General features: G+C 36.4%; 5 protein-coding genes across 5 annotated transcripts; 3 read left to right on the forward strand and 2 right to left on the reverse strand.

The window, feature by feature from the left end:
• Positions 1-8,797: 8,797 nt before the first annotated feature.
• Positions 8,798-9,751, forward strand: LOC131901304 (olfactory receptor 52P1-like). The gene has a single exon (XM_059252507.1). The coding sequence runs from the start codon at positions 8,798-8,800 to the stop codon at positions 9,749-9,751; it is 954 nt and encodes a 317-aa protein (XP_059108490.1).
• A 13,102-nt stretch (positions 9,752-22,853) lies between these two features.
• Positions 22,854-23,798, forward strand: LOC131901312 (olfactory receptor 51V1-like). The gene has a single exon (XM_059252511.1). It carries the CDS (start codon positions 22,854-22,856, stop codon positions 23,796-23,798), a length of 945 nt encoding a protein of 314 aa, XP_059108494.1.
• A 12,509-nt stretch (positions 23,799-36,307) lies between these two features.
• Positions 36,308-37,249, forward strand: LOC131901315 (olfactory receptor 51V1-like). Its single transcript, XM_059252512.1, has one exon. The coding sequence runs from the start codon at positions 36,308-36,310 to the stop codon at positions 37,247-37,249; it is 942 nt and encodes a 313-aa protein (XP_059108495.1).
• Positions 37,250-49,092: 11,843 nt separating this feature from the next.
• LOC131901329 (olfactory receptor 52Z1P-like) lies at positions 49,093-50,049 on the reverse strand. The gene has a single exon (XM_059252517.1). The coding sequence runs from the start codon at positions 50,047-50,049 to the stop codon at positions 49,093-49,095; it is 957 nt and encodes a 318-aa protein (XP_059108500.1).
• An 8,544-nt stretch (positions 50,050-58,593) lies between these two features.
• Positions 58,594-59,559, reverse strand: LOC131901340 (olfactory receptor 52Z1P-like). The gene has a single exon (XM_059252522.1). The coding sequence runs from the start codon at positions 59,557-59,559 to the stop codon at positions 58,594-58,596; it is 966 nt and encodes a 321-aa protein (XP_059108505.1).
• Between the last annotated feature and the right edge of the window lie 1,510 nt (positions 59,560-61,069).

Genomic DNA, 61,069 nt, shown 5'->3' on the forward strand with positions numbered 1-61,069 from the left:
TGGTGGAAAATCACAGCTCTCTACTTGGACTTAAGACCCATTAAACAGGCAGGAAATCATTTCGGGTACTGGAAACTTAGCCAACTAACCAGGACTAGTAAAGCCGTGGATCATGGAGGAGAACTTCCAACCATAACCTTTCAAAACCAGCATAACCCCTAACTACATTCTAAATATATACTTTTATACCCACAGATATGTGTAGTTTTCATTCCTCATCAAGGAAACTTCTCTTTACAACAACAGTAGGAGACCATAAGAGAAAACTATACCAGATCAAAATTCAGAGTTGTGGAGTGGAGTCCTAACTGATACATCTGCAACATGACTCTTACTCCTAAGTCTCAGGGATCACAGCAGAGAGGGAGGAAAGATTTTAAGAGCCAGAGGAACAGAAAGTTTGTTGTGACATTGAGTTTTCTAAAAGTGTCAAAAGCTGCACCCATGACATCTCACCAATATGGCTGCCTAAACATACCTGAACCATGGATGACTCAAAAAGAGATGCTAATGTGGAGAGGTGGGGGAGATCATGAGTCCTCAAACCTACAGGCAACTAAGGAATGCTGAAAGATGGAGAAATGGTCTTCCCCAGAGAAGTATATACTGATTGTTTATCCAATACCAAATGGTCATCTCTGAAAACATGCATATAAGTAACATTATATGGACTGAGGAGGTTACATTCATATATTTAGGAATATATGTATACACATATAACAACACTAAAGAAAAAGAGCCCTTCAATTTGAAAGAGAGTGAGGGATATACAGGAGCTTTTGGGGAAGAAAAGGGAGATGTAAATGATACAATTCTTTTTTTTTCTTTCTTTCTTTCTTTTTTTTTTTTTTTTGGTTTTTCAAGACAGGGTTTCTCTGTGCAGCTTTGCGCCTTTCCTGGAACTCACTTTGTAGACCAGGCTGGCCTCGAACTCACAGAGATCTGCCTGGCTCTGCCTCCCGAGTACTGGGATTAAAGGCGTGCGCCACCACCGCCCAGCAAAATGATACAATTCTAATATAAAATTATGAAAATATCTCAAAAATTAAAATAAAAACCAAAACTTTAAAAAAGATAATAGTTATTTATTTTCTTAGAATAAATTCAGTGGATCTATCTATCCTACATCAAATGAAAAATTTCTGTACTTTTTTCATGTACAATGACATTGAAGACTGTTCCTATTAAGAATATTAAAAGAATAGTATTTTTAAATATTTTTCATTGATGCTTTGAGAATTTCATATGATATATTTTGGTGTTTTGACCTCCAAAGTCTAACCAGACACACTCGCTATTTCCTACTAGTCCAACCTTTTGTTCTCTTTTTCATTTATTTTACTTAAAAATTATTTCTTTAATTTTTTGAAATTATAATATGATTACATAATTTTCCCATTACCTTTCCTCTCCTTCCTCTTTTTCAAATTCAAATTCATGGCCTCTTTTTTCATTAATTGTTTTTAAACACACATATGCATGCACCATTCTTTTAAACCTACCAAATCCAATTTGTGTTGCTTGAATATCCCCTCCCGGACAGGATAACGGCATTTATGTAATGTCTATAAATTGATATGTCTATAAATACATATGACTGACAACAGCCAAAATGCCTCTCTTTCCTTTTGTCCTTCTTTATACTGAAGAGACAGAATGGTGTTGAGGGATATTTGAATTCACTGTGTAATTCTGAAACTGTGTTAATAAAATTAACCTTGGATTAGGGGACAGATCCACGGACTGATAAAAATTAATCATAGAGAGTACAGAGGACCCAGGAAGTTGGGTAGAGCAATGCACAGGAAGGAGTAGTCAGAAACTTAGAGATTTGTGTGCCTTTTTGGCTTGACACAGATGGAGAGAGTCTTGCTTGCTGGGTCTCTAGCCCAAAAAGAAAGTCAACTGGTTGCTTATCGGCTTCCCCAATCTAGCAGATTTTCCCACCACTATCTGACTCCAGATTCTTTATTGGTAAATAGAACAAAATAGATAAAAACAACAGAATAAGAAAATGTCCAAGACAAAAAAAAATACGACATGGTCAGATATTCCTTGTGAAGCCTTGTCTTGACAGGTTCTGGGTCCATCATGGCCTCTGAAGAACCTCTCAGGAGTAGGTAGGGTCAAGGGGCCCAGTATAATGAAACTTCCAAAATGAAGTTTTCTATGGCCCTGTGTTCACCTCTGCTTGACTAGAGATAAGGGGCTCCAAAATCTTAGAAATTCTCTAAAAGTCTGGACCAAAAAGCTATCTACCCTATGTGATCTTCCTGACACTATGTGACATTAAAAATTAAATATTTTCCTGTTGATAAAGCTAGTCTTTAAACTAATATGTAGGAGGAAAACTTGGCAACTATTATTCCAAAGTTTTAAATTCTCAAAGCTGTAGACAGAGAGGCTGGAAGAAGCAGAATTGGACTTTAGGAAGAAACTCTTGAAAGAAGAATTCTTTGTTGCTTAATTTTGTGTGTGACCTGATGAAACAGTGTTTACCTCAATACATTCCACAGTCATATCAGTGGCACCTATGAGCAAAGGATGAATGACCAGGTCAGTAAGTGTCTCCAATGAAACTTGGACTGTAAGCTTAGTACAGGTAAAAGGAATTTGAGCAGCAGACTGATGAGCAGGCATTGACACATTGGAGGGTATACAGGGAAAATTAGTAACATGTCATTCAAGATGTCATGGAAATATGACATGTCTCATGTATCCCAGGACACTCTAAAATATATCTCCATGACTTCCTAATAATTCTTACAACTTGGTCATATTTTCCTTTTAGAGATGCTTAGATTAAGCAAAAATCTAATTCTATTTTTTCCATTCCCCACTATGGGACATATTTTAGGAAAAATAAAGTTGAAACTCCATAGAAATAGAAGAAATTATCTCCTTCAAGTCTCAAGACTGTGAGATGGTTTATCTCTTCCTTTTTTAATCATTATTTCCAGATTTATGATCTGGTTTCCTCTTTATCTGTATTTAATTATATTGATCATTTACTCGTCAATATATTAAATAAAGACACCAATGGAAGGTACTGTACTGATTAGAAGTGCAAATTAACATAAAGAAAAGATGCCCAATTAGAACAGTCTAAGATTGGTGTAGGGACAAATCTAGAAGTGAAAACAGTCAAAGACTGAGGAGAAGGCACTTCAAATTCTGAGGATCTCAATATCACAAAGACAAGGACTCATGTATCTGCTGCCAAAGTGAGTTAGAAAGGGGAAAATTGGTTCCCACTTTTATCTGCAGGCCATTTAAAAGCTCTGTCAGATGTTGACAGAATTTTGAGAAAAAAGATGATTGACATGAAGATAAGAATTTATTTGGTCTGTAGCTCAGATAATCTACACATGGCTTTGGAAAGGTAGAAATTATATTCATTGAAGCTTATAATAAGAAATTATGATGATAAATTTCACTGGAGACTGTCCATCAGAATAGAGAGGGCTGTTAGTTATACATTCCTACTAATACACAACACAAAGAGGTCAGAATAGCAGAAATAAGAGTGGAGAGTTTAAGGAAGTCAGAAATTGGAGGCTTGAGGTTGAGAAGGAACAGATTTTTTTTTTTTAAAAAGCTAATTTTGTTTAAAGTGAATGCCTGAGTAATTTGCTTTCAGGAAGATATTAAGGGTAGGAGATAATAAGAGACTCAGAACATCCCTTGAAACCTCCAAGTTTTGGAAACATAATGATTATTCTGGGAAAACAGTCTGTCATCAGTACAACATCCCAAGAACTGTCCAAAGATGAATTTCTGTAAATGGGACAGACATAGTTTTCCAAATCAAATGCTGATTTTCTTCAGGCAACTGGATTTTCATATGTAAAACAATAAAATAGGACTCTTATCATACATCACACACAAGAAGCAATTCAAATGCATTATAGACATAAATGTAAGACCTGAAACTGCAAAACTGTGAGTGTTGGGTGGAGTTTTAGAAACTACCTGATAATAGTGGTACAATCCCTTTCCCTGATATGATATTCTATCAAATAAAAGCCTATTTCCAGGTATGTGATACCTATGTTTGAGTTGTTGGTCAAAGGGGTCCCATGGATCTCCTCAAATACTACAGGCTATTGCCATTGCTCTTGGTTACCCTCCAAACTTTGACAGTCAGACCCTTCCATGAAGACATCAAGTACATGAGCCATAGGCATAGGACACGGAAAAATCGAACTAGTTCTACCTGGAGGCATTTCCCTTACTGGATAGCTTTTTTAGAGCCAGAAGTTTCTGTTTATAATACTATGGGGTAAAAATAAACAAAAGTCTTATGAGGATATGAACCCTGAAGACTATGATAAGACTTGCCTGGCAAGATATGCCCACTTGTGCAATAGTAGCACAAATGTTATGGCAATAGCCAAATACTTTTGGATTGAATTTAACATAGAATTCATACCTGGCACCATTAACTGTGCCAAAAGCCCCATGGATGTATAACTCATAAGAGAATATAATATTATGATTATGCTAAGTGGACATGATAGAAAATGCCACCTTATTTCTTATGTTTTTAACTTTTAATACAGATTAGTGTATCTCTCAACCCTCATCAAAGAAGCTTCAATTTGCAGTACATGGCAATTAGTAAAAAGCCCAGTAAATAGTCAAGAGGTAGTGAATAAGATACTGTGGACTGCTCAGCTTTAGATGGGGCATCTATATTACATTCATTTTCAAAGGCTCAGGCATCATCATGGAAGAGGGGGAGGGAAGATTGGAAGGGAGTAGGCACCATCAGTAAATCCTTTTTTGTTGGGCATAAAAAGGCCACCACATATATGAACTCACTGTGACTGGGACTGTGTGTGTAAGACCTACCCAAAATCAATCCACCTAGCATTTGAATGTGGATGAGGGAGGCTCAAGCAGTACCAACTCTAAGGAAGAGTGTGTTTCCTTCAGAGATTGATCTAGGAAAGTTCATGTTCTAGAAGGCTGTCTTGCATTAATGCATATGCAGAGAGCACTAAACGGACTCTACCAATATATAAACAAAGTACATGAAGTTGGTAGGGGAAAAGGGTTGAGTACTGAGGAAGATTTAAAGGAGAGGAACAGGGGGCTGAATCTTCTTAGAACACTCTATATATGAAATTCCCAGACAGCATAAGATATATAATAAAAATCAAGTTTACATAAATAACTTGTTCCATTCTTAGTGATATCACAGATTTCCCCAAATAATATATTTGTTTCACCTTGAAGTTGTAAGATTTGACTGTACAGGCACTAAAGATTTGCCCTGGAAAGGGGAAATTCACAGACAATATCAGAGCTTTGGAGTGTGCAGGGTTAACAAAGCAGTGTTGAGGAACATTGCCTTGCTGTGTGTTTCAAGCTGTCCCAATCCTCTTTTCACTTTGCTGTTACATCCCCCAAGGAGGGCACCTACCTCTGAATCTGAGGGGTCTCCTGAGCATTGGGATAACACATTATCAGCCCAAGTCACTAACTTGATCATATGTTCTCCTGTGGAGGAAATAATTATTCCCTGGTTTCGTAGAACATAAGACAACATTAAAGATAAGGAAATAAAACCAAATGAGAAAGGCAGATCCATACAGATTCCACTGGTATTGCATATATAGATGAAGCAAATGGGAATTTGATTATTTTGATTTGGTAGTAAGGAAACAAATATTATGGAATGTTTTATTGCTCAGGAAGACTATTGACAATTTTGTTGCAGGATTATTTCTAGTTGTGTAAATCATTGCAGAAATAATTTGGATAAGAGCCAGTCCATGGAGGAAATTGAAGTGAATGGAGATTAGAAATACCTTTGAAGAAATCATTACCTGTGGAACCTTAGGTGATTCAGACTCAGGATGGAAAAAAATCTCTAAATGCTACTGAGACTGAAGAAGACGCTAGAACTTCTGATTTGTAAGTATTTACTGTGCCTTTAGTGGATATTTGTGCATGCCTTAGCATGTAATTCCTAATGAAAAATACTGACACCAGATGTTAGATTATGAACACTAGAAGAATCACAAAGTTTTCTATGATTGCTAAGATGTAAGAATTAAAATTAAGCCGGGCAGTGGTGGCGCACGCCTTTAATCCCAGCACTCGGGAGGCAGAGCCAGGCAGATCTCTGTGAGTTCGAGGCCAGCCTGGGCTACCAAGTGAGTTCCAGGAAAGGTGCAAAGCTACACAGAGAAACCCTGTCTCAAAAAACCAAAAAAAAAAAAAGAATTAAAATTAATTCACTTTATGTGAGTATCTTTATGTGTGTTATCATGACACATTAAGATAAAATAGGCAGTACATGAAAGGAAAGCTGCATCAAGGTGCCACAATGTTTCACATGAGTTATCTGCTCTCAACACGAGTTCCAGGCTATGGACTGTGCCCAGAGATTTAGAAACAATGTCACTGCTCAGGCTCTATGAAGCAATCCAGTATGTTTTGAGTTTAAAATGAAGAAAATTGTGTCAATAGATGTTAGAGGTCAGAGTAGTCCTGACAACTGCCTGTGTGCTGAAGATTATCCTGCAGGGGATTCCATTCACAGTAAGCCTGGGAGGGAGATGATATTCATGGGCCAAAGGAATAAGCAGATCATACTCCTAGTGTGGGCTGCAAGTCTGTGCTTTCTGAGCTCTGCCAAGAAGCTTTTCTTAGAAGACGTCAACCTACTTCTTTTTCTAGGTATGAGGCAGCCATGCTGTCTTCATGAAAGTGAACATACTGGAAACAAAATGATTAGATTTTAATGAACAGAAAGAATTTTATTTACACTCTTTAGAAAATCTTCCATTCTAGGTGATCTTACAGTCACAACTTCCTGCTTAACATGATGTCCTCTAAGCTCCAATCAGCCTTTTATGTGTTTAATTCTTCCAGAATCAGGTCTAGAATGGAACTTTGCTTAGTACCTCTCCCAAGGCAAGTCATTGGAGGGACTTATAAATAGCAAATGTTTGGTAAATATAGAAAACCTGTCTGTATTTGAAAGTTTCATATTTATATTTTTGCCTCAATTTCTTATCCCCCCCAGGCTTTAAGCTTGAGTGGTGCATGGCAATTTCAGCTCTAAATTATTGCTTAAATTTAAGCTATGATTTATTCTCCAAACTAGAAACAATCTTGCTTTTTTTTTTTTTCCTTTTTTTGTTTTTGATTTTTTGAGACAGGGTTTCTCTGTGTAGCTTTGCGCCTTTCCTGGATCTTGCTCTGTAGACCAGGCTGACCTCGAACTCACAAAGATCCGCCCGCCTCTGCCTCCCAAGTGCTGGGATTAAAGGCGTGCCCCACCACTGCCCGGCCAATCTTGCTTCTTAGTAAGAACATTTTAGAAACACATTTGCATCAACCCCAGAAGAGAAGTTTTCACAGATAAGAGGGTTAACACAGCTTGTCTCTTTGTAAGTCCTCTTCAAACATTTAGGCAAGGGAGACTTTCCAGAAGAATACATGAATAAAATTGTGTTATGAAGAGTGTAGGTAATAGTCCATAGTTTTGGATCTAGGTTGAAATTAATTCCAAGAAGAATGATTCAGGGTGATTGTTACAAGCTAAAGAACATAGTGAGAGGAGAAGCCTAAGAATCTGTGCTTGCTGAGATGAAACTCTGAATTGATGAGTCTTTCAGCCTTCCTGTCACTAGGCAGGATGGGTACTTGGATCAGAGGAAGGGTTTGTCTACAGATCTGTGGCATTCCAAGCAGTCTGGGATTATTTCTAAAAACAAGTTTTTGAACATTTGACTATGTATCTTTCCATTTTTTCATTTTGTGTGCTTGTATTCACCTGTCTGTCAAGCCATTTTTTTCTCTTGGTCGAGACAGGGTTTCTCTGTGTAGTTCTGGCTGTTGTGGAACACACTCTGTAGACCAGGCTGAACTCTAACGCATGAGATCACTGCCTTGCTCAAGTCATCTTTTTAGGAACTTAATCTTCTTAAATAGAAATAATAAGAGGCCATGGTTAAATGACAAATATCCATGAAATTTCCCACATATTACAGTTTCATATGACAGGATGTGGAAAATCCGTCTGCCTCACACAAAAAGGAAGTCTGTGACCTAATGGTAGAAAGTCAGTAATCACTCCAGGAAAAGCAATCTTGAAATGACCAGCCAGCTTTTATTTACCTCATTTGTGTTGTTAAGCCCTTTTCCATCAACCTGTTATGCTCATGAAATTTTTTTTATTTTTTACTCTGAAGGGTCACACAATTTTGAAATGGAAACATATATGATTTTCCTGCTGGTAATATAAAATGTGCTTGGGTTTAATTTTGAAGAATGATACAGGATTCATGCCTATAATTTTATATTCTTTGTTCTTATCAGATACTAATGAAATGTCTAAGTATTTAGTTTCACTCTGATAAAATTATAAATTTAAAATGATAGAAAGTTCTCACACATGTAAGTAAGATCAATTTGTAAGCTTTTTCATATCATTTTCTGCATTTTATTTTGTTTCTTGGGAAGAAAATCACCAGTAATAACCAAGATATAAAATAGTTTATTACTGATCTACTACAGAAGGAAAATGAGTAAAATTGAAGTAAGTCTTCAAACTCAGAAAAAGTAATGAATAAATGCATTTCCTTTCAGATTGAAATGCTGAAACTTAAAGCATGAAGTCATTTATCTTCTCATTTTCAGAGGTTTGGTTGAGTCAGCCCTTTTGGGAAAATGTTTTGAAGTGACTCTAGATCAAGGAAGAATTTACAATGGTCTCTTCTGTTTATAGAGTATTACTCTTGGTATTTTCTATTACACACACAGCCCATTGGGTTTTATCATGGCAGTCAATGTTACACGTCAACAGATTGCATCTTTCTTCCTGGTTGGTATTCCTGGGCTGGAAAACTTTCACTGCTGGATTGGCGTCCCTGTCTGTCTCCTCTTTGTCCTGACCTTGTTGGGGAACAGCATAATCATTGCTACTATCAAGCTAGAGCCAAGTCTCCACCAGCCTATGTATTTCTTCCTTTGCATGCTGGCAATGAATGACATGTGTCTTGCCTCTTCTGCAGCTCTGAAGATGCTTGGCATCTTCTGGTTTGATGCACATTGGATCGACTTTGATGTCTGTCTAACACAAATGTATTTTATCCATACACTTTGCATCATGGAGTCAGCCATCCTAGTAACCATGGCATTTGATCGTTTTGTGGCCATTTGTATCCCCCTTCACTATGCATCAATCCTGACAACATCTATGGTGACTAAACTAGGTCTAGTTGGCCTGATCAGAGGTGTGCTCATGGTTTTGCCATGTCCTCTTCTCATTAAGAGGCTGCCCTACAATACAAAATACATCATCCATCATGCCTACTGTGAGCACATGGCTGTGGTGAAGTTGGCCAGTGCCAACACTCTCATTAACAGAGCATATGGAATCTCAGTGGCCCTTTCAGTGATAACAGTGGACCTAGGACTCATAGCTACATCTTATGTAAAAATCCTCCAGGCAGTGTTCCGACTATCTTCCCAGAATGCACGCTCTAAAGCTCTGGGCACCTGTGCTGCACATGTCTGCACCATGCTTGTCTCCTATACACCTGCACTGTTTAGTTTCCTAACTCACCGCATCGGCAAGAAGGTACCTCCAAGTGTTCACATCATTGTTACAAGTGTGTACCTCTTAGTACCTTCTGCAGTTAATCCAGTGGTGTATGGTGTCAAGACCAAACAGATTAGGGATCGAGTGATAGATCTTTTCTTTACAAACAAGAAACTTTCTGAAAAGTAAAACATTACCATAAAACTGATTTTAGCAGATTTTTTTTTTGTGAAGTCAATGTTCAATAACAATAGTTAATTTCTGGTTTCAACATTTTATTCTGACTTAACTAATATTTCTAATGGATATTTTAAGATGTTATATTTTATTAATGTATTATTTTATACAAACTATTTGTAGAATTGTATCATTTATTTCACAATTTTATCATATATATATTTATAACTATGTACTTCTTATATTTTATCTATATCTGTACTTCTCTGTAGTAATATTTAGGTATGTAGGAAGACTTTCCTGAAGAGTATATTCATTGTGTTATTTTATTTCCATCATATAGTATGTACTGAAATCATGACTCCTATCCTTAAAACCTGAAAATCAATTTGAAAAATATCTAAATCTAATGATGATGTTTCTTCAACTTATTAGAAAAAATATGTTTCAAATTACTTCCATGAAAATGTACAGACCAGAAACACAGAAGTGCCAAAGTCAAGTTGAAATGGCTGGAGACCATCTGACCTGAGGCTTCATGTTTTGCTGCACAAATATTATAAACAGATTTCTGATGTAAAGAAAATGGAGATGTCAAACATATGAATCCATGTTTAGTGAGAAATGAAATCAAAATAAACTAATTAGATGTAAAATGTTTGTTTTTTCTTATTCTTTTATAGTGTGCAGCACAATATTCAAAGCAATCTTAATCACAAGGTTGTAAGTAATAAGATAAGAATATGAAGAATGATCATCATAAATTTGTAAAGGTTTAGAAAGAGGATCTCTATCATACAGTTCCCCTCTGCCTGAGCTACAGTGTACTGATATTTACAATGGATAATGATGATTTTTATTTGCGTATTGGTAACTCCAGGGCAACCATTAAATATTTTAAAAGGATATAAATGGAAAAAATACTAAAATGCTTAAAATGTACAACTAAATCTATAAAATACAAAAATAGATGAGAAAAATCAGTAAGTGTGTGTGTAGAAACTTGCTTCAAGTATTGTGGTAATTATTCAACTAGAAGAATAATCACAATGAATTTGAAATGTCTAAATATACCTAACATGATAGATTTTTCAGTGTATAAAATCCAGTAAAAGCTGTGTATTCTATATGAAGAACCCACTTTTTTTGAAAGCTCCAGTTTTATGTTTTAAATGTTTTTATGAAATTCTTGTGAAACACAGAAATGAACAACACATATATCCTAGTGGAGAAGGATACACATTTTTTGCATTTACCACCAAACTCAGTTCTTCATCCATTAAAGAAATTTCCTATTTTTCCAATTCAAAGTTTTGAATCAACATGGTAAAAATAATCAATGAAAGAAGTTCTGCTTTCCCTCAATAACATTTTGTCTTGTTCAAGACAGATGTGATATAGACGCTCTACCACCTTGCATTATAGCAATTAGTCCCAATTAATTATACATGCTAATCTCAAAATGTAACAACAAATTTAAAAAGAATGTATGATAAATGTAGCATAATATAACCTATGAAACATGACTTATCATGCAGCTATTTGGAATAAGTAATAAGAGGGTAACAGGTCAAAAGTCAACTTGGGCTTGTGAATTCAAGGTCAACCTGGGCATCTTAATCAACAGTTAAAAGAGGGTCTGGAGTGTTGACTCAGCAGTTAAGAGCACTTGTTGATCTTGTAGAGATCCACATTTGATTCCTCATATCTGCATAGCGACACACAGCCATTAATTAATTTAGTGCCAGAGAATCTGATACTCTTTTTGGACCTCTGTGGTCATCAAGCACCTGCCATGCATATAAATACATGCAGGCAAAACACTCATACATAAAATAAAATGAATAAATATAAATTCTTAAAAGGAGATCAGAGTTATTATTAAAAAATGTGCATTAGTTCTTAGCCAAGGGGTGATTTGCAATTAATAGCTTCTAGGAGAGGAAGAGTCAGGTTCATAGAGGTGTAGTCCTTCATAGGTTGATCACTCTCTGGTTGAAGGCCATTATACAAGAATGTATGCACAGTATAAACTGTAATTGATGGATTGAAAATGAGAAAGGGCATTTCATTGGGTGAGAATGAAATAGGGTATGGATTTGCAAGGAGTTGGGGGAAGATGGCAAATATGACAAAAGTACATTGTATTAATTTCTCAAATATCTAAAAAAGAGTAAAAAGTGTGGGGTGTGAAGGGGTGGCTGCATAGACAAAATGTTTACTACACAGTGTGAGGATAAGTTCTGTAAGTTTCTCTTTTTAATACTCCTATGGCAAGATGGGAGATGGAGATAGGAAAATCTCTGGAATCTTGCAGGCCAACTAGCCTGATACATGCAGTGGTAAGCAACAAGAGACCCTGTCTTAAACAAAGTGCTAGGAAAGGACTGGCAGCCAAGGTTGTCCTCTGATGTCTTCATATGTCCTGTGATACACTTTGGCACATATTACACTCATGAATATTCACATCTTTAAAAACATACAAAAGAATAAGAAGGTTGAAAAACAACTGTGGTTTAAAACTTGGCTAGAATATACAAGATTCTGGATTCAGTCATCAATAATAATTTGTGTTATATGTAATATTTTATTTTTTAAAATTAACTAATAGTACAATTAAATGTTAAATTATAAATAACAAATTATCTTGGAGTTTAAAATGTAAACTCCACACACAAAAACACAAAGGCCTTGAAAGGAAAAATGAGAGACTACTACTTGGGTTGTATCATAATATCACTTAAAGGTAGACTGTGGTAAGTTGCATGTGTATTATATTCAAGTTAACATCATTAAGCAACAAAGCTATAGTAAATCAATAAAGTGGGCAAAGGAGTCATTAAATCAAGGAAAAGGGAAAGAGATGGTATTTATTGAAAACGAACAGAAATAGGACATTTGTAAAGCAATTATATTAATAACCTCAATTATGAACAGTCTAAACAATTGTAAACAAATCTAACTTAACCTTGCTGAGCAGAAGTGTATTTTAACTTTAAAATCTCATATGAGTTAAAATTGAAACCAGAAAAAATGGTTTATTTCTCCCTGTACCTAAATACAACAACAATAAACAACTCTGAGTGGCTATGTTTAGGGTAAATATTTAGGTCTTGTGTATGGTGATATTTTATTTGTGCTGAAATGTGATTTTATTTGTATGTTAATAAATAAAGTTGCCTGGAGATCAGAGGTAAAAGCGAGCCATTAAGCAGAAGTCCTGTGGTGGTGGCACATGCCCCTAATCCAATCACATGGCAGGCAGAGTCTCTGTGTGATCAAGGACACAGCCAAGAGTGGTGACCCGAATCTTTAGTCCCAGTACCAACCATAGAGACCTGGAGGTCTGTATAGACAGGCAATGGTGAAGAAGTCATGTGGTTGGGCTTAGAGCCAATGGGAAGGCAGAACAGAAAGGCAATAAAAAGACAGGACACAGGAAAAAGGTCTCTCTCTGGGGGGAAGCAACAGTTATGTGGTCAGATAAGGTAGTTGTGGCTCTTGCTATGATCTCTTTGGCTTTAACTCTGTATATGGCTCTGTGTTTCTTATTTAATAAGACCATTTAGAATTTCATCTACACTTGTGTTTGCTAGGCAAGCGCTCTACTACTGAGCTAAGTCCCCAACCCCATGGATATTTATATTAAAGATTTTGTCAGGATTAATGTGTGGATTTCACAATGAAGAAGGAACAAATTCATTAAAATCTGACCAACTAATCACCTTAAAAGAAATCTTTGAAAGAGATGCTACAGAAAAAAAAGCAAATCAGGCACAGGCACAATTATGGGAATGAGTTTCCTCTCTTTTTTGTTAGCTCTTGAGAGAACAAGTAACCAGAATATCAACAAGCATATGTTATTTTTGAACAACACAATTAGCCCACATAACATAATTAATATTTATCAAATACTCTATCCAGTGGTAATAGAATATATATTGTTCAAATAAACACAGACTCTTTATCCAGAAACTCATTAAATTTTAAATTTTATTTATGTGTGTGTGTGTATGTGTGTGTGTGTGTGTGTGTGTGCATTTGTGTGTGCATGTCACACCACTCATGTGAGTCAGAGGATGACTTTTAGGGGCCCATTCTTTTTTTCCCTTGTCACTGAAATTTTTCCTTTGTCCCACCTGATCTGCAGCTGCTCAGACCCAAGTAAACACACAGAGACTTATAATAATTAAAACTGCTTAGATATTAGCTCAGGCTTCCTACTGACTAGCTCTTACACTTAAACTCAGCCCATTTCTGTTAATCTATATGTTGCCACATGTTCCATGGCTTTACCTGTGTGTCATTACATGCTGCTCCCTGGATGGCAGGCTCACGTCTCCTCATACAGCCTTCCTCTTCCCAGAACTCTCCTTGTCTGCTAATCCTGCCTATATTTCTTGCCTGGCTACTGGCCAATCAGCATTTTATTTATCAATCAATCAGAGCAACACATTCACAGCATACAGAGCAATATCCACAGCATTCCATTGTGAGACTCATGAATCAAATTCAGGTTGGCAAGGATGCACTGCCATTTTTTTTTCACAGACTGAGCTATCTTGCCAGCCTAAAAAATTGAATTTTTATTTTTTTAAATTTTATCTTTTATATTATGTGCTTTTGTTAGCTTAAGTTATTGTGATAATTAGTATTTTATATTATTTATAAATGTATAAAAATATTTTTCATACAATATATTTTTGCCATGCTTTTCCCTCTTTCAATTCCTCCTATATCTTCTCAACTGAAGAGAAAGAGGGAGAGGAAGAGGGGAAAAGGCGATATATATATATATATATATATATATATATATATATATATATATGGAGAGAGAGAGAGAGAGAGAGAGAGAGAGAGAGAGAGAGAGAGAGAGGAATTTTAAATATTTCTAAACAACTCAGAATTTAAAGTCCACTTATTGCTTTGAAACAAAGCTATGAGGAAATGTTCTATGTTTACTTTTATATTGGTGTTGGTGCTGGGAATTGATCCCCACTAACATGAGTCTACTCCTCAGCAACACTCTGTCCTTCTTCCTTTTTAATGGGAACTGATGCACAGTTCTGGCTAACATGAGTCTACTCCTGACCCACACTCTGTCCTTCTTCCTTTTTAAGTCTTTATAGAATTTCTTTTAAAATTCACTTACAAGCATTTACTCTGATTTTTCCAGTGTAGTATCATATTTTCCCAAAATGAATGTCTTTGGGAATCTAAAATGTAGCTTCTAAAAAGTACAGAAATAAATCTACTTATAGATACTTTTGTTATTACAACTATGCATCTGATATGAAAACAAAGACATTTTATGTGATGTTAAAGCCAAAGTCAAAGCAGCAATTTGCATAGAATACTTTCACTTAGTAAAATCCCTCAGCCAGTGGGGAGACTGCTATGGTGATTTTTTTTGTGTGCTGAAATGTGATTTTATTTGTATTTTAATAAATAAAGTTGCCTGGGGATCAGAGCTAAAAGCAAGCCATTTAGCAGAAGTCTGGTGGTGGCACATGCCCTTAATCTGATCACATGGCAGGCAGAGTCTCTGTGTGGTCAAGGACACAGCCAAGCGGTGACCTGAACCTTTAATCCTAGTACCAACCATAGAGACCTGGAGGTCTATATAGACAGGCAGTGATGAGGAAATCATGTGTGGGTTTAGAGCCAATGAGAAGGTAGAACAAAGAGGCAATAAAAAGGTCACACAGGAGAAGGTCTCTCTCTCTCTCAGGGGAAGGGCGGCAGTGAGTGGTAAGCTAAAGGCTATTTGCTAGTACTCTGATCTCTTGGGCTTTTAACTCTGTATTTGGCTCTGTATTTCTTATTTAATAAGACCGTTTAGAAGTTCATCTACAGACTGCTTTTCTCTGCTGAACAGTATAGATATTTATAACTTGGGGATTTTGAATAACATTAAAATAAGGTGTAGCTGTGTTAATGCTTTAGTATTAAACCAATGTTCTTGGTTTTTGAAAAACCTCTTAGAATATCATTCTACATTCCTGTTTTCTCTTTAAAACTATTTCTTTTGTTTTTTGAGATTATAACACAATGACATCATTCCCCTTCTCTTTTCTCCCTCCAAACACTCATAGCTCCCTCCTTCATATTTATCAAATTCATGCTCTCTTTTTATATTAATTGGTGTTAATATATGTGTATATGTTTATAATCATATTAGTACAACTTTTTCAGTTGTATAACAGAAATACAGTAATTATATAGATTTCCTCAGACAAGAGGAAAGCACTGTGATATGGCCAACAAAAAGTTCATATTCCCCTGAGATTGCTTCCTTTCTCTTTCTGAGATTCCATATTAAAAAACAACAACAACAACCAAAAAACAACAGATGTGTTCCTTCAACCAGTCTATTTCCATAGGGATCATTTAAGACTTGAGAGTGAAGTGCCCATCTGTAGTACCAGGGAAGAAAGTTGCCCATGCATTTCACATCCTCTTGGTCAATTATGTACATAGTTACCATTTATATTTATGTGTGTGTATGTGTGTGTGTGTGTGTGTGTGTGTGTGTGTGCGCGCGCGCGCTACGTGCATGGATGTGTGTGTAACTTGACTCTCATGTAATTTTCATTGTATAATATACATTTTAATAACTATAGTTAGGATGTTACACATTGCTTGAAAGTATTAACTTTTAAAAACATTTTTCAAATTTCTTTATTCTACAACCTCCATTCACAGCCACTTTAACCTCCTTTTCCCCAAACTAAATATTGTATGATTCAAAATTTAAATGATACCAAGGAACATTTATCTTTCTTTACCTGGTTTACTCAACTTAGCACAATGAATTCTGTGCCGTTCATGATGACACACAGGGCAATATTTTCTGTTCTAAGCCTGGATAACATTAAATATTTTGGGATACATTATTTTCTTTATCAATTTCTCTGTAGTGAAAACCTGGTACTTCCATGTTATGGCTGTTGAAAATACCGCTGTAGAAAAATGCAAGTAAAAATAACTTTTTGAGATCTAAATTTCTTTACTGCTAATGTCAATTAAGAAGTGGAATTTATGGATCAAATTGGTAGACATATTGATAATTTGTTGAGAAATTTGTAGACATCATTACAAATGTATTTGGGGTATTCTATTTAAAATTAATATAAATATAAAATGACTAATATTTTTATAAAGATGTCTGACCCAGAAAATATAAGACCTTAAAATAAAATATTATGGTAGTACTCTAATTGATATAGTTGTTCAGCGTTACAGATACACTTCCGTTGTTCATTTTATTTGGGTAGAAATAAATACAAACTCCATCAAAACAAAAGAGTTTACAATGTATGGAAAAGACATGCTGTCCTGACAGATGCCTGTACCCTATAGAATTACATTTCTGTTAGGAACATGAATAAAACATCACAAGAAGGAAAGATTGATGCTTCCACTGATGTATGGAAAAAGCTTCACAGAAAATGGTGGAATTTTTCTCTCATACTTTAGACTATCTAAAAATTTTTTAGAGGAAGCCACATTTTTAGTAAGAAAGTCAAAATCATGTTCAATCTTTTAAACAAAGTTGTGACAAGATGATAGGACATTTGACAAAACTAATACTCAAAAGGAAAAGATTTAGGCAGGGTGAAATCAGAGCCAGCCCTGTCAAGGCAAGATGGTCCAAAGGTAAAAACTGGACACTGAGCACCACCTCCTCAAGGTTGTGTGTTTGTGATCCCCACAACAGATGACAATTCTCCAAATATTAACATAACAAGGCACAGGCAAGCCTAAAAGAACAAATTCTCCAACTAGTATACAATTATTTGTATGCATGTGTGTGTAGGCTAATTATTAAAAACAGGTAGAAATGTTTGAAGCAAGCTTAAACTAAGATACAGACCCATCTTGATTGTGTATTTTTATCATGTCTCAATTAAGTAAGCAAGCTAAGAGCATATCTTTTGTTTTGTTTCTTATTGTGCAACATATGTTTGCTCTGCTTTTATTATAGCAAAATAATTTGAAAAATCCTTGTAATTTTTTTATCTACTAGATCTCTTTTATTATTAATTAAAATTTTCATTTATTTTACATACTGACCACAGTTTTCCTTCCCTCCTATCCTCCCTTTCCCTCCTGTCCCCTACAACTCCTCTACCGCCCTCCCCATCCATTCCTCCTTCTCCATTCAAAAAGGGGCAGGCCTCCCATGGACATAAACAAAGCATGGCATATCTTAGTTGAGGCAAAACCAAGCATCCCACCCCCAACCCCCAACCCCTACCTCCACCTCCCACCCCACCCCACCCAACTGCCCAATATAAAGGCTGGGCAAGGCAACCAGCATGGGGAATAGATTTCCAAAAGCCAGCTCAAGCGCCAGGAACAGTTCTTGATCTCACTGCTAGGAGCCCCACAAACAGACCAAGCTACACAACTGTCACATATGCAGAGGGCCTAGGTTGGTCCCAAACAGGCTCCCTAACTATTGGTCTAGGGTCCATGAGCTCAAATCATCCGTCTTTGTGGGTTCCCCTGTCAGGCCCTTGACTTCCCTGGTCTTACAATCTCTCCTCCCTTTCTTCAGCAGGACTTCAGGAGCTTGGCATAGTGCTTGGCTGTGGATCTTTGCATCTATTTCCATCAGTTACTAGATGAAGGCCTCTCTGATGGCAATTAGGGGAGTTACCAATCTGATTACTGGCAAAGGCCAGTTCAGGCACTCTCTCCACTATGGCTAGAAGTCTTAGCTGGGTTCTTCCTTGTGGATTATTGGGACTCTAGCTGGCACCAGGTTTCTCCCAACCCTGAAATGCCTCCCTCCCAATCAAGACATCTCTTTCATTACTCTCCCACTTCATCCAGCACCCAACCCGCCCTACTCTTGTCCTCATATTCCTATCCCCCCATTCTCCCTTGCCCCAGCTCCCAATTTACACAGAAGATATCTTCTATTTCCCCTTCCCAGGGAAATTCACAAATCCCTCTTTGGGCCTTCATTGTTACCTAGCCTCTCTGGGGCTGGGGATTGTAGTTGTCCTTTACAGTACAGCTGATATCTACTGATGAGTGAGTACATACCATGTTTGTCTTTCTGAGTCTGAGTTACCTCACTCAGGATGATTTTTTTCCTAGTTATGTTCATTTGCCTGCAAATTTCATGATGTCATTTTTTTTTTTTTTTTTTTTTTTTTTTACAGCTGAGTAATTACTCCATTGTATAAATATACCAAGTTTTCCTTATCCATTCTTCAGTTGAGGGGCATCTAGGTTGTTCCAGGTTCCGGCTATTGTGAATAATGCTGTTATGAACTTAGTTGAGCATTCTTTGGGTATATGGCCAAGATTAGTATAGCTGGGTCTTGGGGTAGATTGATTGCCATTTTTCTGAGAAACCACCATATCTATTTCTGAATTGGCTGTCCAAGTTTATTCTCTTACCACACCCACTCCAATACAAGCTGTCATTAGTGTTTTCAATCTTAGCCATTCTGACAGGTGTAAGATGGTACCTCAGAGTTGTTTTGATTTGTATTTCCCTGATGACTGAGGATGTTGAACAATTCAAGTGTATTTTAGCCACTTGAGATTCTTTTGTTGAGAATTCTCTGGTTAAATCTGTACTCCATTTTTTAAATAGGATCATTTGGTATTTCAATGTCTAGTTTCTTGAGTTCTTTATGTATTTTGGAAATCAGGCCTCTGTGGGGTGGGGTTGTTGAAGACCTTTACCCAATCTATAGACTGCTGTTTTTTATTTTTTCTTATTGACAGTGTCCTTTGCCTTACAGAAGCTTTTCAGTTTCAAGCCGTCCCATTTATTAATTGTTGATCTCAGTGTCTGTGCTACTGGTGTTATATTCAGGAATTAGTCTCCTCTGCCAATGCATTCAAGGCTACTTCCCACTTTCCCTTCTATCAGAAACAATGTAACTGGGTTTATGTTGAGATCTTTCATCCACTTGGACTTGAGGTTTGTGCAGGACAATAGATATAGATCTATTTGCATTATTCTACATGCCAACACCCAGTTAAGCCAACACCATTTGTTGAAGATGCTTTCTTTTTTCCATTGAGTAATTTTGGCTTCTTTTAGACTATTTTTACAAGCATAATAACTTGGATTTATAGCTGAAAAAAAAACATTGCATTTGTCACTGATATTTTGACTAGATCTCTGTTAAGAGAATATATAAATATACTTGAGGGTTAGTTTTCATTTTTATTGTATTTAGAAGTTGAGATTTATCCTGAGGGTAAAAGCAACCCAGGTGAATATAAGATTTAAATTTTTCTTACTATTTAAAAATATTAGCTGGGTGATGTGGCTTACATCTTTAATCCCAGCACTTGGAGGCAGAAGCAGGTGGATCTTTGTAAGTTGGAGGCCAGCCTGAAATACAGAGTGAGTTCCAGGAAAGTCAGAGTTACATAGAGAGAAACCCTGCCTCAAATACACACACACACACACACACACACACACACACACACAATACTGAACTTGTTCAAAAAATTCCAATCATTAAACTCTTGGAAAGTTTTTAATTTCACAAACATAGAAATCTTTTCTTCTTTCGAGCTTCTATTGTACTTTGAAACCTTAAATTATTTTTCTAATTGCAATGATTTAGTAGACTTCATAGTCAAAAATAGCATGTATCCTAATTCATAAACATGCATAACCTAATAATTGTATGCATGCATGCTCTTCTCTGTAGTTAATATGGGAGACAAATATATGCAGAAGGCCAGAAACAAACTAGTGTTTTCATTGTTGTTGTTGTTTTGTTTTCTATTTTGGTTGCATTATTTTATGAATATATGTATTTTGTTCATAAACAAATAATAAAGACACAGCTAAATATTTGCCTCAAAATATAAATTTTATAATTTGGGCCAATTATGTTATCCTATATGTGAAAAATTAACAAATGAAAATACCATGATATTCGGAAAAGGCAAAAATTCTCAACAGAGGAAGCTCAAATAGCTGACAGACATCTAAGGAATTGCTCAACATCCCTAATCATCAGGGAAATGCAAATCAAAACGACTCTGAGATACCACCTAACACCTGTCAGAATGGCTAAGATCAAAAACACTGAAGACAGCTTATGCTGGAGAGGATGTGGAGCTAGGGGAACTCTCTTCCACTGATGGTGGGAATACAAGCTTGTACAGCCACTTTGGGAATCAATAAGGTCCTTTCTTAGAAAATTGGGAATCAATCTCCCCCAAGACCCAGCTATACCACTCTTGGGCATATATCCAAGGAATGCTCAATCATACCACAAGAGCACTTGTTCAGCTATGTTCATATCAGCATTGTTTGTAATAGCCAGAACCTGGATACAACCTAGATGCCCTTCAACTGAAGAATGGATAAAGAAAATATGGCACATATACACAATGGAGTACTACTCAGCAGAGAAAAACAATGACATCATGAGGTTTGCAGGCAAATGGATGGACCTAGAAAAAATCATCCTGAGTGAGGTAACCCAGACTCAGAAAGACAAACATGGTATGTACTCACTCAAAGGAGGATACTAGATGTAAAACAAAGATGACTAGACTGCTACTCACAACTCCAGGGAGGCTACCTAGAAAACAGGACCCCAAGAAAGACACAAGCATCACCCAATGACAGAGAAATGGATGAGATCTATATGAACAACCTGGACGTGAGTGGGGGTAATGAAGGGTGAGGGTCGAGGGAAAGAGAGCTTAGGGGAGCGGGAGATCCCAGCTGGATCAAGAACAGAGAGGGAGAACAAGGAATAAGAGACCATGATAAATGAAGACCCCATGGGAATAGGAAGAAGCAAAGTGCTAGAGAGGCCCACAGAAATCCACAAAGATACCTCCACAATAGACTACTGGCAATGGTGGAGAGAAAGCCCAAACTGACCTACTCTGGTGATAGGATGGCCAAACACCTTAATTGTCCTGCTAGAACTCTCATCCAATGACTGATGGAAGCAGATGCAGAGATCCACGGCCAGGCCCCAGATGGAGCTCCAGGAGTCTAATTTTCGAGAAAGAGGAGGGCTTGTATGAGCGAGAATTGTTGAGACCAAGATTGGAAAAAGCACAAGGACAAAAAGCCAAACTAATGGAAACACATGAACTATGAACCAATAGCTGAGGAGCCCCCAACTGGATCAGGCCCTCTGGATAAGTGAGACAGTTGATTAGCTTGATCTGTTTTGGAGGCATCCAGGCAGTGGGACCAGGACCTGTCCTCAGTGCATGAGCTGGCTGTTTGGAACCTGGGGCTTATACAGGGACACTTGGCTCAGGCTGGGAGGAGGGGACTGGACCTGCCTGGACTGAATCTACCAGGTTGAACTCAATCCCCAGGGGAGTCTTTGCCCTGGAGGAGATGGGAATGTGGGGTTAGCTGGTGGGAAGCCGGGGGCGGGGGGTGGGGGGGGCTCTCCGGGATGGGGGAGAACAAGGGAATCTGTGGCTGATATGTAAAATTAAATTAAATTATAAAATTTAAAAAGATAAATAAAAATTTAAAAAGTCCCATACAGAGAAGAGTTGCTTAAAAAATAAAAAAAAAAGTGAAGTAAATTTTACATAGATGAATAATTTAAAAATCTGATAGTGTTAGAAAGTGCCAAAAATTTCAATTTCTACTAATACTTCTCACTTCTGATACATAATTGTTTATGTTATTAAAAGATACATTACTTTAAACAGTCCAGGTCTGTCATGGTCATTTGAACCTTGGAAGAAAGAAAAGGCCCAGATGTCACACCAGAGAGGAGAACTCTCCTGAGGGTCAGAACAAATGAGTGACAGAACACTGTCCTTTTTTGGGACTGAGCACACTCCCAGCAGACTCTCCCAGGATCTAAATCCCATGAGCCCATGGGTTTTGCTGATCCTGCATAAAACTCCCAGGCTTCCTGGCATCCCTCAACAGGAGCACTGAAAGGTATGTGTTGAGACAACAGGTTTTTCTGATGATAAACAACAAAGGATCATGTATGTATCTTGCTATTTAGGGAAGTTATATCATATTTTGTTTTCCTCTAAACAGCTGGTAGACATTACTAGAAATTATAGCATTGGAAAGTCATGTGATTGACAAAATCTTTCCACAGATATTTTCAATCTTCTAACAATGTCTGCTCTCTCTGTCATGAACTCCAGTAGCTCTGGGTTTGCTTTGACTGGTTTCCCTGGTTTAGAGATTTATTACCTCTGGATCTCTGTCCCCTTCTCCATCATCTATGTGACAGTGTTCCTGGGAAACAGCATGGTGTTGCATGTGATCCGGACTGAGCCAAGCCTGCACCAGCCCATGTTCTATTTCCTGGCCATGTTAGCCCTCACAGATCTGTGCATGGGTCTGTCCACTATCAACACGGTCCTGGGCATCCTTTGGGGCTTTATTCAAGAGATCAGCCTTGATGTCTGCATTGCACAGTCTTATTTCATTCATGGTTTGTCCTTCATGGAGTCCTCTGTCCTCCTTGCCATGTCCTTTGACCGCTACATTGCCATTTGCAACCCTCTACGCTATTCCTCTATTCTAACCAATGACAAAGTAGTGAAAATCGGAGTGGCCATCGTATGTAGGAGCTCTATGCTCATTCCTCCAGTCATCATCCGCTTGAAGTTCTTAAATTACTGCCGGCCTCATTTCCTCTCTCACTCTTTCTGCCTGCACCAAGACTTAATTCGAATGGCATGTTCAGATATCCGCTTCAACAGCTTCTATGCTCTGGCTCTGGTAATTTGCACCCTATTGTTGGATGCCGTGCTCATTCTTGCCTCCTATGTGATGATCCTACACACAGTTCTATCCATTGCTTCCCAGGAGGAGAGAATCAAGTCCTTGCAGACTTGTGTATCTCACATCTCTGCTGTTTTGGTTTTCTACATCCCCATCATTGGTCTGACCATGGTTCACCGCTTTGGGAAGCACCTCTCTCCACTGGTTCAGGTCCTCATGGGCAACATCTACATCCTTTTCCCACCCTTGATAAACCCCATTATATACAGTATCAAGACTCAACAGATACGAGTGAGAATCCAGAGACTGTTTTCCTTGAATGGAACCTAAGTCCTCTGGGCCATAGTGATTTTGTTTAAAAGGAAAGAAGTACATTCACAAAGGAGGACTCTCATGACCTGAAACTTGATTAATGAACTCATCTTTTATTGACAATTTACATTTTACAAATACTTCCTCCTACTTTTTACCACAGCCAGCATGAATCATTGGCATTGACTTATATAACATTTATGGCCATTATATAAATCAGAATGTGAACTTATAATGTGCTGACAATTATGTTAGTAGAAGAGTTTGTTTTAATTCATGATGAGTTTGACTAGGAAATTTCTTCCTGTACTGTGGCCAATGGGTTTAGGATGCGTTTATTCTTGTTATTCAGTCAAAAGTAAATTTTTATGAATATATCACTTCATGAAATTACTAAATTATATTTTTACCACTCTTATTACTCCAGGGAACATATTCATTAGCATGAACATATTCATTCATTCATCTCTGCTTCACAGTTTATTCAAATGACATTGTAATGAGTGAGTGTCATGAAGAGGTTGGGATTGTTAAAATAAGATTAATGTTATTTTTAATTATATATATTTGTGTGGTAGGATATGCTCACATGAGTACAGGTACCTACTGATGCCATCATCATCAGGTCTCCCTGAAGCTGGAGTTCCAGGAGGTTCTGAGTAGCTGGACATGCCTGCTGATAGCTGAGCCATCTCTCCATTTGGAGAGAATGGCCATTTTAATCAGTTGAAACATAATACAATAAAACCCAATAAATATCCTTCAGTTGGTGTATCTCCATCCAAATATCTGCCTAAATCTGTCATATGAATAGTAAGAAGGCTGGAACTGTCAGTCCATGCTTAAATCATAGTAAGTGGCAGAGTAGAACAGACAGACATTTGTAATTATCATATTTACCAGTATGTAATAGTGACATAATAGTGACTGTGAAAGGAGGAAGATATGAGTGACTTGAAAAATTTATCTTTAATTCATATCTTTGTCTCATTTCATTGAAAATTTGTGTATTTCAATAAAGTGCCCTGATTATTTTTCATTAAAATGTTTATAAGATATTAACTTAGTATACATCTCAAAGTTTAATGTATATACTCTTAAAATGTTTATATGTTTCTAATGTAATATATCCAGCAGTGTTTTATATAGATAGTATTTTATTTTGTATAATTTGATTTTGAAATGCCAAAGGAGTGAAAAAATGTCAGATTTTAGGGAACATTTTTGTGATGAGTTTCGCATGCATTGTTTTATTATCAGGAAAATCCTGATTATTTCCTACTTTCCATTTTCCTTATTTAAAAGAATTGTTAAATGGATAGTTGACCAATGTAAAATATATAGAAAAGACACTGGAGAGATGGCTCAGAAGTTAAGAGTACTTGCCAGTTGACCTGAGTTTTGTTCCCAGCACTGACACAATGCCTCACATCTTTTAACTCCAGTTCTTGGGCATCCAATGTTATATTCTGGCCTCTATGGGCACCATCCATGTATACAGTACCCTTATATACATGTAAGCAAACACTCTCATACATACAATAATATTCAAACAAACAAATAAGTAAATAAATAAATAAATAAATAAAATATATGGTCTATAGAAGAAAAGTTACAAAAGACCCTACTTGTGTAAATTTCATTCAAATATTATTAACAGATTGTACTTAATTTAACTGATCTTTAGTGGTGTGTTTATTGTGGCATAATCATCAACAGTAATTCATCCTTGTTAGATGGAATTTATGTTGTGGTGAACTTTGAAAGATACTTATAGTGATGTAGCCACTACAAAAATGAAAATATAGCACATAATACCAGTGTTGTAAGTCTCCTGGGTTCATTAGCTTCCACAAACTCAAGTTCCTGACCATTAGGTATCTCATTTCTATCCTGTGGATTTCTCATTGTGAATCACCATATAAATGTAATCAGACTAGCTGTCTTTACTTGCATGAATTATTTTTTATTCAATTGTCCTTTTGAGGTTTTTCTTAATATTGCTGTTTAGTGTTTTATATTTTAAAAATTCAATTTTCTCTTAATATTCCATTGCACTAGTAAAGAAAAAAACATTTCCTTTCACATGCCAATCTATATTTTATTCATCTTTATGATTTTGATAAAGATATGCTTTAATTTCCCCCTATATATTCATATATTTAGAGAGGTAGATCCACAGGGCTCAATGTGAGCTTATTCTGATTTTTATATCTTTTCTATTATTAATACTACAACTACCATACTAAAAATTAATAAAATTCCCTTTAAAATTGCCATTAGCTAATATTTTTCAGATACCCACTATATATCAAACTCTTTATCATATACTCAATGAGAAAATCTCTGCGATGATTCATAAGCATTTAATTTCTGGAAGAGATGGAAATAAATGGATTGTAAATGCTAATAAACAATAGGGAGTTAATTTGTTTTCAAAGTAGCATGTTTACCAAAGCTACTAGTCTTACAATTTTCTCTTTGTGTATTTTCTTTCTTTTTTTTTTGAAATACTTTTTTTATTTTATTTTATTTTACAATACAATTCAGTTCTACATAGCAGCCACAGATTCCCTTGTTCTCCCCCCTCCCGCCCCTCTCTCCTTCCCCCCAGCCCATCCCCATTCCCACCTCCTCCAGGGCAAAGCCTCCCCCAGGACTGAGATCAACCTGGTAGACTCAGTCCAGGCAAGTCCAGTCCCCTCCTTCCAGGCCGAGCCAAGCGACCCTGCATAAGTCCCAGGTTTCAAACAGCCAACTCATGCAATGAGCACAGGACCCAGTCCCACTGCCTGGATGCCTCCCGAACAGATCAAGCCAATCAACTGCCTCACCCATTCAGAGGGCCTGATCCAATTGGGGGCCCCTTAGCCATTGGTTCATAGTTCATGTGTTTCCATTTGTTTGGCTATTTGTCCCTGTGCTTTATCCAACCTTGGTTTCAACAATTTTCACTCATATAAACCCTCCTCTTTCTCACTAATTAGACTCCTGGAGCTCCACCTGGGGCCTAGCCATGGATCTTTGCATCCAGATCCCTCAGTCGTTGGATGGGGTTTCTAGAACAACAATTAGGGTGTTTGGCCATCCCATCACCAGAGTAGGTCAGTTGGGGCTGTCTCTCGACCATTGCCAGCAGTCTATTGTGGGGGTATCTTTACCAGAGAGGGAGAACAAGGAATAGGAGACCATGGTAAATGAAGACCTCTTTGTGTATTTTCACTTAACAGGTATTCAGTATAGTAGGAAGAATTTCAAGTAGTATATTGATGCAAATGTATATGTTCATATAAAGCACTATTTATTGGATCTCTCTTTACTTATGTTATACCAGAGTCTTCAACAGTAATGTGTTCACTTAATACTGAAACATAAAGTGTAGACATTTTTGCTTTCTATTGTGGAGTTTTCCTTTGCTGTGTCTCCTGCCAATTGTTGTCTACACTGCTGACCTACTTAAAGTTCAGTTAATGCAACTGAATAGAAAGGAAGCCATCTGTTTGCTGTAGCATAATTGACACTAGGCAAATTACTTCTCCTTCAATCAGAAGTTGGCTATCTATGTCAGAGGATTGCTTCCCTCTGGAGTCTCAGCCTACTGCACCCATGCTCATTCTTCATCACTGGCAGTAAAACATGAGTTGTTGAGTTTGTGAGGTTTGTTGGAGCAAAAGGGAACCTTTTGACTAAGTTTTATGTGATGGACTCCAACAGAAGAATCTCATCTTGCATCTTTACTCTAGAGTTTTTTCTTTCTTCAAGATTTCATCTGGTTGTTTTCTCTTGGTTTGACTCAGAGACATATTCTTGGGTTTTATTCTAAACCCTGAAACCTGACTTACCTTCTCCTCTCTGACATTTGTGTTCAGCAGCCTTGCTTAAAGAGTCATTTCTCAATGTCTGCACCGACAATAGCTACTACTGGCAACTTCAGAGGAAGCTATTGCCATGATCTGTGTTTTGTCTAAGTGCCATGATGGACTGTATGGTCCCTTTATATCTTGTGAAAGAGGAGAATACCAGAGACTCTTGTCCTTTTTCTTTGACACAACATGCTAGATGATCCTTTTACTCCATCACTGCTCCAGCATATCTTGGGAGTACATGTATGGGACAGATCCTCAGACATCCATTTGGGAAAAGAGTGTTACTATCTCTTGCTGTTAGCTTCCTCTCAGGAGACATTGTGCTGATGCATTTTTATGCAATGACAATTTCAATTAGACCCCAAAACATGTAATTGAAACCAAGACCCTGAAGATGACATCAAGAATATCTATAAGCCAAAATACCTTCACAACTCAAATAATAGTTCATATTCACTTAGCTTTGATAACAACTGAGAATGGAGGGGTCCAACACAGAATAATGTGGTAGGTGACACATAAGAATTCCAATCCTGATAGTATAAGTCAGGGATCCCAGTCACAGTAGGCACAGAGGGCCTGAGAATCAGCCACTAAGGTGGAACATCCTGAGTTAGAGCCCTTAGGCTTAGGACTTCTGATTCAGGCCTTGAGGACTGCCTGAGTATCTTCCTCTTGTGTTTTTCTCTCTCCTAATACGTTTATATTTTCCTCCTGACAGCCACATTCCGGAGGTATAGAAACCTGTTCCTCCTTAATGGAAATCAAAACAGGAAAGTTTTTTTCTCCCAGAGTGAGGAATTGGTTTATGATTGTTTGGAACTGTTCCTTTAGATCTGGGACTTAACAGGATGATTTGGAAGGTTTGGTAGAAGGTGCTTGTTCATATGAAGGAGATTAAAAAGAAAACTGAGAGCATTAGGACCCCAGTACTACAAGCATTAAGACTCATAATTGAAAAAAAAAGAAGCCCTGACAAATCATTATAAGAAAAAGGGTTTCTAATAATGCCATTGAATTTATTTTGTGTTGCCTGGGCATGGAGTCTATTCTTAATGGTGGCTTGTATACCTAGTAAGGCTTTGTTAGAGAAAAATAATTTTTCCTTTGCAAGCTCTTATTAATTGTAGATAGCTTCTGGTTTGGGACTGAGGGCTTGTGTTCACTTCCATTTCAATGCTGGGACCCCTTCTGGCCCAGAAACATGAAGGTCCTGTTATGCTACCACAGTCTTTGTGAGTATATGTGCACATCAATCTTATTATGTTTAGGAGGTTTTGTTTCCTTGGTGTCCTCTACCCACTCTGACTCTTACAGTCTTTCTACCTCATCTTCCCCAGGGTTCCCTGAATCCTGAGGGGACACATTTGATGGAGACATCCCATTTAAGACTGACTGTTTCAATGTCTCTTTCTCTGCACATTGTCCAGCTGTGGGTTTCTGTATTTGTTCTCATCTACTGTAGGAGCAATCTTCTTTGAGGAAGGCTGATTAAGACATTGATTTTGAGTATTGTGGAATGTCATTAGGAGCCATTTTATTGCAACATTTCTTTAGCAGAACAGTAGTGTCAGCTATGGGTTCATATCATGGAGTGGGCCTTATATCAGTCATATATTAGTTAGTTATTCTCCCAAGCTTTGTGCCACTATTCCACCAGCACGTGTTGTAAGCAGGTCACCATTGTAGACTGAAGGGTTTGTAAGTTGGGTTGGTGTTTACCTTTCTACTTTGGTAGCATCCCAGTACCATGAATAGTACAGTAGAGGTGAAGGCTCTAGTTTGGCACCAGTTCAACTTCTCCATTTTCAGTGATTTGTGTGGGTGTTGTTTTCAGCAATAGAATCTTGCCCTCAGTTTGTGGAGAGCAACCAACAGCTTTGGAAATACCCTGAGTTGCTTGAGTATTCCCATTGACCCCTTTGGTCTTATTTTATTAATTTTGAGGACTCTCATTCTTTTATTGAAAATAATTTTAATATAATATATTCTGATCAAAATTTCCCCTCCTTCAACTCCTCCAAGATCTTCCCACCTCCCCTCCCATCCAAATCCACAGTTTTTCTTTTTCTCTCATTAGAAAATAAACAGGCATCTAAAAAAATAAGCTAAAACCCAAACACACAAACCTAAATAGGAAAAAAACAAACAAATAAGACAAAAGAGCCAATGGAAAAGTGTGCAAGAAACACATATAGCCATGGAGACACGCACCTTCACACACACACACAGAAATCCCATAATAACACAAAACTAGAACTTTTACTGTACACAAAAGATCAGGTTTAAGCAGAGAATTCTCAAAAGAGGAAAAACAAATGGCTGGGAAGCCCTTAAAGAAATCTTCAACATCCATAGTCTTTAGGAAAGGTAAGTTTTCTCCAAGACAGTCTCACTAGGGAAACAAACTAATCTTAAGAGTAGGCAGCATGAGCATCAGTAGATGGGCAACAGAAAACTGACTCAGTGGCATCATTGGTGATTCCTTGTCTCATAATTCTGCATCAGGGCTTTCTCCCCTCCCCAAAATTAACTTATTAATTTTAAAATTTAAAATAAATTTTATTTATATATTTTTTGCTTCTCTCTTTTTACCCTAAGGTCCTTTGCATATACATTATGGCTTCCAGTTTAGTGTTTTATGGGATTCCTGAGTGTGTGAACCAGTGGGTCTCTGATTCTTATGTCTTCTTTGGGCTCTTTTCCTTCTGTTTGTTCATTTTGTGCAATTCTGATTTGATAGTTTTTGTTTCATCCTATTTTATTTTATTATTTTTCTTTAGAAGTCTGTTTTCTAGTGAGAGACAGAAAGGGGATGGATCTGGATGAGAGGGAAAATGGAGGAAACTGGGAGGAGTAGAGGAAGGGGAAACTGAAATCAAGATATATTATGTGAGGCATAAAATTTATTTTCAATAAAAGGAAAAAAGACAATTGAAGAAAAATTAGAAAATAAGTAATCTTTTTGTATGTACTGAATTGAATCATTATATCTATTAGAAAGTCATATAACAACAATAAAATAGCGATGGGAGAGCCAGGGTCATCTGAGCACAGATGCTTACTGACCTATGATGAGGTCAGTTATGCCCAATGAATTCATTGTAAGCTCAAACTACTGTTTTGTAAAATGTCTTAATCCATCTGACCTACATAACCACAGCAGCATAGCTTAGCTCATTCCAAGTGTGCTTTAACCTTTCTTTAGTGAACTGTGGGACAAAATCACCTAGCACAAACATTTTATAAGGAAATGTTCAATTGTCCCATTTGACTAATCAAATTTTGAACTGAAAGTAAACTCCACTGCCCAAAGACTAACAATTGACAAATGTGGTTTCACATAACTAAAACATTTCTGTACAGCAGAGGGCATCATCATTCAAGTTAGAAGCCAGCCTACATAATGGGAAAAGTATTTGCCAACTGCATGCCTGATAGAGGATTGACATCTACAATATACAAAGTACTTAGAACAGGAAACACTAAGAAATATTTATGTTCAGTATTGAATTTATTCCTGGTAGTGCAGAATTAACAGATGGATGTGTTTCATCATGGAAGATTAAAATATGAACACCATACCTTTGACACCTATTCAGGATTTCAATGGACAACTCCTATGAGTTCTGAAAAGGCTGACTCTGTAATTACACACCTATTAGAAGTTATGGTCATCATGGAAATACCTGTACAAACTAAGACTGACAATGTTCCAGCACATGTCTCAAATAAAATGAGACCATTTTTTTTTTGCTTATTACAATATAAAGTATGTTACAGGTATACTACACAATCCCACAGGCCAAGCAGTCATAAAAAGATCCAATTGAACTTTAAAGGATATGCTAAATAAACAGAAAGAGGTAACAATGACCCCTAGAAATAGATTACATAATGCTTTATTAACCTTGAATTTTCTCAATGCTGGTGAGAAAGGAACAACGGCTGTGGAGAGACACTGGACAAAGAAAAAACTCGTGAGCTAAACCAACCAGTTTACTTCAAAGATGTGTTGACCTTGGAATGGAAAACAGGATATATCCTACGTTGGGGAAGGGGTTTTGCTTTTGTTTCTGCAGAAGAAAAGCTATGGATACCAACAAAATTAATAAAGATTTGCTTCAAACAGGAGAAACCTCTTGATGAGGAGAAGTAAAAGCTTATCCACCAATGTGACAACTCTACAAGTTGTAAGAAAAATTTAACAAACCAGGGTCAGGGCAGGGTTCTGTTTTTTGTCTTTACAGGACAGTAGAAATACCCATCTTCAAGAATTCATAAGGCCTTGGACAGCTAAATGTCTACTGCATAAAGGAAGGACCTATTGGTACCAGTATACTCTACAGGGTAATATTTCATTGCCTAACATCAATGTCTCTTTAACTCTAGAAGAGTTGTGGTCCTGATTCAATTATAAATCAAGCTGGCTTTGGAGTTGGAATGTGGCTCTTTCTTTCTCTAAGCCCAAGCACATTGCTAAAAGAAAAAATAGAAGATTCTGTCTTAATTGGACGAGCCAACTGGTGTGAGATAGAAAAAAACAATAATTTAGGGACCATTATTGTCAAGATTCTATTTCATTCCACGCTTGTCCTTGCATTCTGGGAATCCCTTCTCAACCCAGCATAAATCCAGACTTTCTATTTTGATATTAGTAGTGTTCAAATTTTCCACAGTGAAAAATAATTCTTCCCAATAGCAATCTCTGAAGTCTCCAGAAGGAAGATCAGGCCCCCAAACAATGACTCTATTCAATCCAGAAAGATACCATTGTACTTAAGAACATTACTCAATGATCAACCTTGGACTGAATTCTTTAGGATAGTTCCAAGATGAGATGGTCCATCATAGTACACTTCTAGCCAGAATCTCAGACCCATACTCTGAGACTGGCTGCAGACTCTACAGCTAGTCCTATTGAGACCTAGCTATCTAAGCTTTCTTACAGACTCACAGAGATACCATTGCCCCCTAAATGGCAGGGAGCAATTCTAAGAAAACACCTCCCTCCCAAAGGTTTCATTTTTCTCAGGGTTATGGATGGATGGTTATAGGGTTGGGAGTGGAACAATAAAATTTAGACTCAGTATTCTTCTTTAGAAAAGAAAAAGGGGAATGGATAGGTATAGTATATTAAGGTAGATTATTATATCTACTAGTAAACTGATTTAGCACATTATCAGCCTTGGATAATTTGCACTGATACAGATTCTTGTATATTTGTTACAAATGTAAACTATTCTTATGTTCCTATTTAAGATATAGATTATATATTGATACAAATACAAAACTATATTTGTTGTATTATATATATTTCTACCCCTGTTTGAAATAGAAAATTATATTTGTCATACTTTATGTATGTTCTACCTTTGTTTAGGATATTTTGTATATTGATACATATTAAGGGTACTGTTGTCATACTGCATATTGCACTATACATTTCTACCTCTGTTTAAGATATTTTGTGTATTGTCACAATTTTGAGGTCACTGTCCTTATATGGTACATCTGCTTACAGACTGTTTACTTTGTTAATGTGTAGCCTTAGTCCTTAGGTTATTTAGGTAAATAAGACTTACAGAACTATAGTCACTGATGCTTGTCATTTCTGTAGTTATGTTAGTTAGGCTCTCCAGAATTACAGAAACATATGTTAGATGGATACATAATCTTCAAACACTCCATAGACCTAGAGATTATGACATTTAAATGTTTGATAACTTAGAATTCTGTTGATGTGAGACATGATTGCTCCTGACAGCACCAATCTGATCCCGAGAGAATGTTGGGCTTCTAAGACATTTCCATTTGGAAGTTTGTCTTCTTCTTGGCACAAATGGCCTGCTGGGCAAAGAACTGCCCTCGCCTTGACTGCTGACAATATGAATGCTGTCCTTTTTGGATGAGCAGGATACAAGGAAAAGCGACTACTGAACCTTATCAAGATAAGGTAAGATGGCCTTTCAAAATTCCTGATTCTGAAAATGGTCTGTCAGATATTCTAGGCCTGTAGCCAAATTGGATGCCCAGAGATGCTGAGAAACTTTAAGTGACTGTCCAGGCTGCTAGCTGTCTCTGTCTATTCTCGGAAGAATTTTAGAAATTGCTTGCTTGCATTTTTCATTTTCTCAGGTATTATTATTTCCTTCTCAGGTCTTTGATGGAGTTGAAGACTAGATAGTTACAGTTATAATCTTCTTGTATCTTAGCTAGAACATATTAAGTACTAGAGTTAGAAACTTCAGGATAGGACAGCTATTGGGGTAATCTTGGTAATTTGCCATTTACCTATGATCTGGACATTTCTGGACATTTGGTATGTCTTTCTTGTTTGATGTTGTTCTTGTTGTTTGTAGTTCCATTTTTGTTTATGTTATTACCCTTTGTTTTTCCTGGACAACGCTTGATAATTATTCTTATTGTATATAGTTTGCATTAAGTTTAGAACCTTCTTATTTAGACAAAAAGGGGAAATGTGGTGGTATTTGCTCTGCCTATGACCTTGGGCGATAGGGCCTGAAGGAGGCGGGGCTTCTTGCTCTTGTATGTGACCTCTTAAAAGGAAAGGGAGAAGGGTCATGAGCCCCTTCTCCTTGCTGCCTGCTTCCTGGTATGATCGAACTGCCAGGTGGATTTGCTCCCAGTCAAATCAGAGGATAACTTCAGCTGTCTACTCCATTCTGTATTCGTGAGTGTATTTCCTCAATTTACCCTAATAAATTTCCCTAATACTCCTTAAGCGGACTCTCATGGATTTATTGCATTCCAGGACTCTTATATATTCACATATATTTATTTTTCAGTAACCTCAGCTATCAGAGGAAGACAAACTGAAACTACTTTCAGATTTCACTTACCCCAATCAGAAGGGCTAAAAATAATTTAACAAATGACATCATGGTCTGTTTTTCCTCCCTCAGATTTTTTACTTACTGATAGTTATATCTGTGTTTCACTTGGGGCAGAATGTGTCAAAACTGTTAAGAAAGGAACTTATTAATTATGTACATAGTTACCATTTGTATTTATGTGTGATTGTGACTGTGCATGTGTGTGTGTGTGTGTGTGTGTGTGTGTGTGTGTGTGCATGGGTGTGTGCTTTGACTCTCATGTAATTTCCATTGTATAATACACATTTTAATAACTATAGCTAGTATGTTACACATTGCTCGAAAGTTTTAACTTCTATAACATTTTTCTAATTTCTTTATTCTACAACCTCCATTCACAGCCACTTTAACCTCCTTTCTCCAAAAGTAAATATTATTCAATTCAAAATTTAAGTGATAGCAAGAAACATTTATCTTTCTTTACCTGGCTTACTCAACTTAGCACAATGAATTGTTTCATTCACAATGACACACAGGGCAATATTTTCTTTTCTAAGCCTGGATAACATTAAATTTGTTGGGATACATTATTTTCTTTACCAATTTCTCCATAGTGAAAACCTGGTACTTTCATGTCATGGCTGTTGTGAATACCACTGCAGAAAATGGAAGTAAAAATAACTCTTTGAGACTTAAATTTCTTTACTGATAATAACAATTAAGAAGTGAAATTTATGGAACAAATGGATAAACATACTATTAATTCTTTGAGGAATTTGTAGACATCATTAGAAATGTATTTGGCGTATTCTATTTAAAATTAGAATAAATATAAAAATGATTCATAATTTATAAGGATGTCTGATCCAGAAAATATGATAAGACCTTATAATCAAATATTATGGCAGTACTCTAATTGATATAGTTGTTCAGTATTACAGATAGACTTCTGTTGTTCATTTTATTTGGATAGGAGTAAATACAAACTCTACCAAAACAAAAGAGTTTACAGTGCAATGAAGAGTCACACTATCCTGACAGATTCCTGCACCCTATAGAATTATTTTTATGTCATGAACGTGAATAAAACACCACAAGAAGGGTTCGTGCTTCCACTGGTATATGGAAAAAGCTTCACAGAAAACCATGGGATTTTCTCTCATAATTAAACTATCAACTTTATGATCATAGTAACTCAGTTTTATAGCTGAAAAAAAGACATTACACTAGTCACTGATATTTTGACTGGATCTCTGTTAAGAGAATAAATAATATACTTGATAGTTTTCACTGTTATTGTATTTAAAAGCTGTCCTCTCTCAAAGGTACTATCTAGATAGTGAGCTTTATCCTGAGGGTAAAACCAACCCAGGTGAATGTAAGATTTAAAAATTTCTTACTATTTAAAAATATTGGCTTGGTGATGGTGGCTTACATCTTTAACCCAGATGTCACACCAGAGAGAAGAATTCTCCTGAGGGTCAGAACAAATGAGTGACAGTGCACTGTCCTTTTTAGGACTGAGCAGACTCCCAGCAGACTCTCCCAGGATCTAAATCCCATGAGCCCATGGGTGTTGCTGATCCTGCATAAAACTCCCAGGCTTCTTGGTATCCCTCAACAGGAACACTGAAAGGTATGTGTTGAGACAACAGGTTTTTCTGATGATAAACAACAAAGGATCATGTATGTATCTTGCTATTTAGGGAAATTATATCATATTTTGCTTTCCTCCAAACAGCTGGTAGACATTACTAGAAATTATAGCATTGGAAAGTCATGTGATTGACAAAATCTTTCCACAGATATTTTCAATCTTCTAACAATGTCTGCTCTCTCTGTCACGAACTCCAGTAGCTCTGGGTTTGCTTTGACTGGTTTCCCTGGTTTAGAGATTTATTACCTCTGGATCTCTGTCCCCATCTCCATCATCTATGTGACAGTGTTCCTGGGAAACTGCATGGTGTTGCATGTGATCCGGACGGAGCCAAGCCTGCACCAGCCCATGTTCTATTTCCTGGCCATGTTAGCCCTCACAGATCTGTGCATGGGTCTGTCCACTATCAACACGGTCCTGGGCATCCTTTGGGGCTTCATTCAAGAGATCAGCCTTGATGCCTGCATTGCACAGTCTTATTTCATTCATGGTTTGTCCTTCATGGAGTCCTCTGTCCTCCTTGCCATGTCCTTTGACCGCTACATTGCCATTTGCAACCCTCTACGCTATTCCTCTATCCTAACCAATGACAAAGTAGTGAAAATCGGAGTGGCCATTGTATGTAGGAGCTCTATGCTCATTCCTCCAGTCATCATCCGCCTGAAGTTCTTAAATTACTGCCGGCCTCATTTCCTCTCTCACTCTTTCTGCCTGCACCAAGACTTAATTCGAATGGCCTGTGGAGACATCCGTTTCAATAGCATCTATGGTCTAGCTTTGGTAATTAGCAACCTGTTGCTGGATTCAGTACTCATATTAATGTCATATATTATGATTCTGCACACAGTTCTATCCATTGCTTCCCAGGAGGAGAGAATCAAGTCCTTGCAGACTTGTGTATCTCACATCTCTGCTGTTTTGGTTTTCTACATCCCCATCATTGGTCTGACCATGGTTCACCGCTTTGGGAAGCACCTCTCTCCACTGGTTCAGGTCCTCATGGGCAACATCTACATCCTTTTCCCACCCTTGATGAACCCCATTATCTACAGTATCAAGACTCAACAGATACGAGCAAGGATTCAGAGATTATTCCTGAAGGGAACTTAGGTTCTTAAATCTGCTGTGAATATATATTTGAAAGTCAACTTGAAGATTTACAAAGGGTGAAATTCAGTAAGTAACTGTGTTAACTGCTGTTTAATGATGTTTCACATGTTGTAAATTCTCTCCTTTCCTTTTCTCATAGCTGTTTTTAAGCCAGTGCAAATGACTTCGATGGCACTGTAATTAACTTCACAAACTAGAATATGCAAAGGAAATATACTCAGAATCATCTTTTTAACCTGTTTTTAACTTTTAAAACTTGAATTGAACATTTATATTACTTCCACTTTTCTTTATGTATCAAGTTGTTTTACTCATAAATTCCATATCTTATGTGGCCACTTGCACACGTGTATTTCTTTTTACATTCATTATGAAACTGATATTTTTTTGGTTTATAGCCTTTGATGATTATTATAGATCAGTCATTATCTTAATCTATTTTTGTTCATCCAAGCAACATATTAATGGAATAAATGAAATCCCAATTATTTCAGCCACTTAGCACATAGTAAATGAGCAGCCTGTGAAACTGGACTGTTTAGTCACCTAACCGTTGTTAAATAAACAAAAGGAGCAATTTCATTGCTGTGTTGTCCAACACTCCACAGCTTCACAGGACGCCACCCTATAGATGGTAACAGAGATACTCATGACCATATGAATAAAGACTAACACAGGAAGACCATTTAAATCATGTGAAAATATTCTTTGATTCATATTTTCTCTTTCTTAAATCTCCAGTAATAGTTACAACATTGCATTGACTATGTAACAGAAATTACCTACTAACGTAACATCTCCTTAAAAACTCTGAGGTAGATATTATTCTTTATTCTTTAAATGGACTTTCAACCAGCCACATCAAATTTTAGGGTGCATTGCATGAAAAGAGTTGGATATATTTTATGCTTTGTTTATTTTCAAGTCACATGACCATGCTTTCCTGCCTCCCTTGTGGGCTTCTTTTAGTTCAAACTGGTCTGACAGTTGCTATAAAACATTGAACAATAAGCAGAAGTTGACAAAACACCAAAATGAACCACATATGATAAGGTAGGTAACATCCCTTTGTTAATGTAACCTTCCTTAAAATATTTATATTATTTACAATAAAAACATTATAAACAGCTATGTTCAACATTCATCCAATAATTTAAAGCACAATTATTGAGGTACAATTACAAAGAACCTTATTATTATAAAATGTAGATATAAAACTTGATGAGTATGTTGGAAACTATTTACCACCATGAATCTATTACCATAGCCGTATCAGAGTTTCCCACATGCGATTGCACTCCCTCAAATTCACAGCCACACTTATTTCTAGCTTACAGTTTCAGTGTTAATAAGGTCGTGTAAATTACATAGTACCAGTTTAACTTTTTCTTCATCCTTTATTTCACTTACAACAATGTTCCTCGGATAGTTAACAAAAGCTATTGGGGTCCAGCCCCTCAATAGCCTTCACCCAGAGTTCCACAAGAGAGGCTACCAGTGGCTGATTAATCTGAGAGATACTCTAATAAATCTACGTACACAAAATTCTTTAGTCCATTCACTTTATTCTTCTGAGCCAGTTCTCTCTCTACATAGCTTCTATTCTGCTCTCATGCCTAGCTTCTTCCTTGCTGGATTTCTCTCTGCATTTATCTGCTATACCCTCTAAAGGTTATCTTAATTCCTTCATCTTAGTTCTGCCCCATCTTGGTCTTTCTTATCTCATTCTTACCCCCCTAGTTCTTCCCCATCTGGCTCTTCCTCATCTTCCATCTCATCCTTCTAGTTCTCCATCTAGTTTTCCAGTAAAATTGTCCTTTTAGTCTCTGAGGTTTACAATTATATATCCATGCAATGGCAATGCTCTGGGTAAGGCAAGGTCACCAGGCTTGAATTCCCTCAGGGTCAAAAGGAGAGGCAATAAGATCCACACAAAAGAACAGTAGTTGCCAGCCATCATCTGCAACCCAAAAGGAAAGTGACTAATGGGGAATAGAATCAACTGAGGGCTAAATTTGGTTAATATCCGAGCAAGGGGATTTTTATGTACTCAGCTATATTCTTAGAAGTGATTAGTTAGTGTTAGGAGTCTATCAGTGACAAGTGAAAATAAAACTGCCTTATTTTCCTTTGGCCCTTTACCTGTCTTGGTTTCTGCTGGTTTTCTTTAAGGGCAGGGGTATGCATTCAGTGGCTGGGCAGCCTGAGTCAGCTTCACGTACCTGTAAGTAGAAACCCTTTAGTTCTGAGTTAATAGTTAAAGGTAGATCTAAAACTAGAGATAAGACTTTGGAAAGGGAGAAAGTTAAACTTAATTAGCACATCCACCAGGCCTTCTCAAACAGATAATCTGGGTGCTTAAGTTTGTTCTTACAGAGTACAGAGGTATCTTTGATAAGATATTTTCATCCATCTGTAGATGGTCCTGGCTGGATGCTGCTAATGACAATAATTACAGGGAGGCTTGAACTGGGGTTCTGGCTGTGTATAGTTGTAGAGGGGAAATGGTGCCCAATAAATGATGGAAAAGCTACAACAGCACACGAGGAATTCATAAAATGAGACAGCTAATAATAAAAAGCTAATATTACCAAGACTCCTTGAGCCTTGGCCTCATCCTCTGGAAGAGTTCTTAACTCCTCTAGGTATAGCTTTGTGATAGTCAGCTGAATTCCTACTTCTTATATTTTTTTGTGGCTTGCAGCAGATAGTTATGACAATCTCTTACTAACTGAAAGCTCTGATTTTAAATATTTATAGCTTTACAATTATTATTGAAAAAAGCCTCACAAAAGAAGATAATTACATTCTTCATAATAAAATGTACAAAAACAAATTTCTTAGAAACATAATTTATAATTCTTAGCTTTAATTTTCAGAGCAATGCTAAGGGTAGTAAATCATAAATCTCAAAATCTCTACATAAAACCATTAAGAAAAGTAGTTTAAAGTTACTCAAAAATAATGGTGAGACAATTTGCTCTGAAATTAACATTCTTGCTACAGTTGATATTGTATTTTACTGCATAGCTATTTCCTTATTACTCTTGTACTTTTTAATGTTTTTCATGTTACAAGTAAGAATTTTAAAGTTGTCCAGAAACTTGTGAATGGAAAACAATTTGGGACAATTATTTTTGAGCATATATTACAACACAACCAATTCTGCTGTAGTGATGTTTTCGCTTTATTATCTAAAGTTTTCTGGAAAGAACTTTCTGTTACTTGCTTTCATAGTACTAACTATTCATCATTATTCTGTTTAGGTGAAATTGTTTAAAACTCCAACTTTCCCTTTAAGAGTTAGCCATGCTTTTACACTTAAAGGATTTATTTTTTAAAAAATTTATTCTTCTGTCATACATTACTTCCTGACCGCAGCTTCCCTCCCTCTACTCCTCCCGGTTCCCCTTCACCTATTTCCCCTCTTGCCCAGGTCCACTCCTTCTCTGTTTACCTTCAGAAAAGAGCAGGCCTCCCAGGGATGTCAATCAAACACAGCATAACAAGTTACAATAATAATCTAAATTAACCAAATAACCTTTCTGCCCAGTGGAAGTTCATAATTTGTGCTAAAGTATTGCTTTCCTCCACAGGTCTCTTTAAAATACACCCATGTGCATCTCTTGTCATAAGCACCAAAATCAAAGATGACCTATCTTCTATGATCCTGTGAGAGGGATGGGGAGGCCTGCATCTTCAGTGTGATGCTGCCTATTTACCTAGTTGACGTTTACACCTTGCTTTTTTCCTTGTTACCTAGTTGACGTTTACACCTTGCTTTTTTCCTTGTTACCTAGTTGACGTTTACACCTTGCTTTTTTCCTTGAGGAATCGAACTTTCTGTGACCTTCATTGAACTTCAATAGATTTTTTCTCCTGTATTTAGTGACTCATTTGTAACTTTCATCCTTACTTCTCAAGCTTTGAAACCCATTTTCTCTTACTTCTCAGACTCTGACATTTATATCAGGAGCATTGCATAAATATACTCCTGCTCAAAGTCTTCAGAGCCTTGCAAATTCAGGAGTGGGATCTTGCCATGCCTTGTGAGTTTTCTGTAGGCTCCTTACACTTTTGAAGAAATGCAGGTCTATTTTACCCTTTCTCAGACTGGCCATTTTATATGGGCATCAGCACTCCATTGCCTCTCTGCCATGGTTGATATGGCATACCAGGGGATTTTCTTCAGATAGTTAAGCAGAAATTGGATGTTACTGAATCTGTATCTTTGATGCACATTGGATGTCTATCTTTTCATAGCCCAACAATGTAAACAATGACAATAAAATGCTCAGCTGAACCCGAGAAACTGAATATATTGTCTCTATTAGCTTTCTACATCTGTGCCTCTTTTCCTCTTTTCATGACAGATTCTTCTGGGTTTCCTTTCTTTCTTCTTTCAGCATCAGTTTATCTCACTAAACCCAGTTCTAGCTTTTACTGTAGTAGTAACAACTAAAGACAGCAGGACTCTAGAAACAGGAAAGGAAAGCCAATTACTTTCAAATATTAATTAAAGCAAAACAATCAAGCAAATGAACAAACTAACTGAAAACTGAAGAAGGCACATTGAGTGTTTAACTAGTGTGAGAAGAATATCATGGACAGGATAACAAAATCTCTATCAAAGGCAACAACCCACACTCTGACTGCTCTAACAAAGAACAAAGAAAGGCCAGAAAATGCTGCAGTTGCCACTTACAACATAAATGATTTTTGTGAGAATGTGATTATTTTATAATATTAGAAATCAACAACTGAATAATTTGCAGCCTCTGGAAAAAATAATAACCCATGGAGGTGAAAATAATGTGTAATTTATCATCATCTGTTTCCTTTGTGATGCGAGAATCAACCTGAGAGTTTAGTGCATACAGGCAAGTGCTGTGCCACTGAGCACACACATATTCATCATCCAGGAATTTTAAAGATTTTTCCTGTATTAAATTTGAGTCAACTATACCTATATACAGACCTACCTAACCCTTGACCTGTCCACAATTTAGTATAAGAACAACTATGTAGGAAAAACAGCCTATACTATCAATCTGAATGGCCTTAGCACATCTTAGTTTAAAACATATTCCCATATGTCAGTTATTTAAAATATCCAGTGTTATTATTTTTCCATAAAATAGGTAATGGCATCTAAACTGAGAAATTTGTGGCACATATTTCTCCTGCACAAACAACAAGTAAACAAACTAAAAACTATGCAGACCACTTTGCTGAATATTGTTCGTGCAAAGTAACACTGGAATCAGTTGAAATTGAGGATGATCAATATAATAGAAACTAGTTCTTTAGTATAGTAACAATACCACTTCTTTGAAATTTGAAAGAGTTCAGTATATTATTGCCTATATGTGAAACCTATTCAAATATTGTAATATGGATTATCATTGATGAATTTTACTTATGCTAGATAATGAAGAGACAACAGTGTATCATGCTTGATCCAGAATCACAGATTTATAAAAAGCGCCTGAATTTGACAGGGATAGCATAAATATACATGAGAATGCTTAAGCAAGATTACAAGGATTAACTCTACCCCAATGAGTGAAGACATATAGAAGAACTTGGATGTTTCCCAATTTTAAATTGTTAGCATTTCTAATCAATCTGTAAACAATTAAATATTAGGAAAAAATGTGTTCAATTACAGATTCCAAACACAACTGAAAGGAAAGTGAACCAAAGTCTCTTGACCAAATCTTTTAAAATCTGAAATCTCAATAAATTTGGGTATTAAATCTGACCACTATTGGCTTATACAAATAAAATGCTAAAATTGCTTAAAATTAGGTTTTGGAATTAAACAAATATTCAATGAAAAATCTTCCCATATGAATCTTTTTTTTTTTTTTTTTTTTTTTTTTTTTTTTTTTTTTTTTTTGTCATCCTGGTTTCTCCACTGTAGAAGAATGCTCTAACTAAAGGTACTTTGCCAATTAGCAAATTCATGTTTTCAGGGTCATGACCCGCAACCTCTATACTAATTGGAACAAGTCCCCAAAAGCTGCTGTGCTCTGTGTATGCAGATAAACAATTTATTGTTCTTATAAAGCTGAGAAATGTATTTTGAATTTAGTAGACAACTTGTCAAAGGTATTTTTTTTCCATTTAATTTAATGATTTTTCCCCCAGAGGGCAACATACATACGTAGAAGGCTAAATAGTCATACATATAAGTAGGAGGATTTGTTTGAGAAATCTTAAGCATAGACAGAATCTGGCTAATTCCTTATTGTATGGCAGCCGCACTGTACCATTGTTCCACATTTTCCTTTAATCGTGCCTATGACAAGTCACTCATACTGCTTTCTTCAGTGTCACACATGATCATCATAGAGTTATCTATTCCTTTTGCCACTAATTCTGCCCCTCATTCTTTATGGTGTTCAAGTGTGATTTGCCTTCAGAAATCCAAACTCTTCCATCTAGGCCACGCATGGATGATGATGTAGTCCACCAGCTGGTGGTATCAGGGTATTGAAGAGGCAGCCAAGTAATAGTACATCAGTGGACAGATTATTTTTTTTTATGTTTGTTTGTTTTTTGTTGTTTGTTTTGGTTTTCAAGACAGGGTTTCTCTTTGTAGCCCCAGCTGTCCTGGGACTCACTTTGTAGATCAGGCTGGCCTCAAACTCACAGAGACCTCCCTGCCTTTCCCTCCCAAGTGCTGGGATTAAAGGTGTGCACCCCCATCACCTGGCAACAGATTCTTTAGGAATACATTGCATGGTAGACTGTATCTTATCTCACTTTTCCTTGTTCTTAAAGTGAAATAAGTGATAATACATTATAGAAGGAGTTCTATACTTGAACACAAAGAGAGAATAATATTGTAAATATTATTCATGCATAATGTTTCAGACACTAAACATGTAACTACTTTTGCTCTGCCAATTCTTATAATCAGTTTATACATATTTAGGCTTCACAAGTTTTCTATTAAAATGTTTAAATAATGTTTTTATTTATTTATTTCCTCATGATTTTGTACATTTTGTTTATATTCATTCTTCTCTACCAACTCTTCTGAGATCATCCCCACCTCGCTACTGATTCAATTTCTTTTTGTGTTCTCTCTCTCTCTCTCTCTCTCTCTCTCTCTCTCTCTCTCTCTCTTTCTCTCTCTCTCTCCCCCTCTCTCTCTCTCTCTCATACAAAACAAAGATACTCATAGAGTCTACTTGGTATTGACCAACACCACTCCTGGGTGTAGGGTTTGCCCTGGCATTGGTCAATATACCAGGGATGTCACTGACTTTTTCTCTTCCAGCAGCAATCAGATTCTCATAGATCCCTTGTATGAGTAGGACTTTGTGCCTCCAAAACCCCTCCTCTGTGTCAGCATTTTGTCTGGCTTGACTTTGTGCAAACCTTTTGAGCACTATTGTTTTGCATTTTTTAGGGTAGTCAAGAGCCTGAGACTGGATATACCAGGGCCCTAGAGGAAAATCAAATACTATCATTCTTCTAAAAACAAAAACATAGTAATAAATTGACTCCTAATGGCATTGTGCTATACCCACAGATCAGTGCCTTGTTCAGCCATCATCAGAGTAGCTTCTTATAGTAGATGGGAACTAACCCAGAAACCCACAACTGGGCATTCTGCGGGGACTGAGAGACTTTGGAGCATTTAGACTTAAATGGAATGTCTTCATCAAACCCACTGTGTATGGCTCAGGGAGCCATGTGGAAGAGAAGGCAGAAAGATTGTAAGAGGAAGCAGAAAGGTGAGAGATGACTCAACGGAAACAGTACTCTCCAGGCACAAAAGAACCAAGGCACGTAGGAACATACAGAGATTGTTCTGCTGCATTTTTAAAATCAAATTGTTTGCTTCAAAAATACTCTCACAAATAAAAGTACATCCTTCAGGCTCATTTAACCTTAGGAGTGTATAATGACAATGGATAATTTTTTTTTCACATACCAAGGTCAAATACACATGTCTAAGACATGCCTGGATTCTTTTCTCCATGAAGAATGGGATAGGATGAGATTATTGGAAAGCTATATCAAGCTTACTTAGGTATAGAGAAATCTTAGAATCTCAATATCTTATCTTTTTTATCTTTGAGTTGAAGACCTCTCCGTCTGCATTTAGGATGCATACAGTAAGGATGAAGTAACACACAGCAGAGTGTCAGTCCAGGTATGACTCAAGTCCTCACAATAATTTTTCCTAAATCTGAAAATCCAAGGAGAATGTTTAATAAAAATGTCAGTATGATGGACTTCTGCAGTAAACTAGATACTATAAAATTGATTTAAAAATACAATGGAGAGTTTTCTTTATGGTAATAGTTATGTTCCTTTGTAGTAGAACAGTGTATATTTGATTTCTTATGAAATGGTAAGTAACATTCACACTAAAAGTTCAATGCTTGCAGAAAAGAAATGTCAAGATAAAGGTGAAGGACCTTGGAGTTAAGATATAACAGCTGCATAGATGACACTGGACTTTACTAATCCCTTAATGTAACCCTACGTAATAAATACAGATTCGAAGAGCCAAGGTTAAAAGTAAGTCAATGACAGTATCTTATGATTGGGCAGAAAACATAACATACAGAAATTCAGCATTGATTTTGTTTCCTGATTCACAGAACCAAAGTATAGTCAAGACTATTTTGTCTTCATCTCAACATTCAGCGTAATGAAAGCTTAAAGTGAAAATTAAGGACTGAACAAAACAGTTTTTAATACATTCAAGAAAGGCAGTGTAAGATGAACACAGGCAACTTTCTATACTCAGAAATTTGATTTAGCTTGAAAGAGGGTTTATTTTATGAAAACTGACATTTCATACTTCATACATGTATGGACAAGGATAAACTCAATCTTCAGGGATGCATAACTCTGCAAAGGAATAATATTGCAGTATTATTATTTAATTTCAACTCAATAATCCACACAACTAATTTTGTCATAAGCTTAGACATTGATCCTTTTGCTTGAATCAGCTGTTGTGCTCAGTGCAGCCAGGAATGCTCAGACACTGCATGGAGCATGGCAAGTTTAACATGTGCCATAGCCAGGAATGCTTGGACAGAACACTGCACAGAGAGCATGGTGAGCATGCCCTATGCTAGCGTCATTGTTTTTATGGTTCACTTTTAACAAATGAACTTAAGTCACTGCCCCAGATTCTAATGAAAATTGATGCTCAATGGAAATGAAAGCTGAATTTCTCTCTACAACTATATTTGAAAGAGTTTTATTCTTATTTAAGTCACACATGTTTTGCTGGTAGGAATCAAATTGTCACAGTATCTACTCACTTAGCTCTTTCTCAACTTTTAATGCATAGCTTAGAAGTTCCAAGTTCATATTCTTTTGATTCTGGAAGGTGTCCTTGGGGAAGGGCTAAGGAAGGAGTCCTGACACTGCCCTCCAGTGATACCCCAGGGCTGATCAGTGAGTGCAGAATGTGTTCAGCAGTAACTTTATTACAACTACATGTAGAGGGGACCCTGTGGATTCTGCCCAGCTCCGACTGCAGGATGCTGATCTCAGTCTCAAGTGCTTAAGTGTTGCCAACTCATAGCTTTTTACTTTACTCCTTGAATTTCTTATCTTTTATTCTTATGTTGGGATCAAAACAACTAGAAATACATTGACTCTTAAGATACTACTTTTAAGGTTTGTCATGCATAACCAGAGAACAATTAATTTAATTACTTCCCATAAGAGCCTCATTTTTTTCTATAAACTCTATTGCATCCTTGGTGAACTATAAAATGTTTCAATTTGGCTGAGAAAAAAATCACTTATTCAGGTCATGCTGAACTCTGGGCCTTTTTCTTCTCATACCATGGGGTGTTTTGTGTCTTGGCCCTCTAGTCATTTGCTCATACACATACAAGGAATTAGGATTCTGACAACTGGGATAATGTGTAGATTCCTCTTCTGGAACAGCCAGTTTTTTCCATTCTTACATTCTCAATGTATAGGTCTTTTTAAATTCTCAGCAGTGATAGTGATGAATATAGAAGTTTTATTCTTTCTAATTTTTATCAATTCCAAGGAATTTATTAGTAGATGTGAGCTTTATTGACAGACTTCAATAGGTACACATTTCATCTGTAGAGTTAGGCAAATGTTTTGAATATGTATGTCTTGAATTTTGAAAAATATACATTGTTATCTAATAATTCTACAGCTGTGTATATATTTTCCTTGCCATTGCTAACAGCTACCTGGTGATAGATATTATCAAACAGTCACCACCATACTCTTTTAATGCTTCCACAGAAGGGAAGTCTTAAAATACTCCTGTAAGTGATGAAAAACTACAACCAAATACATTTAAATATATTTTCAAGATACAATGAAAGTAAGCAAAACTAAATTATGTATAATTTATTGGGTAATTGAATATCTAGTAAAGATTATATAACATTATAACAACTGTCTTTAAGGTTATACTGTATGAAGAAAACAGGAATATCTACCATGAAATAATATAGTTAGAGTAATGTATCTTTATTGTGAAAGAGAAAATTGATAGAATATTGTTTTAAATTTATCTTAGCTAAAACATTTTCTTAAACATTTCTACAATATACGTGACATTTTATTTGTTCTTTAACTTTATATAAATACAACACATATATGGGTTTATATGAGTCTGAGTTGGTGCCTCTATGTATTTGAGATCATATAACATGTATCATTCTACATTACCTCATTTCTTTCTAAAAGACTTAAAGCTTCATCTCCATAGAAGTGCTTAAGTCCAAGTTCTGTGACAGTCCTACTACATTACAGTTTTAAGAAACATCTTAACAAATAGATCCAGCGCGCTCATGACATTATTCTTTAGTTCACCTTCACTTTCAGTGCTGTGAACATGCATACACATTAGAGAGTTACATGTGTATTTGAGTGAATAGTGGAGATCACTCTATTTTTATTCACTTTATTTTTATGAGCTCTGACACCCTATCATTGCATTTACTTCCTAAGGGATACCTGTTACCAATGTTACTAACTATAAATATTCCTGATGGTAGAAATTCTGTATATAACACCATGTATAATGACCTAGAAGGAAACTGTTTTTTTTTATTTATTTAGGGAGAAATAATTTCGACTAATTTCAATAGTTTAATTAACACACACATTAATGAGGTTGAATTCTCTCTATTGCAAAGTGTTGTTCTTATTCTTAAAGATTTCAATGTTGCTCTAGAATTACCTGAGAAAGGGAGAGAAACACAGGTTTCTTTCTGTCTGGAAAATCCAGTATTCGTAAGATACAGACTAGTTTTTAATTGATAATAAAATAATACATAGATCATTTTCATTTTATTCTTGGCACTTTTGAAGCTAAATATTTAAGAGCCCATGAAGACTAATAGTCATGACCAAAATTGAACATCTAAATTCTAATCTTGAACTCAGAGCATAAATGCTCAAGGACTAAGCCACACTGCTAATGTGGTACTTAAACTTTCTATGAAGTATTGTATTATTATATTTACCTATTTTATAAAATATAGGGTGAATATATGGTGGGTTAAAAATGGACTTTTGCTTTTCAATTGCTTAGTTTGTGAATATGGATCCTATTCTTAGTTCTTCTGGGGATATTACAAGTAACCTGAGTATGGAACAGAAATTAAGCTGTCCTCAGCCTACTTTTTCTAAACAAGAGACAAAAAAATCAATAAGAACTCAACACTGTCTCATTTACTTCAGCATTATTGTCATTCTCACTTTTACAGCTGCCATGACATAAGATTTCAGGAGAAACTTCAGCTGCTTCAGTTATGTAATTTCTAGGAAAAAAACATTAAGATCACACTTCTCTGTTTACATCAAAAACATCCCTTACTGAAAGAAAACATCTGGAAAATCCTCTCTTGAATTTGCTTCGTCTTCACTCCATAAATGATGGGGTTGAGGGTAGGAGGTACCACCACATAGAGGTTAGCAAAGAGAATGTGCATGTGACGTGGTATGCTGTGGCCCCCAAAACGGTGAGCAAAAAAGGTAAAGAGAGAAGGTGTATAAAACAGAAGGATGACACAGACATGGGAGCCGCATGTACCCAGAGCCTTGAGTCGGGCATCTCGAGATGGAATTCTAAATACTGAATGAGGTATAAGGGTGTAAGAGATGATGATAAGCACAATGTCCAGGCCTATGGAAAATAAAGGTACAGTCATTCCATAGTAAATATTGACTTTGATGTTGTCACAGGCCAACCTGGCAATGCCCATGTGTTCACAGTATGAGTGCCGAATGATGTTTCTCCCACAGTAGGTGAGCTGATAAACAAGAAAGACCAGGGGGAAGCAGATGAAGAAGCTTCTAGTCACAGATGCAAGGCCCATTCTGCCGATGACTGATGGAGTTAGAATGGTGGTATACCTTAGTGGAAAGCAGATGGCCACATAACGGTCAAATGCCATAGCCAGCAGTATGGCAGACTCTGCCACAAACATAAAGTGGAGAAAAAACATCTGAGACACACAGCTAGCAAAAGAAATGCCTCCAGCTCGAAACCAGAAGATTGCAAGAACCTTTGGTGTGGTCACTGTAGATAGAATGATATCAGCCAAGGCCAACATAGAGAGGAAAAGGTACATTGGTTCATGAAGACTGTGATCAGTGAAGATCAGGAATATTAATAGGGTATTGCCTGCAAGGGCCACTATATACATTGAACAAATGGGGATAGAGAGCCAAATGTGTGCATATTCTAGTCCTGGGATCCCAATCATGGTGTACCAGATGTCTCTGAGATTGGTGTGATTTGAAGACATTGCCATCTCTTCTTTGTCCTCAGATACTGGAGCTTGGGACTGAAGAAAAATATAAATTACAAAAAATTATGGTTATTTTGATTAGATTATCATGAAATATCACTTTGTGAAACTTATACATTAGCAATGAATTGACATATATGATTCAGTAATTGCTAGCCAGGTACAGCTCATTAACAGGAAAATAAAAACTTATAAGGGTTTGACAAAAATGATGATTATAATGAATAGAAACAAGCTTTAAATGTTTAGAAACCATGCTAAACTTATATGTTTAAGATCAAACATACAAATCCATGAATGGGTAAAAGGTTTTGCATACCATAGCTGGTTTTGTTCAGTTGTTAATTTCTTGATTCTTAATCAAAATACTCTTTACTGAAGTTCCAGAATTGTAGTGGTTTGGATACTCCTTATTGTCTTCCTAGAAACACAGTACTACTGAGGTCCATGCTAACTGTCATCCCTGCACTCTAATGTAAACACTGCCATAAAGCTATTGTATTTTTCCTTATTCTAGCAATGCATTTTTAGAAAATAGTAGAAATAGATGAAATCTTTGCTTTGCACAGCCTTGTATTTACTAAGTGTAAAACTGGAACTATGTTCTTGTTTTACATGATCACAGTCCACATTTGTTTTAGCTTAAACAACACTATGCAGCATGAGCATTTCTTTAGAACTAGTTCAGTTTATGCTGTCCTCTTATTTTCTAAGTACTACTTTCCTTCTCCAATGTCCCACCTACACTGATTCTTTTTCTCCCATTAAATCTCCCAGATTGTGTTTAAATTTTAGTATTTTCTTCTTTATTTCTATTTCTGATGAAAGATGAAGAAGGGATTTTTGTGTTAGGTAAATCAGTCATGAAAGAAAGGCTATAAATTATCTTGACATAAGCCATCTATAAAAAGTAGTAATATCATTAACCAATATAAGAAGTGAAGTGAGAATTTCAGAAATTATAAAGATAAACATAAATGTATTTTTATTGAGAAAAAACAGAGAAATATTTTGTTTCTAAAAAGAACTAAGTGGATGAATTCGGAAGGCTGTTTTAAACATTCATGATGCCCTGGAAAGAGAACCCTCCCTTAACTATATTTACCTCTGGCTTCCCTGATGCCATCACTATTGTGCTTTCCTAATATATTCTCATGGTTCTACCTTGTAGTGTTTCTGCTCTTACTTTTGTTATTACATTGCTATCATCATCATTGCCATCATAATCTATCATTATTAGATTTATCTTTCAAATTATTGTATTAAAAATAAAATGAGAGGAAAATATTAAACCATGGCCAGTGTTTATAAAACTTTCAAAGGATTAATAATGGTCAAGTTCCAACACTGCAAAGTGTTGGAAATGTTGTATACATGACAATAAGTCATCATGACTGGTGGTAGTGAGAAGATAATCATTTAAATAAAGAAAAATATAGCATGAAGGATTGAAGATTATTGGGAACTTTTCTTTTAAATGCAAAAGAGATGAAGCTCTCAGATTGGTCTATGTCAGAAGAATTAGGAGATGAAGCATTTAAAGGAAGGATCTTAACAGACTTTTTTTTAATTAAAAGTATACCGTTATGAAAAACAGTTCAATAAATGTGGGTAACCTGCTTCCTTAACTGAAACAAAATGAAACACAGGGAACTGGTTAAGTTGCATGTACGAGATTTTTGGAAATACTACATTTGAAACATCTTTGTAATAAAATAAAAATCAGTATTTATTTGTTCTAATCCTCACATGAAAAATAGCTGAAAATTGTCCACTACAATTTCCAGCTATACTGCTTTTGGGCACTTACTCAATGGATTCTGCATCTTATTAGAGATATTTGTTCATCCATGTTCATTGCTGCTCTATTCATAATAGCCAGATTACAAATAGTCTAGATGTCCATCAACTGATAAACGGATAATGAAAATGTACTATATTTACATAGTGGTATATTATTATTCAGCTGCTTAGAAAAATGAAATTTCCAAGTAAATGGATAAAGCTAGAATCAATTATCCTGAGAGACATAACTCAGACTGCAAAAGACAAACAATGCATGCTTTCTCTTATATGTGAATATTATCTTTTTAAATCTTTAGATATGTGTGTCTCATTAGAATAACAGAGAGTTTAGATCATTAGTAAGGGATGAGGGGGTAGGAGGGAATCTTCCATGGAAGGGAAAATACAACAATGTCCTCTTTATAACAAAGAAACTACATTAGGAGAATTAAATAGAGAGGAGGATGTCAGTACAGGGTAAAAGAGAGAATATGGGGAGAGACAACTGACACTAAAGGCATCTAGAAAAGATATAGTCATATTACTGTAGAGACTTCCTAAAATACATACATATATGAAAGAAATTTAAACAAAATCATCATATAATGGGGTAGACAGTGCCCCAACTAGACATCTTATGACACCAAGTAAGACTCCAGTGACAGAATGGGCTACATCTTATTGATCTATTGCCAAAGAGGTCCTATAAACTAAACCCCTAACTCTCACAGGCTATTACCAAGGCTGTTGATTACCCTCTATAACCTAACAGCAATATCCTTTTGCTGAAAACACACTCACTTATGTCATCTAACATAGAGAAATTAAGCTGGTGTCCAGATGGAAGCATCACCCCTACTGATTAGTTTTCATGCTACTGAGGATACTATGCATGCTACTATAGTATAAAGCTAATCATGAATAGCACCCAACTAGAATATCCTATGACCAACAACAGTGACCTGCCTGAAAGACATACTGGTGTGATAGTGGCACACATGTTATGGGAGTAACCAAACATAATTGATTGGATTAAGGCACACTCCATGAGATGGAACCCATATCTGACATTTTTTAAGTATCCAAGAAATTGAGACTAGGTAGGTTATGGACCCTAGGGGAAAATGTACTGCTATTATTCTGTTAAAGTAATACAGAAATAAAATGACTCTTAATGACATGTTGCTATATCCGTAGATCAGTACATCAGAAAAGCTTCTTCTTTCAGTTGATGATAATTAACACAGAGACCCACAACTGAACAATGTTCTGAGAATAAGAAACTTTGAGTACTCAGGCCTAAATAGTATGTCTTTATAAAACTGTCCCTTCAAGGCTCATGCGTCTATGAAGAAGAGAAGTTGTAAATACTGTAAGAACTAGAGGTTGTGGATGACTCCAAGAAAACTGTATCTTCCAGATACAACAGGACTGATGACACATATGAACTCATGGAGACTATGATAAGATGCACAAACATGCATGGGTTCAAATCAGAGAAAATACCAGAACTTAGAAATGGACACAAAGTTCTAGGCATAACCAAGAAACTATTTGGCATTTATACCTGCTGTGAAGGTGGAAATCAGTTTTCTCCAAAAGAGTGACACTAGGTATGTCAACCATACTTTAGGGCAGGCCTTTTTCTAGAAGTTGGCCAACACAAAACAAACTACATGTATTTCTGGGTGTACTTTCAGTTTAGTTTAGTTTTGGACTTCATTTTCTTTAGGTGTGTGTGTTTTTTTTTTTTACCTTAATGTTTTTGTTTGATTTTCATTTTGTGTTTTGTTTTTGAGAGAGAGAGAGAGAGAGAGAGAGAGAGAGAGAGAGAACATGAATTTTGATGGATAGAGAAATGGAAAGGATCTAGGAATAGTTTGGGGAGGGTAAAGAATATGATAAAATATATCACATAAAAATTTTACATACATAAATAAAAACCAAATAATCCAATGATTCTAAAAGAGACCTAGTTGAGAAAAAAAGTGTTGTGTAGTACAAACAATTAGCCATTAGAAATGAGGGAACTGTGAGATGATAAAAAAGATAGGTTTTTTTTTTTCTGAAATAGTAACTTGGTATGTAACCAATAATCCAGGACCAACAACCAATCCAACAGATAGACAGAATTCTACCACAGAGAGAGCACAGTTATTAAGTAGAATAAGGATATGTTGGCAGATGGGCCAATGATTCTCCAAGATGGCAGCAATGCCAGAAGTCAAATGAAAAAGTGTCTTTGGTTAAGAAAACATTTTGCCCTATGAATTTGATACTGGTTAGGTAAGGGGTTCTGTACTCACTTCTGTTTACTCTCATGTATAGTCAAACCTCCTTCTTTAGAGCTTCAGCTCTTGTACCTCACTCTAGTAATTTCCTCATAAATGTTCTAGGAACCCTACATTTAAATGAATGTGTGTTAAAATGCTACAATGAAACTGTTATTGGGTTTGCAGGAGTGAATTGATCCTGGAGAGTATCTTAGATACTGTTAATAAAATTGGATGCTGATGTAATTAGCAGAGATAACATGGTTCTCAGAGTCCTTACTTCAGACTCTATTTCTCAACTCCAGTCATTTCATGCTGATCTGAGTGACATCAGGAATCCCTATGACTCTATGGTAATTTACATCACTTCTCCTTCTCTCTAGGTTACTGCTTCACTCACTCAAGGTAACAGCCTACTGCAACTTTGAGAGGAAAGGTCATGGATAATCATAAGAAACTCATTTTATAAACCACTCACCCACCTCATAGTGAAAGCCACATCCATCTATCACTCTTGATCTTCTATTTTTTTAAGAATGAAATTGCACTTACATTTTCTCCCCCTATGTTATGTTATTGCTAATTACACTTCTATGCCAGTTGCTTTGATTTCATGTCATATTATATCTTTCCAACTATCATTACAATTCTATGCTGCTTTGAACCGAATATGATGTGCCAAAAACAAGTGAATAAAGGCAAAACAAATCAACACAATGAATAAAAACCATCATGAAAGTCTCTTAGAAATTCAGTTCTTCCTGTCTGGAGAATAAGGCTTTCTCACTTCACCAGAACTCCTTTTGTGCCTTTTGTTTTTATTTTTGATGAAGGGGGAAGATAACCCATTTATTTTTAAATTTCAAAAGAATCTGAAGTCTTAAATCAAGAAACTGAATGTAATAAATAAAATCAAAGTCTTGTAGAATCAGATACCTCTCTTTATTTACACCAAACCCAGACTATAATTGACTATGGTTGAAGTGAAAGACTCCCAATTTTTCTCTCTACATTTTCCCATTTTGGAAACAACTCATCATTACAGTCTTGGAGATCTTTCTGTTATGAATATTTTATGTTACAAAAAACCATATTTCAATGAAAATTTCATTTGATTTAAAGAACAGAGTCTGGCCAGGTGTTCCGTCATCACTACCTATACTAGATATCATTTCATGAGGGTGAGACATGATCCCATTCCTTACACTGGTGCAGCTAAAGGAACTTTCTTGAAGAAATGCCATAGCATGAGCAGGCATGACTGAAAAAAAAGTGCCATTTCTTTTCTTAGGTATCAGGAGTGTACTTAACTTGAAACTTGACACAAATAAGTCGTCATCAACTTTCTAATGTGATATTGTAGATGTGCTTACCTTTGTTTTAACTTAGCAACTGTTCTTTCTGATGCTATGTGAGATAGGCTGTTTTTCCTGGATTTAGGTACATGAACTCATTCAGACACAGGTTATATAGCACTGTCATTCCCAAGAAGCATGCCCTCAGTAGAATTGTGGTATCTAGGAAAATTACCATGGTCTTATGAACTCTGGATTCTTAATTAAGCCTAAATACCTAACCAATCATATAAAAACCAAAATCCAAACAAACAAAAACACAAAAAAGAAAGACTAAATGGTGGATTAGTTTCATAAAAAGACTGTTATTCAGATGTAGTCTTCAGGGATTAACACAAAAATCCTACCTGCACTAGCAAGCCACAATGTGACTATTATTACAGAATGACCTAGAAACAGGTTAATCTAAAGTATGTTCTTGTAATATTCATCGTGAATGAACAGAGGACAGCTAGTCAAGGATTATTATTTCCTAAGTATTTCTCACTTCTAGGACCTTTTAAAAATCTCACCTCTGATGTTTCTGCAAACTATTGTGTGTCTTGTAAGTTATAAAATATTTCAATCTGGTTGGGAAAACTCACTTATCTAGGTCTTATAGAACTGGACATTTTTCTTCTTAAATTGTGGAATGGTAATTTTCTTATACACATGCAAGGAATTGGTATCCTAAAAAACAGCACAATGTAGTGTAGATTCCTTTTTTTGAACAACTTTCCCTCTCTCATTCTTAGAATAGTTATTTGTCTTCTTAGATCTTCAGCAATGATACTGGTTGGCAGAGATTAGTGTTTCTAAAACTAACCAATTTCAAACTTTATTCCCAGCCTCTAAAAGGTAAAATCTAGGAAATGCTTTCATCCAGACACTTAGGAAAGTATTTCTTTAATTTATTTTTTCTATTCATTTTACATACCAACCACAGTTCCCCTTCCTGCTCCCCCCTCCACCTCCCCCAATCCACTCCCATCCACACCTCAGAAAGGGTAAGGCCTCCTATGGGGAGTCAACAAGGCCTGGCACATTCACTTGAGGCAGGACTAACTTCCTTGAGCCCCCCACCTGTATCAAGGCTGAGGAAGGCATCCCATCATATGGAATGGGTTTCAAAAAGCCAGCTAATGCACCAGGGATAGATCCTGGTCCCATTGTCAGGGGCTCCACAAACAGACCAGGCTACAAAACTGTCGCCTACTTGCAGAAGTCCTAGTTAGGCCCCATACTGGATCCCCAGCTGTCAGTCGAGAGTCCAGTAGTATTTTGGATGCATAAATCTTGAATTTTGAAAAAACAGTTGTTAAATAAGAATTAAGAATTCTGCAGAAATATATACATTTTCTTTTCTCATCATTGACAACAACCTCACACTAAATATGGTTCAAAGAGGCATTCTCTATTTTTCACAAAAATCAGCAGTCCTAAATTATCATCTTTTCAGTGAGGAACAATTCCAATTAAATAATTAAAACATAATTTTTGTATGCAAAAAACCCAGCAAATAAAAATCTTGAATGATTTATTAGGTGATTAGATATTTGACAAGAATGAGACTTATGACAATAAGTGTAGGTAAGATTCTAATATATGAAGGAAAACAACAGGAATATCTACAGACTAGTGGGATAAGGTAATGTTAACACTATGTATCTATTATGTGAAGGAGAGAATTTATAGAGCTTAAAGTATTAAACTTGTTTTTCACTAAAATATTCCCTTAAAAATTTTAAATTAGCAATGAAATTGTACATATTCTTCCCTATTTTATGTGAATAAGATAAACATTGTTTCAGATGGATATATACATTCCTACATATATCTTATTTTATCTCCATTTTCTTGTTTTTCTGGAAATAAAATGTTATTTTTATGTAATAAATATTATTTTTATGTTATTACACTACATAAAAATAACATTTTATTTCCTTGTGCATACTTAGCTGTAATTTATATTGTAATGGTTTTACTATGCTATAGTTGGATTGTATTTTAACAAATTCATCATGAACAATTATATTTTTAGTTCATGTTTATTTTCAATGCTGTGAACATGTACACATGGGCTAGTGAATTTGCTAATGTATTTATACAAGTGAATACATAAGACTTCTCTGTGTTCAATTACTTATCTTTTTTTAAATGTTCTCTAGTACCCCATCATACTTTATTTCTGATATATACTTGTTATTTTTACTACTAATTGTAATTATTACCTTATGAAAATTCTGAAGTTTACAGTGCCTTCACATAATAGCCAAGATGGATAGCTGCCACCTTCACATTTATTTACAGAGAAAATTAGGGATGTTCTATTTCAACTGTTGTAATTAATACATGTCCTAATGTGGTTAAGATCTCTCTTAGTCCTTGTCCTGTACATACAGTGAAGATTCTTAGCATTTGTGTGCTCCAGGATTATCTTCTGTGAAAGAATAAATGCAATAAAAGCAATTAAATTTCTAGGATTATCAGATTCATACTCATTTTTCAATTCATAATAATAATAGACAAAATTATTATTTTCATATTATACATGGCACTACTTTAGGAGTTTTCTGTAGGACATTCCTGTCTGTCTACCTATCTATCCATCTATCAGTGCAAATTGGAGATGTATGTGCAACAATGAAAGAAGACTACCTTTGACCAAAATCAGACATCTTTAATACAAAACTTGAACTTGGAACCCAAATGTTCAGTGACTGATCTAGGATGATAACTGCACAGGAATAATGTCTTGGACATATAGCACTCTTCACTTCCCAGTTTTAGAAAAATAGGCTGAAATGAAAAATTATATGAGTCTATCTCCACTTGTTTGGTTTATAAACAAAGGCCATGCCACTTATTTTCCTGTTTTATGTGTTAACATAAAATTGAAAGTTTTTGAACTATTATGAATATGTGTGTTGTAACAAAGATGAAAAATAGTACATAAAATAATTGTGTCCTTGTTCTAGTACTATTCTGAACAAAATATATGCTGAGTAGAATTCACTCTTGATTGCTCAAAATTGCCATGATGGCCTTCACTAATACTCTATTGATTTAATATTCCTGTTGTAACTTCAGATATTCCTGAGTTCTATAGTTCATGGGAAAATTATAAAGCACTGAACCAAGCTGCTTGGTTTATGTCAACAAAATGTCTTGCCTAAAGAAAAGACTTGGATAACCCTCTCCTGAATTTGCTTAGTCTTCACGCCATAAATGATAGGATTGACAGTAGGTGGTACTACCACATAGAGGTTAGCAAGGAGAATGTGCACATGCAGTGGTATACTGTGACCCCCAAAACGATGAGCAAAGAAAGAAAAAAAAGCTGGTGTGTAGAACAGGAGAATAACACAGACATGGGAGCCACATGTACCCAGAGCCTTGAGTCGGGCATCTCGAGAAGGAATTCTAAACACAGCACAAAGTATAAGGACATATGATACAATGATCAGTACCACATCTAGGCAGGTGGAAAACAGAGCCACTATCACCCCATAGTAAATGTTGACTTTGATACTGTCACAGGCCAACCTGGCAATGCCCATGTGTTCACAGTATGAGTGCCGAATGATGTTCCTCCCACAGTAGGTCAGCCGATAAACGAGGAAAATCAGGGGGAAGCAGATGAAGAAGCTTCTAGTCACAGATGCAATACCCATTTTGCTGATGACAGATGGGGTTAGAATATTGGTATATCTTAGTGGATAGCAGATGGCCACATAACGGTCAAATGCCATAGCCAGCAGTATGGCAGACTCTGCCACAAAGATAAAGTGGAGGAAAAACATCTGAGACACACAGCTGGCAAAGGACATGCCTCCAGCTTGGAACCAGAAGATTGCTAACATTTTTGGTGTTGTGACTGTGGACAGAAAGATATCAGCCAGGGCCAACATGGAGAGAAAAAGGTACATGGGTTCATGAAGGCTGCGTTCTGTGATAATCAGGAATAACAGCAGTGCATTGCCTGCAATGGCCACTATGTACATTGAACAGATAGGGATAGAGATCCATATGTGTGCATCTTCTAGTCCTGGGATCCCAATCATGGTGTACCAGATGTCTCTGAGATTGGTGTGATTTAAAGTGGTTGATAATGTTGTCATGTTTATTTTGCCCACTAGTTCTGAACCTGCCAAGGCAAAACAGCAACAACAAAACAAAAACAAAAACAAGAAGAAAGGATCATGGTTATTTTATTAGATTAAATGTGAACACTCACAGTTGGCTAAGATTATCTTATGAAAATGTTAATCTCTTGCAATTCAGGTATGTACAGACTTCCTTAACGCAAAGTAACCAAAGTTTTATAAAGATTTGTTAATTGAAAACATAACAATGTTAATTATAGTGGCAAACTTTAAGGTGGCTTGAAATTGAGACTACACCATTAAATGCCTTGTATTTACTTCTTTTGCTTCAGACCTAAGAGGCTTTGCCAGGCTTTGCCTATCATTGTTCATTTCCCATATTGTTCACTTATGATGTTCAAACACAATTCTCTTCTTCAAGTGCTAGAGATGTAGTGGTCAGACACCTGTTGTCTTTGGGGAGCTTATAGCTATTGAATAAATGTTAACCATTACCTATGTACTATTTTAATATAAAACTTTTAGTAAAAGAATTGCCTTTTTCTTACTTAAGTAGTTTATTTAACAAACTAAGAATATAAAAATGTGGGCAATCCACCCTAACTATCATCATAGAGCCTTCATCCAGTAACTGATGGAAACAGATGCAGAGAACCACAGTCAAGCACCAGGCTGAGCTCCAGGAGTCCAGTTGAACAAAGGGAAGAGGGATTCTGTAAGCAAGGGGGGGGTGGTGGTCAAGATCGTGGTGGGGAAATCTACAGAAACAACTGAATCAAGCTTGAGGGAACTTACAAACTAGACCAACAGCTATGGAGCCTGCATGGGACTGGACTAGGCCCTCTGCATATGGGAGACAGTTGTGTAGCTTGGTCTGTTTGAGGGGCCCCTGTCATTAGGATCAGGATCTATCCTTGGTGCATGAGCTGGCTTTTTGGAGCCCATTGCCTTTGGTGGAGCACCTTGCTCAGCCTTGATGGATGGAAGAGGAGCTTGGTCCTGCTTCACCTGAGTGTACCAGGCTTTGCTGACTCCTCATGGGAGGCCTTACATTTTTGGAAGAGAGGATGGGGGAGATGGATGGGAGGCTGAGGGGGAGCTGGAAGAGGGATGAGAGGGGGATCTGTGGTTGGTATATAAAATGAGTAAAATTTTCTTAAATAAATAAATGGGTAATCCTTGTTTTGAAGAATGCTATACTAGTTTTGCGTTTGATACTGAATCAATGCTGTTGTCTGGCAGGACTGCAGTGCACAACGCTACAATTGAACCAGGTACCTGACCTTTTGTCTTCTCTGGATCACATTGTGATCTACAAAGTTTATGCTTAAGAACTGCGCAACCAAGTTACAATAAAACCACACACAGAACACTCTCATAGTATTTTAAGTATATTATGAGTGTCAATTGGACCAGAATCATAGCTGTGCATGGCTACCTGCAACTTGTGGATAATGATTTGCACACACCTGTAACCAATGCTGAGCTGAGTGAGCACTTATGTTACACTATTAGGAGTCAGCAT

Source organism: Peromyscus eremicus, chromosome 1 (genome assembly GCF_949786415.1).
Source record: "Peromyscus eremicus chromosome 1, PerEre_H2_v1, whole genome shotgun sequence".
Classification (NCBI taxonomy): domain Eukaryota; kingdom Metazoa; phylum Chordata; class Mammalia; order Rodentia; family Cricetidae; genus Peromyscus; species Peromyscus eremicus.

What these genes read in the sequence shown, in the direction of transcription:
- LOC131901329 (XM_059252517.1), bottom strand. Translation starts at nt 50,049, where the DNA reads ATGGCAATGTCTTCAAATCACACCAATCTCAGAGACATCTGGTACACC.
- LOC131901304 (XM_059252507.1), top strand. Translation starts at nt 8,798, where the DNA reads ATGGCAGTCAATGTTACACGTCAACAGATTGCATCTTTCTTCCTGGTT.
- LOC131901312 (XM_059252511.1), top strand. Translation starts at nt 22,854, where the DNA reads ATGTCTGCTCTCTCTGTCATGAACTCCAGTAGCTCTGGGTTTGCTTTG.
- LOC131901315 (XM_059252512.1), top strand. Translation starts at nt 36,308, where the DNA reads ATGTCTGCTCTCTCTGTCACGAACTCCAGTAGCTCTGGGTTTGCTTTG.
- LOC131901340 (XM_059252522.1), bottom strand. Translation starts at nt 59,559, where the DNA reads ATGACAACATTATCAACCACTTTAAATCACACCAATCTCAGAGACATC.